The 54,274-nt window shown below is 42.5% G+C and overlaps 2 protein-coding genes and 1 long non-coding RNA gene across 6 annotated transcripts; 2 read left to right on the forward strand and 1 right to left on the reverse strand.

Annotated features, from left to right (window-relative positions):
* The first annotated feature begins 647 nt into the window (after positions 1 to 647).
* On the forward strand, positions 648 to 9,346 carry LOC106605283 (serum amyloid P-component). 2 transcript variants are annotated; one of them, XR_014392301.1, is made up of 5 exons: positions 648 to 839; positions 2,882 to 2,939; positions 6,891 to 7,477; positions 7,602 to 7,704; positions 7,956 to 9,346. It is a non-coding gene; the product is annotated as a serum amyloid P-component (long non-coding RNA). The 2 variants fall into 2 exon arrangements; XR_001328818.3 differs by having other exon boundaries at positions 6,891 to 7,704.
* Positions 9,080 to 23,995, reverse strand: mocos (molybdenum cofactor sulfurase). 3 transcript variants are annotated; one of them, XM_014199695.3, is made up of 15 exons: positions 23,720 to 23,995; positions 21,191 to 21,280; positions 17,106 to 17,172; positions 16,334 to 16,978; positions 16,073 to 16,149; positions 15,609 to 15,808; positions 15,295 to 15,411; positions 14,792 to 15,187; positions 14,384 to 14,546; positions 12,605 to 12,692; positions 12,251 to 12,375; positions 10,459 to 10,555; positions 10,054 to 10,195; positions 9,858 to 9,962; positions 9,080 to 9,506 (listed from the first exon to the last, which is right to left on the reverse strand). In XM_014199695.3, exons 1-15 carry the CDS (start codon positions 23,862 to 23,864, stop codon positions 9,414 to 9,416), a joined length of 2,550 nt encoding a protein of 849 aa, XP_014055170.3. In that variant the 5' UTR covers positions 23,865 to 23,995; the 3' UTR covers positions 9,080 to 9,413. The 3 variants fall into 3 exon arrangements, with proteins under 3 accessions (XP_014055170.3, XP_014055187.3, XP_014055179.3); XM_014199712.3 differs by lacking the exons at positions 21,191 to 21,280; positions 23,720 to 23,995 and adding an exon at positions 20,514 to 20,717; XM_014199704.3 differs by lacking the exons at positions 21,191 to 21,280; positions 23,720 to 23,995 and adding an exon at positions 20,498 to 20,717.
* A 638-nt stretch (positions 23,996 to 24,633) lies between these two features.
* Positions 24,634 to 39,121, forward strand: zgc:110045 (PCBP_like_KH domain-containing protein). Its single transcript, XM_014199753.2, has 13 exons — positions 24,634 to 24,991; positions 30,455 to 30,520; positions 31,548 to 31,664; positions 31,807 to 31,863; positions 32,019 to 32,135; positions 32,345 to 32,476; positions 33,096 to 33,224; positions 33,618 to 33,710; positions 35,494 to 35,535; positions 36,000 to 36,075; positions 36,720 to 36,772; positions 37,131 to 37,300; positions 37,838 to 39,121. The coding sequence occupies exons 3-13, from the start codon at positions 31,587 to 31,589 to the stop codon at positions 38,196 to 38,198; spliced, it is 1,308 nt and encodes a 435-aa protein (XP_014055228.1). The 5' UTR covers positions 24,634 to 24,991; positions 30,455 to 30,520; positions 31,548 to 31,586; the 3' UTR covers positions 38,199 to 39,121.
* The last annotated feature ends 15,153 nt before the right edge of the window (positions 39,122 to 54,274 follow it).

Consider the following 54,274-nt stretch of genomic DNA (forward strand, 5'->3'; position numbering starts at 1 on the left):
CCTAATGCACAGAGCACACTCTGGCTCTCCAGATTGAATTTAGGAACACACCCAAAGAGAAGCATAGTAACTTGGTGTTTTTAGGGATATGTTGAGAATTACATGAGGGAAATGTATCTATGAGATAAAATGACAATTTATACCTTTTTACAAGTCGTTTTTTAGTATGTTGGCTATTAAGAATTGTATAAGAGTAGCCAAGTCATGGTACTGTTGCAATACCATAGTATTTCCCTACCATGGTAGTGACCAGAAAAACATGATAGTACCATGGTATTTCTTTCATTTTACTACCATGGTACATTTTTGTAAGGGCGCACAGCATTTTATCAGCAACAAGCCATTGTTTAATAGATTTTAGAATATTCGCATGAAAATCTGTCGCCAATTGGATGGAAACCTAGCTAATGTGTTGTTTTGTATGTGTTTATATAGAATATAATAGAATCCACTAAGATATAAATACTTTACTCTTCTCTGTTTTATTCTTTGGTCAAAAAGCTGATCCATCAGGTTTTGAACCTAAAGTCAAGGGAAATTGACTCGATGAATTTGATAGAAAAATAGTCAGCTGATTGAAAAGAGGAACTGAAAGCCCGAAACATACCACCATACAATTGCAGACACATCAGAAAGCTGTATTAACACTTTCACAACTCCTACTGTCGCATGACTAATGGTCATGCGGTCAGAAAACAATATATTGACCATGATTTTTACTCAAATCACCCTTTTTTTTGTACATAACTAACCTATTTCACAATGACAGAAGATGAGCATTTAAACAACAGGAGAAGAAATCCCCTAAGATAAATCAGTTTTTTTACAAAACCGGCAAGGTAGGCAACATTATCATAACATTAAGCTGATAACATTATTATAACATTAACATATTATTATTCTAACCACTAAAATGTGTAATGTACAGTACCAGTCAAAAGTTTGGACACACCTACTCACTACAGGGTTTTTCTTTATTTGTACTATTTTCTATATTGTAGAATAATAGTGAAGACATAAAAACTATGAAATAACACATATGGAATCATGTAGTAACCAAAAAAGTGTAAAACAAATCAAAATATCTGTTATATTTGAGATTCTTCAAAGTAGCCACCCTTTGCTTGAAGACAGTTTTGCACACTCTTGGCATTCTCTCAACCAGCTTCATGAGGTAGTCACCTGGAGTGCATTTCATTTAACAGGTGTGCCTTGTTAAAAGTTAATTTGTAGAATTTATTTTCTTCTTAATGCGTTTGAGCCTATCAGTTGTGTTGTGACAAGGCGGGGGGGGGGGTTATACAGAAGATAGCCCTATTTGGTAAAAGACCATGTCCATATTAGGGCAAGAACAGCTCAAATAAGCAAAGAGAAATGACAGTCCATCATTACTTTAACACATGAATGTCAGTCAATGCAGTCGTTTTTTTCAAGTGCAGACGCAAAAACAATTAAGTGCTATGATGAAATTGTCTCTCATGAGGACCGCCACAGGAAAGGAAGACCCAGAGTAACCTCTGCTGCAGAGGATAAGTTCATTAGAGTTACCAGCCTCAGAAATTGCAGCACAAATAAATGCTTCACAGAGTTCAAGTAACAGACACATCTCAACATCAACTCTTCAGAGGAGACTGCGTGAATCAGGCTTTCGTCGTGGAATTGCTGCAAAGAAACCACTACCAAAGGACATCAATAAGAAGAAGAGACTTGCTTGGGCTGAGAAACACGAGCAATGGACATTAGACCGGTGGAAAGCTGTCCTTTGGTCTGATGAGTCCAAATTTGAGAGTTTTGGTTCTAACCGCTGTGTCTTTGTGAGATGCAGAGTAGGTGAACGGATGATCTCTGCATGTCTGGTTCCCACCATGAAGCATGGAGGAGGTGTGATGGTACTTTGCTTTTGACACTGTTGGTGAATTATTTAGAATTCAAGGCACACTTAACCAGCATGGCTACCACAGCATTCTGCAGCGATTCACCATCCCATCTGTTTTGCGCTTAGTGGAACTGTCATTTGTTTTTCAACAGGGCAATGACCCAACACACCTCCAGGTTTTGTAAGGGCTATTTGACCAAGGAGAATGATGGAGTGCTGCATCAGATGACAAGACATTCCAGGTGAAGCTGGTTGAGAGAATGCCAAGTGTGTGCAAGGCAGTCATCAAAAGCAAAGGGTGTCTACTTTGAAGAATCTAAAATCTAAAATCTATTTTAATATATATATTTTTTTTTTGGTTACTACATGATTCCATATGTTATTTCATAGTGTTGATGTCTTCACTATTATTCTACAATGTAGAAAATACTAAAAATAAAGAAACTCTTGAATGAATAGGTCTGTCCAAACGTTTTGACTGGTACTGTATATGTGTGCATACACTGAGTATACAAAACGTTAAGAACACCTGCTCTTTCCATGACAAAGACTGACCAGGTGAATCCAGGTGAAAGCTATGATCCCTTATTGATGTCACTTGTTAAATCCATTTCAATCAGTGTAGATGAGGGGAGGCAGACAGGTTAAAGAAGGATTTTTCAGCTTTGAGACAATTGGGACATGGATTGTGCATGTGTACCATTCAGAGGGTGAATGAAATATTTAAGTGCCTTTGAACAGGGTATGGAAGTAGGTGGCGGAAACTGGTTTGTGTCAAGAACTGCTCAACAGTTTTCCGTGTTTATCAAGAATGGTCCACCACACAAAAGACATCCAGCCAACTTGACACAACTGTGGGAAGCATTGGAGTCAACATGGGCCAGCATCTCAATATTCGAAAGGTGTTCCTAATGTTTAGTGTACTCAGTGTATTTGTAATGTAATGCAATTTTCTATAAAAAAATAAATAATGTGTTTCGATTGGATTACATTTTCTTTCTATAGATGGAGAGACTCTTTCTTCTGCCTTTTCTGTTTACAATGTGCTGGGCTGTGCCTCAAGGTGAGAAATCTGACCATTTATTCCTAAATCCAGAGCCCAAAGTTTGTCACGCTACAATAGATATGTCTCTGTATTTTATTTATTCATGTATCCTTTTTCCAAGACAGAAAGTAGGTGCCAAGGTAGCCTAAAGATCTTGAGAAAAGAGCAATCAGCCTATTTTTAGGTTAGAACAGAATAAACAGTCATTCATGCAATTATTCATGATTAAATTAACTCTCAAAAAGTCTTGGTGCCTGACAATACTGTCTCCACATGTCGAATATGATCATTATTCAGATCTAAATGGCCTACAAGAGAAATTTACATCAGAGCACGTATTGTACTGTGGGGCTCCCGAGTGGCGCAGCGGTCTAAGGCACCGCATCTCAGTGCAAGAGGCGTCACTACAGTCCCTGGTTTGAATTAAAAATGGCGGTGTTCGCTTTAGCAATCTCACTAGTATAAAGACCTCCTCCATTCCTGCCATTATTGAAAGAGATTGTGATACCTCACATCTCAAAATTGGGTTACTTAATGTTAGATCCCTCACTTCCAAGGCAGTTATAGTCAATGAACTAATCACTGATAATAATCTTGATGTGATTGGCCTGACTGAAACATGGCTTAAGCCTGATGAATTTACTGTGTTAAATGAGGCCTCACCCCCAGGTTACATTAGTGACCATACCCCCCGTGCATCCGGCAAAGGCGGAGGTGTTGCTAACATTTACGATAGCAAATTTCAATTTACAAAAAAAAAAACAACAATGACGTTTTCGTCTTTTGAGCTTCTAGTCATGAAATCTATGCAGCCTACTCACTCACTTTTTATAGCTACTGTTTATAGGCCTCCTGGGCCATATGCAGTGTTCCTCACTGAGTTCCCTGAATTCCTATCGGATCTTGTAGTCATAGCAGATAATATTCTAATTTTTGGTGACTTTAACATTCACATGGAAAAGTCCACAGACCCACTCCAAAAGGCTTTCGGAGCCATCATCGACTCAGTGGGTTTTGTCCAACATGTCTCTGGACCTACTCACTGCCACAGTCATACTCTGGACCTAGTTTTGTCCCATGGAATAAATGTTGTGGATCTAAATGTTTTTCCTCATAATCCTGGACTATCGGACCACCATTTTATTACGTTTGCAATTGCAACAAATAATCTGCTCAGACCCCAACCAAGGAGCATTAAAAGTCGTGCTATAAATTCTCAGACAACCCAAAGATTCCTTGATGCCCTTCCAGACTGCCTCTGCCTACCCAAGGACGTCAGAGGACAAAAATCAGTTAACCACCTAACCGAGGAACTCAATTTAACCTTGCGAAATACCCTAGATGCAGTTGCACCCCTAAAAACTAAAAACATCTGTCATAAGAAACTAGCTCCCTGGTATACAGAAAATACACGAGCTCTGAAGCAAGCTTCCAGAAAATTGGAACGGAAATGGCGCCACACCAAACTGGAAGTCTTCCGACTAGCTTGGAAAGACAGTACCGTGCAGTATCGAAGAGCCCTTACTGCTGCTCGATCATCCTATTTTTCCAACTTAATTGAGGAAAATAAGAACAATCCGAAATTTCTTTTTGATACTGTCGCAAAGCTAACTAAAAAGCAGCCTTCGCAAATGGAGGATGGCTTTCACTTCAGCAGTAATAAATTTATGAACTTCTTTGAGGAAAAGATCATGATCATTAGAAAGCAAATTACAGACTCCTCTTTAAATCTGGGTATTCCTCCAAAGCTCCATTGTCCTGAGTCTGCACAACTCTGCCAGGACCTAGGATCAAGGGAGATACTAAAGTGTTTTAGTACTATATCTCTTGACGCAATGATGAAAATAATCATGGCCTCCAAACCCTCAAGCTGCATACTGGACCCTATTCCAACTAAACTACTGAAAGAGCTGCTTCCTGTGCTTGGCCCTCCTATGTTGAACATAATAAACGGCTCTCTATCCACCGGATGTGTACCAAGCTCACTAAAAGTGGCAGTAATAAAGCCTCTCTTGAAAAAGCCGAATCTTGATCCAGAAATTATAAAAAACTATCGGCCTATATCGAATCTTCCATTCCTCTCCAAAATTTTAGAAAAAGCTGTTGCACAGCAACTGACTGCCTTCCTGAAGACAAACAATGTATACGAAACGCTTCAGTCTGGTTTTAGACCCCATCATAGCACTGAGACTGCACTTGTGAAGGTGGTAAATGACCTTTTAATGACGTCAGACCGAGGCTCTGCATCTGTCCTCGTGCTCCTAGATCTTAGTGCCGCTTTTGATACCATCGATCACCACATTCTTTTGGAGAGATTGGAAACCCAAATTGGTCTACATGGACAAGTTCTGGCCTGGTTTAGATCTTATCTGTCGGAAAGATATCAGTTTGTCTCTGTGAATGGTTTGTCCTCTGACAAATCAATTGTAAATTTCGGTGTTCCTCAAGGTTCCGTTTTAGGACCGCTATTGTTTTCACTATATATTTTACCTCTTGGGGATGTCATTCGAAAACATAATGTTAAATTTCACTGCTATGCGGACGACACACAGCTGTACATTTCAATGAAACATGGTGAAGCCCCAAAATTGCCCTCGCTAGAAGCCTGTGTTTCAGACATAAAGAAGTGGATGGCTGCAAACTTTCTACTTTTAAACTCGGACAAAACAGAGATGCTTGTTCTAGGTCCCAAGAAACAAAGAGATCTTCTGTTGAATCTGACAATTAATCTGGATGGTTGTACAGTCGTCTCAAATAAAACTGTGAAGGACCTCGGCGTTACTCTGGACCCTGATCTCTCTTTTGAAGAACATATCAAGACTGTTTCAAGGACAGCTTTTTTCCATCTACGTAACATTGCAAAAATCAGACATTTTCTGTCCAAAAATGACACAGAAAAATTAATCCATGCTTTTGTTACTTCTAGGCTGGACTACTGCAATGCTCTACTTTCCGGCTACCCGGATAAAGCACTAAATAAACTTCAGTTAGTGCTAAATACGGCTGCTAGAATCCTGACTAGAACCAAAAAATTTGATCATATTACTCCAGTGTTAGCCTCCCTACACTGGCTTCCTGTTAAGGCAAGGGCTGATTTCAAGGTTTTACTGCTAACCTACAAAGCATTACATGGGCTTGCTCCTACCTATCTTTCCGATTTGGTCCTGCCGTACATACCTACACGTACGCTACGGTCACAAGACGCAGGCCTCCTAATTGTCCCTAGAATTTCTAAGCAAACGGCTGGAGGTAGGGCTTTCTCCTATAGAGCTCCATTTTTATGGAATGGTCTGCCTACCAATGTGAGAGACGCAGACTCAGTCTCAACCTTTAAGTCTTTACTGAAGACTTATCTCTTCAGTAGGTCCTATGATTAAGTATAGTCTGGCCCAGGAGTGTGAAGGTGAACGGAAAGGCTGGAGCAACGAACCGCCCTTGCTGTCTCTGCCTTGCCGGTTCCCCTCTTTCCACTGGGATTCTCTGCCTCTAACCCTTTTACAGAGGATGAGTCACTGGCCTACTGGTGTTCTTCCATGCCGTCCATGGGAGGGGTGCGTCACTTGAGTGGGTTGAGTCACTGACGTGGTCTTCCTGTCTGGGTTGGCGCCCCCCCCCCCCCCCTTGGGTTGTGCCATGGCGGAGATCGTTGTGGGCTATACTCGGCCTTGTCTTAGGACGGTAAGTTGGTGGTTGGAGACATCCCTCTAGTGGTGTGGGGGCTGTGCTTTGGCAAAGTGGGTGGGGTTATATCCTGCCTGTTTGGCCCTGTCCGGGGGTATCATCGGATGGGGCCACAGTGTCTTCTGATCCCTCCTGTCTCAGCCTCCAGTATTTATGCTGCAGTAGTTTATGTGTCGGGGGGCTAGGGTCAGTCTGTTACATCTGGAGTATTTCTCTTGTCTTATCCGGTGTCCTGTGTGTATTTAAATATGCTCTCTCTAATTCTCTCTTTCTGTCTTTCTCTCGGAGGACCTGAGCCCTAGGACCATGCCTCAGGACTACCTGGTATGATGACTCCTTGCTGTCCCCAGTCCACCTGGCCGTGCTGCTGCTCCAGTTTCAACTGTTCTGCCTGCGGCTATGGAACCCTGACCTGTTCACCGGACGTGCTTGTTGCACCCTCGACAACTACTATGATTATTATTATTTGACCATGCTGGTCATTTATGAACATTTTAACATTTTAACATTTTGACCATGTTCTGTTATAATATCCACCCTGCACAGCCAGAAGAGGACTGGCCACCCCTCATAGCCTGGTTCCTCTCTAGGTTTCTTCCTAGGTTTTTGGCCTTTCTAGGGAGTTTTTCCTAGGGAGTTTTTCCTAGTCACCGTGCTTCTTTCACATGCTTTCCTTGCTGTTTGGGGTTTTAGGCTGGGTTTCTGTACAGCACTTTGAGAATATCAGCTGATGTACGAAGGGCTATATAAAAATAAATTTGATTTGATTTGATTTGAATCCAGGCTGTATCACATCCGGCTGTGATTGGGAGTCCCATAGGGCGGCGCACAATTGGCCCAGCGTCGTCCGGGCTTGGCCGGTGTAGGCCGTCACTGTAAATAAGAATTTGTTCTTAACTGACTTGCCTAGTTAAACAAAGGTTAAATAAAAAACATATATAATTTGTTCATCATACAGAGGCTACCAGTATTTACAATGTCCTCTCTCTGTCTCATCAGACCTCTCAGGTAAAATGTTCACATTTCCAAAGGAGTCCGATTCTGATCATGTGGTGCTAATGCCAACAGGAGAAAACTATTCTTCTGTGACAGTATGTCTCAGGTAATCAATGTAGTATTCAATACTTCAATATCTGTCTGATTCTAGCATTAGAAAGCTGTGCAATGCATATGGGCAACAATACTATGGTGTGAGCAGCAGTCAAACACCTGTGAAATATTAATTTTTCTGTGGTAATTCTTAGTAAATAAGTGGGTAATACATGTTTTATTTTTTTGTTGCACTTAGTTAATTTCAGCCACAAAATGTATTTCCAAGGCTTAGCTAACGTGGGTATTATGAATTTCCTAAAGGTATTTCACAGATGTCAAGAGGGCGTTTTCCATCTTTTCCATGGCAACTCCGACAAGCACCAATGACTTCCTGTTGTTCAAAGAGTCTAATGGTGACATGGAGCTACATGTTAGATATGTGGGAAGTGCATTCACAGGGCTACCAGGTGAGCAGAACATGTGGATGTCTCTGTGTGGGAGCTGGGACTCAGTCACCGGACTCAGTCAGGTTTGGATCAATGGGAAGCCGAGTGCAAGGAAGATGGGATACACTGCTGGGAGTGTGCTGAATGGAAAACCCATCATCATCCTAGGCCAGGACCAGGATTCTTATGGTGGAAATTTCGATAAGGGACAAGCGTTTATTGGTCAACTCACTGATGTGCACATGTGGAATTATGGTCTGTCACCTTGTGAGATCCAGCGCTTCACAAGCGACTTAAATTTCACCCCTGGGAATGTACTTAACTGGAGGTCCCTTGAGTACACAATTGATGGGCATGTGGTTCTCGAAAACAAGCAAACACCTTGCCAAGAATGAGCAGTGTTAGCCAATCATTCAGTGTTGTTGAGACATGTTGACTATAATCAAACATCTGAATATGCATGTGTGTCTATTCACAACTATTCTGCAAATCATCATAAAAAGTGTTTTTCTAATCAAATCAAGAAACACATTTTTTCCTAAAGCAATATCCTCCAATGAATCTAATAAAATTACACTCTTTATAGTAAATTGTGTATTTCAGTGCAGGCTCATTGCAAGCCCAGTCTGGGGACAGAGGGGAGGGCAACATGGTTGGGAACGGTGTGATACATTTTTTAGTTGGCACCCAGGTTAAAGGTCGAATTCAGACGTTTTTAAAGGGAAATTTCTCAGGGTAAGAATTTTGCTAGGACTGTCTGGGAGTGGTCTGAGTGGGGAGGGGAAAACTGAAAATTAGCTTTTATTGGCAGAGAGGTTTGGAACTTTCTTATTGGTCTATTAACTCATTTACTGCATGGTGATGTCACCATGGAACGCCAAAACTCCATCCCACCAAAACAGCCTGAAATTTCAGGCAGTCGGTTCAAACAGCTCTTACACTAAAAGGGCATTATCATTATTCCACAGTATTATTCCAACTTCATAGTGTGAAAATATATAAAACACAGAAAAATCCCGTTTTTATTTGGGTAAGCAAACATACTTAATCCACATGTTTAAGGACGAAGTTAACCAAATCAGTTATTCAAAGATAAAACCCCAAAATACCGTTTTGTTTATTTACAAAACATTCAAATCATGTAAACTAAAAAGGTACAGTAATTGATTTACACTTCAGTCTGTATGAGCTCTGTTATTACCTGGGTTGTCTAGCAATATGCAAACACTTATGCAAACACTTCAAATAAATTGAAATTGTATCCCATGCAATGTTTTCTTACATTTTTATGCAGTCCAGACAAACGAAAACACATCTGGAATTGGTAACCTTATCATGACATTTCAGACTTTACAGAAGAGCCAACAGATAGGGTAGAATTAGAGTCTCCCAGTGATTGGTGGACCAGGTACACACCAAATGTCACCTAAAAAACAATCAGAACACATTTACAGCATACTTACTGAATGGGCAAAATGGCCATTGTATCCAAAAAGGAGTAATTTGGGGATAAAGGATACTGTGTACTTTGCTGTGTGCTTTCTTTGTCCTTTTCTATGTACTCTGGCTACCTCTGATCTAAGGTCAATAACACAGACCGTTGCAAATGCAGTCCACCCAGTAGTAAGTCAGATGGTGTGTCATGGTATAGGGACTTTCTGAAAACGCTACACAACCTGGAACACACTGAAATTAAACACAAACTTCCCCGCTCTCTCTCTCTCTCTCTGTCACACACATACACACAAGCACACTGCAGCAGTTGTTTTACACTGACCTTCCCCTTGCGATAGGCAGAGAGAGACAGAAGAGGCTCCTTGGTCTTGGCTCCTGTGCTCTGATCAACCCCGATCATCTGGCATCTGCCACACCGACCTGCCACCTTCATGTCACATCACAAAGAGATGATGCAGTTATAGCTTTTCATGACCATTTCGGTAATAAGTGTCACCGTTTATGATCCGCATCCTCACCTGGAAATGGGTATTTCCAATAGTCAAGTGTGACCAATCATCTTCCTCAAATGGCTCCTTTCCAGAGATGACTAAATTGGCCCGAAATCGACTAATAAGCTTCTGGGTGTCAAGAGGCTGATGGTCATCAGAGGATTCCTGTCTGTCCCACAGTGGTTAGATGAACCACAAGGAACAAGAAAAAAAGGATGGCTCACATTAATCAAAAATAATTGATAATTCAAATGTAACTGTTAACAGAAATTACCTGGGGATTGTTGTGAATAACTCCCTGCTATCAACTAATCAGCATCCAGGATTCAAACAACCCATTTTATAATGCAGAATTTAGTATGTCACAAATTTCAATGTCCTCCACCAAGAATGAGTGAGGCCCTCAGGCAATAATAACATGTTATACTATACCTGCTTGTGATATGTCTCTGAAGCAAATCGACACTGGCACGGTTGACTATTAGGTACTGGGCTTCATTCACCAATGAGAGGGCAGTGGACGAGACCTCTGGGGCAAGTCATTATGCATTTAAGAGGGCAAAGAAAATTCAAAAATTCATGCATACAAAATATACTGAACAAAAATATAGACGCAACAGTGTTGGTCCCATGTTTCATGAGCAGAAGAAAGAAAAAAAATCCCAGAAATGTTCAATACTCACAAAAAGTGTATTTCTCTCATTCTGTGCACAAATTTATTTGCATCCCCATTAGTGAGCATTTTCCAAGTTAATCCATCCACCTGACAGGTGTAGCATATCAATAAACGTATTAAACAGCATGATCATTCCACAGGCGCACCTTGTGCTGGGGACAATAAAAGGCCACTCTAAAATGTGCAGTTTTGTCACATAACACAATGCCACAAATGTCTCAAGTTGAGGGAGCATGCAATTGGCATGCTGACAGGACAGCAGGAATTTCCACCAGAGCTGTTGCCAGAGAATTGAATGTTCATTTCTCTACTATAAGCTGCCTCCAACTTTGTTTTAGAGAATTTGGCAGGACTCCCCACCATTCCTCACAACCAAGTGTAACGCCAGCCTGGACCTCCACATCTGGTTTCTTCAGCTGTAGGATTGTCTGGGGGGGGGGGGGTTCTGTATGTAATAAAGCCCTTTTGTGGGGGAAAAAACGAATTCTGATTGGCTGGGCCTGGGTCCCCAGTAGGTGGGCCTGGCTCCCAGGTGCGTGGGCCTCCCCAGATGGCCATGCGCCGTCACAATCTTCAGTCTCTATCCCACTACTCTCTCCTCTATTATCCTATCATCTCTCCATTCTGCTAAATCCTTCTCCCTCTCTCAACATCGACAAGACGGAGCTGCTCTTCCTCCCGGGGAAGGCCTGCCTTCTCAAAGACCTCTCCGTCACGTTTGAGAACCCCACAGTGTTGCCCTTCCAGAGTGCAAATAACCTTGGCGTGACCCTGGTCAACACCCTGTCGTTCTCTGCAAACATCAAAGCAGTGACTCGCTCTTGCAGGTTCATCCTCTACAACATCCGTAGAGTACAACCATACCTCACACAGGAAGCGGCGCAGGTCCTAATCCAGGCACTTGCTGTCGGGACTACTGGAACTCACTGTTGTCTGGGCTCCATGCTTGTGCCATCAAACCTCTGCAACTTATCCAGAACACTGCAGCCAGCCTGGTTATCAACCTTCAAGTTCTCCCAAGTCACCCCACTGCTGCGCACACTCCACAGGCTTCCAGTTGAAGCTTGCATACACTACAAGACCATGGTGCTTGCCTACAGAGCATCAAGAGCAACTGCCCCGCCGTACCTTCAGGCTATGCTCAAATCCTACACCCCAACCCAAGCACTCCGTTCTGCCACCTCTGGTCTCTTGGCACCCCTACGGGAGGGCAGCTCCCGCTCAGCCCAGTCCAAGCTCTTCTCTGTCCTGGCACTCCAATGGTGGAACCAGCTTCCCCCTGAAGCTAGGACAGCAGAGTCCCTGCCCATCTTCCGAAAGCACCTGAAACCCTACCTCTTCAAAGAGTATCTTAAATAATCCCCTCCTCACCTCGAACTGACTTTGCTGATAACTACTGTGATATGTGGTTGTCCCATCTAGCTATCTTAAGATGAATGCACTAACTAACTCGCTTTGGATGAGAGCGTCTGCTAAATGACTAAAATGTAAAATAATACTCTAGTATTGCATCTGAAATTAAGTTTACCAAGGACATTTCCCTTTCACCTTTTTCATGGCCCTTTTTCATGTCACGACTGAAATCAGGACTTTGCCTTATCAAACGACAAGGCTGTCCAAGGAACTCTGAGAGCCATGACGCAGCTTCATCGCCACAGTCCACTGTCTCCACCCTTTGGATGGAGAGAATACAATAACAACCATTACAACACTTCGGAATCAAGGGGATGGTCAAATATCCTTTTAAATGATCTGTTATAACATCTGAAGGTGACTAAAAGGTATTGAAGAAAAAAAAAATCTGAAAAATGCGTCAAAATGAAACATGCCATTCTGATGACATGTCTTTCAAGCCTACTCTACAAAGACATAGCTAGTAGTTTAATAAGAAAGCCAACTCACCTGTCACCACACACCATGTTTTGACACACCCTATGACTCTGGTGTGGCTCATTGTGGTTTTCCAAAGGGACACAAATAGTGTTCATTCCTGAGAGAAGAGGAACTCTTTTAGAACAGTTCTGAAAATGTGTTACTGAAATGTATTTGAGGGGTGCTGCTGAATAAAAATTCCTGACGTGTCACAATAAAACATTTTATATATATATATATATATATATATATATATATATATATATATATACACACACACACATACACACACTCAGTTTATTAGGTACACCACCCCTTTCACGAAAATGGTTCGCTCCTAGAGACAGTGAGTCACGTGGCCGTGGCTTGCTATATAAAGCAGGCGGAGAGGCATAGAGGCATTCAGTTACTGTTCGCTTGAACATTAGAATAGGCTAAATGAATGACCTAACTGACATTGAGCATGGTATGATTGTCGGTCCAGGCGTGCCGGTTCCAGTATTTCAGAAATGGCCCGGCATCCTCTACTTCTCATGCACGACAGTGTCTATCTAGGGTTTACCGAGAATGTTGCGACAAACAAAAAAACTTCCTGTCAGCTGCGGTCTTGTGGGCGAAAACAGCTCGTTGACGAAAGATCGAAGGAGAATGGCAAGAATTGTGCAAGCTAACAGGCAGGCCACAAACAGGCAAATAATGGCGCAGCACAACAGTGGTGTTCAGAACGGAATCTTGCAACGCACAACTTGTTAGTCCTTGTCATGGATGGGCTGTTGCAGCAGACGACCACACCGGGTTCCACTCCTAAAGGCTAAAAACAAGAAGAAGCAGCTCCAGTGGGCACGCGATCACCAACACTGGACAACTGAGGAGTGAAAAAGCATTGCCTGGGCTGATGAATCCAGGTTCCTGTTGAGTCAGGATTTGGTGTAAGCAGCATGAGTCCACGGCCCCATCCTGCTTGGTGTCAACGGTACAGGATGGTGGCAATGGTGTGGGGAATGTTTTTCTGGCACACGTTAGGTGCCTCAATCCCAATTGAACAATGTTTCCATGCCATGAAAAATTCAGGCTGTTCTGGAGGCAAAGGGAGATCTTTGATGTTATGGTGCTATTTTGCTTCCACCGGTCCAGGGGCCGTTGTTAAGGTCAACGGCATCATGAACTTTATCCAGTACCAGGACATTTTAGCCAAAAATCTGGTTGCCCTTGCCAGGAGGTTGAAACTTGGTCACAAGTGGATCTTTCAGCAAGACAATAACCCCAAGCACACATCAAAACAAAATAATAAATGGTTAATTGAACACAAAAATCAACATTTTGCGATGGCCATCTCAGTCTACGGACTTCAGACCCATTGAAAACCTGTGGTTTGAATTGGAGAAGGCAGTCCATAAGCGCAGACGAAGGATATCAATGATCTGGAAAGATTCTGTATGGACAAATGGTCTAAGATCACCCCAACGTGTTCTCCAATCACATTTTTTTTTTTTAAAGGCTCAGTGCTGTTATCCTTGCAACGTGAGGTATGGGAAGGTATTGAAAACAGGGGTGCCTAAAACATTATTACTTGTTTAACAAAATGTCTTTCTCTGGGCAGTTGTATTAGTATAAAATAATAATTGAAAAACATTTGCATACAACATTTACATTTTAGCAGACACTCTTACCCAGAGTGACTTACTGTAGTGAGTGCATACATTATTTATATAATATATCTCAGATTTGAATAATTTATTTTATAGTCTTTTTTGCACATCCTTATCAAGGGTGCCACAACCTTTGGAACTGACTATATAGATGTCTGACCTGAGGCCTGCAGGTGCAGTGTGTTTGAGGGCAGGTAGATCTGTGGATGAATGAGGCATAAGCGTGGTTCTCTCTTTTGGTTCAGACACACTCTATTACCATTCACCACCATCCAGCCCCGGTCATGGAGCAGACCCAGAGGGCCCACTGGCCAGTCAGTCACCTGCATAAACCCATATCACAATCAAAACACAGAAGAAGTGAGAAATCAATTGATAGTACTGCTAGGCAAACACGCATATTGTAATTGTGTTTAGTTGATGAAATAGTACTTCTTACAACTAATATCCAACGATAGGTTTTTGATACTTTTATCAAATGATAATATGGGTATTTGGTGAACTATAATCATTTGCATTGTAGATCTGATGACAGCCAAACAATATTAAAAGTGAAATGTGCTCAAACCTCAAACGCTGCACAGGATTTGATTGGATATATGTAAATGTTAGTCAGAGTCTGGGCCTTCTCATGGCTCTTTGCATCTTTGGTGATGGCCTTCCCTCCACGTTGGTTCACAATTGGATCTGTAGATGCATGCACTCTCTCATCTATGTGGTCAGGTTTACCATTGGTAAGCATGCTGAGGAGACATTGACTGGAACCTTTAGAAGAGGTGTTCGATTTCAGTCTGTCTAGTTTATCTTGGTCCACTTTTACTGGTTTCTCCACAAAGCAGTCTGCAACGAAGTTCAGGAAGTTTTGGCAGTCCTGGAAGGTTGACATGTAGCCGAAGGATACACGCACAGATCCCGTTGGACGGCCGTCTACCAGGTCTATGTTGTCTCCACAGACATGACCCGCCTTGAAGAACACAGAAGAGGACATGACAACAGTATATTAAGATGAAGAATAATCTTTATCGTCTTTTGCACAAACACGTGCAATGACACTTACAATTCATTACTCACCTGTAGGTTGCTCTTCACCACTTGATTGGTGATGCCAAGGAAGAGCTGACAGGCACCTGTGTTGCAGAAGCAACCTGTCCGCACATGGATATTAAAAAGGCTAGCCAGCTTGTCCACCTAAGGAGACGAGAAAATGGAAAATGGCTAGACATTTAAATCAATCAGCAGAAATGTAAGACAGAAAAATTAATTGCATTCATAACACACTTAGGCTTTGTTAATTCTGAATTGACTTCTGTGTGGATGTGTGAAATAAATAAATGCAAAAAAAAACTTGAGGGTGTAGTAAATAAAATAAGCTCATTTGAGTGGACCTGAGAGTATCCAATCATTTGTCCATGACAGTCCATCAAGTTGAAGTTGAGGATGGCTCCCTGTGTGTTCGGGTTCTCAAACTCACTATGGGAGTATATCTGAGCAACTGGTTGTCCGTTGCCATGGCAAAGACTAGACAGCAACATGTAGGTATAGCGTGTTAAACCAAATGTATGCAGCTGGATCTTGTCCATGCCTCCTGAAGGAGAAAAAAATTTATACTGAGCTGCAATACAATAGTAGAAGTGTTTCATTGACTCATTTCAATCTCTGTAGAATATTGGTCCCCTCCTTACTGATGTTAAAGATTTCTGTCAAATTGATTTAATGAACAGCCACTCAACCATTTGAAAATGATTTCAAATTCAGAGTTCTTACTTTGATACTTAATGTAATGACAGATGATATTGATGCATAACTTTTTGTTTCATCCATGTCTTTTCAATTATTCACATGTACATACCTGTGAGCGTGTGGAGAGAATCAAAACTATGATTTAGAGCAATGATGTCTAGGAAAGAGATGGTGCCATCTTCAAACCTTAATTTGAGAACAAAACCACAAGATGTGTCACAAAATAAATAAAAATAAATAATAAAAAAAAAAATCACAAAATATTTTCTCTCTAAGCCTTGCTCACTCAACTTCATAAATAACTTCAAAATACCACATTTGTTCATTTACACGTGTATAATTACATTTCAAAGCTCATGCAATAGTTTACCGGCTAGCCATATTTGGCGCTGGCACATAATAGTTATCCCCTGCTAGGTAGGCCGCTGCTGTCCCTCCACCAAAATACGTCTTTCTTAGGAGGGCAGCTGTATCATTCCGGACGAGAAGAGCCCCTAAACCTGTGGGGAAGCCAAACATCTTATAGAAGGAGAAGGGAACAAAGTCAGCTGGGTGCTCCTGCAGATCCAGCGGAGAGCAGCTGGCAAAAGAGGCAGCATCCAGCAGGACGAACCACCGGCCCTTGCTGTCACACGCTGGGTAGAGCTGCCGCGCCTGGATGCCCCTCACGTACCCCAGAGGGTATTTTCTGCCAGAGAAATTGCTCTGTGCTGGGTAACAGAAGAGGTGTGGTGTCTGGCAACTGCTGCCTTCACTCTGGGCCACATCTTTGGCTCTGGCCTCTATCTCCTCGGGGGAGACAGGTAGAGAAACTACTCCCAGTGCTGAAGTAACTCCTCTGATACCGACCACCGAGGTATGGTTATCAGTCAGATAGCAGAACTGACTGGCTGGCTCCATAGCAGTGGGAGGCCTCCAGGGAAAGCTCTCAGCGACTAATTTGAGAGCTGCCGTACAGCCAGAGGTGAAAATCACTGAGTAATCGTCTGGAGTGGTGTTAAAATGCTGCAATATCCTGCAAGAAAATACATTTCTGTTCAGTACATGTCCTCAATAGGAGGGCATAAATTAGTGGTCACACAGTCACATTCATTAGGATGGTATAATGGTGATTAATTATTTCTGTGAAAGGAGAGGCTTACCTGTATCTGACATGATCCACTGTATCATGTGTCAGTCTGCTGCTGGGGTTATGGCTGTGAGGGTTGCCTAAAAACAACAATATTAGAAGAATATATTGAAACTATTTCTCAAGCAAGAATTTTGCTAGGACTGTCGGAGTGGTATGAGTGAGGGGAAAACTTAAAACTAGCTGTTATTGGCAAAGAGGTTTGGAACTCTTTGTTATTGGTCTTTTAACCAATTTAAAGCCTGGTGATGTCACCAGGCAAACCAAACACCCGCCCATGCACATAGTCTGATTTAAAGGTCCTGTGTAAATTGTATTTTCAACCAGCAACTATCAGGAGATAACATTGATAAAATGTTTTCACACTTTTACAGTGTTAGTTTCATCAGCTGTTGTACAATATGATACAAAACACAGGAAAACGTAATTTTAACTAAACTGGACCTTGAAGATAGAGGACCCAGCAGCCTATTTAGTTGGTGTGGAGCAGCAACAGTCTCTGAGTCGGAAATTCAGGTGCAAATCAATCAGTCAAATGTAATTATAAAGACATCAGCAGATGTCACAAAGTGCCATACAGAAACCCAGCCTAAAACACCAAACAGCAAGCAATGCAGATGTAGAAGCATGGTGGAAGCCTAGGAAGAAGCCTAGAGAGGAACCAGGCTCTGAGGGGTGTCTAAAAGTAGGAGGTATTTATTTACAGTGCAGGGCAGGCAGTGATGAAGAAGACTGGATACAAATTTGAGTATTTATAAAGTTAAATTTTATTTATAAAGTATTAGGAAAAACAGTTGACAAAAATACTTGTAATTTGCAATTGGCTACTTTGCTACTTATAGGCAAAACGCCTATAAACAAATCTGAGTTTGGCAGAGCTATTGCCTAGTAACAGGGAACAAAACCGGAAAAGGAAATTATTTGAGGAACAGAACCCGAACCGGAAACATATGTGATCTATACTCTTCTGGAACAGAACAGTTATTTTAAAAGAATGGGAACCAGTTAATAACATCATTTTACATTCCAGGCATATTTTTTCCAGTCCCCTTACTCTGTCACTCACAAATGTATTCCAGTGCCTGTGTTCCAGTGCCATATTCCAGTGTGCATGTGTGTGTGTAGGGTACCTGCCCCTCCCCTCTGAAGCAAGGTTACTAGCATTATTCAGAAATTAGGGAGAGATGTTTAAAAGAATGGATTGAGGAAGTTAAGGAACCTATAGTTATCACATTTCACATTGTATTTATTAACTACAAAAAGCTAAGACGTGTTTTTAATTATAGTTCTGCTCTGCACACACAACAAGCTTGTTAGTTAGCTAGTTAACATTTGCTCTGGTCCAACAGTAAACCAACTCGGAAGTTCAAAAACGTTCAAAGTTCTCCATAGAAGTCGCCCATCTGTAGGCATAATTCTGTGGGCCTTATTCAGATCATGTATGTCATAACAAGATGCCCAGCACTTCAAGACAAGCTTCCTCCAGCCTCTCTTTATGTTGCATCTCACGCCCTACACTGTGACTGGCAGCATAGTGTGTGTGTTTGTATTTCATTATGATTAAACCATGCTGTTAAGACAAAATAAAATTAGCTGTTAATGACTTCCTGTACAGATTAAATCACTTACCTGCTCCATGGCAAGCTGCTCTATCAACACTGATAGGTGAAGTAATTTAATGTAGAGCTAAATGTAAAAAATATATAATTTTCAGAGGTTTAAAAAAGGAAGGCAGATGACCTTGGTGTGACATTATGGCCCAATCCAGCCTTTTTGCCTAAGGTTTTATCACCCGTTCACATCAATCAAGCCCTCGAGCTGGCGGCCTGCTGCCCCTCTCCTTTGCGGAGGAGGAGCGAGCAAATCTCCTGTGTCCAGTCCGTTCCCTCAAATGCAATATGCAAGCCATGGCACACTACAGGAAGTCAGACCAGCTGTTTCGGTGCTTTGGTGGGAAGTAAGTCCGGTGCTGTTGGGTAAATTGGACAACGGCTGACCCCCGCCATTCAGTTTATGCCTCTACACCTGTTTGTGGGGTTTGGGGGGGGGGGGGGGGGTTGGCTGCATCGCCATCTTGGGCTGGCGAGCACCTGTTTTAGGCTAGTGGTAGGGCCAAGGGCATGTGTAGGGCTGGGCCGAGTTAGAGCGGCAAGGTTGACGTGCATCTGGCCTCCCTCTGTGATGCCTGGTTTCTGGGCTGTGCGTTCCACACCTTTTTCACCTATTATATTACTTAAATCATGAACTAATATAATAGTAACAGGAGACTGTATTACAACAGCTACCACAATATACAGTAAAAGGTAGAGAGCTACAATAATCTGGCGGGAGTTGTACAGCACCCGCAAAATAATTTTAGGTTAGCCTAGCTATGACCACAGGGCTGGAGAGATATGTTTAAACGTAAGCTTGTTTATTTGAAACACGCAAGAACGGCCGTCGTTTGGTAAGCCAAGCTGACAACACACAGTGGCAGCTAGGTGGAGTTGGTAAGCCAAGCTGACAACACACAGTGGCAGCTAGGTGGAGTTGGTAAACTAGCTGACAACACACAGTGGCAGCTAGGTGGAGTTGGTAAACTAGCTGACAACACACAGTGGCAGCTAGGTGGAGTTGGTAAACTAGCTGACAACACACAGTGGCAGCTAGGTGGAGTTGGTAAACTAGCTGACAACACACAGTGGCAGCTAGGTGGAGTTGGTAAACTAGCTGACAACACACAGTGGCAGCTAGGTGGAGTTGGTAAGCCAAGCTGACAACACACAGTGGCAGCTAGGTGGAGTTGGTAAACTAGCTGACAACACACAGTGGCAGCTAGGTGGAGTTGGTAAGCCAAGCTGACAACACACAGTGGCAGCTAGGTGGAGTTGGTAAACTAGCTGACAACACACAGTGGCAGCTAGGTGGAGTTGGTAAACTAGCTGACAACACACAGTGGCAGCTAGGTGGAGTTGGTAAACTAGCTGACAACACACAGTGGCAGCTAGGTGGAGTTGGTAGACTAGCATGTCATTAATACCTGGGGAGAGGGATGCCTAGGGAAGGCAATGTGAATCTCACGTCTTATAGCTGGCTAGGCTTACAACCTTCCTAGACACGCGGTTATCTAGGTAAGTGACCCATTCAAATTTTAAATAGTTGAAGGACGACTAGTGCCCGGTGGCCTCGATAACGAGCATAGCAATGGAGGATATCTTGACAAGGTTGGCACCGGAGTACGGTGGACAACACACACATACAAACTAGCTAGTGGGCTAAGTCAGCACAACACAAGAAAGCCCGATATCCTCTGATAAAAGGGATAGGTAAGGGGAGAGCTGTCACACAACATCGGAGGGCAAATTCCACGCTCTGACACACAGGTCACAGGCCGTTGGTGACAGACTGACAATACACACAACTCACACAGAGTTTAGCTTACCCTACCGGGACCTGGGAAGATGCAATCTGAAAAACGGGAGCAGCGGAGCAGTCAACTTGTGCGATACAGCTCCGCTGACTTTGCGAGAATAAATAAGAGACAGTGCATGGTAGCGCATGGTCTGCCATTTTATATGAACACTGGGGCATGTCCTCCCATGCTGTCAGGTCACTGGTGTGACTTTGTTGTTATAACTCGACCTGCGTGGAACGTGAGGGGTATAACCCATAATGTCAACCATACTGACGGTCTGAAAGGTATGAAGTAGAACTGGTCGGAGCAGTGGAATGGAATGAAAAATAATTATGGTTCTGTTCGGGAACTAAACTAGTGGAAAATAATTTGTTACCCCAACAAGTAGTTCTCCATGAATAAGGAGAATGGGGATCCTAAAAGGACTTGCCCTGACATACACCATTCACATCTTTAAAAAGGTAAATTCGCAATAAACAGTGATAATATTATGCTTGAATGGCAATATTATAGTACAATTGACATGCAATGGCCAATACATTACTTGTTAATAAAAACAAGAGCATAATTTACATAAATAGTCCAAAAATGTATTTAGCAATCCCAGATTTCCCCTTTAATCAAATGACTTTTCACACTTGTAACAATTCAGCACATTACATCAGTTGTAGCCAATTATATTTGTTATGTGAAGAAATACTCACCATATACATTCGTGCAGATATCCTGATAGAATTCTCTCACCAATGACTCAGGGTATAGTGTTGTTCCAGCATGATCCAGGTATGTAATGCCTGTCAAAAAGTTGGTTTTGAAATTAGAGAAATCTCGGCAAAGAGTTTTTATTTGGATATACCCTGCTGAAAAAAACTGTTCTAAAAAAACAAGCTGGTCAGTGCTGGTATGATGCTGGTCAAGGTGGTCTGACCAGCATGGTCTAGCTGGTTACCCAGCATTCTCTATTGCGGTTTCATTTTTAGAATTGTTTGTTTCAATATATTTTTTTGTTTGTTGTGTTTGTGCATGTACATTGAGTGATTCATTAATATTATGCTACACAAAGATACATCACAGAACTATGGGAAAGCAGTGTTTGGCAGGTGAGGGTGAAGGACACTGTCTACAGGTGTCCTAGCTAGCTAATTACCGGTGGGTGTTGACCCCGGCTCCCGCCTGTGTACTGGGGTCCTTGCTAGCTAGTACACAGTGTCTTACGACCCCAGCCTTTCCGAGAACCTGCCCTCGGTGTAACGTTAACAGAAATGCGGGAAAGCAGTGCTCGGCAGGTGGGGGCAAAGAACACTTTCTCCCGGTGTCCTGGATAGATAACTACCGGTGTCGCCCCCGCCTCCGGCCTGAGTCGTAGCTTAAACATTAACTAAAAAAACACACACATGCAGGATCGCCCTGAATTGCAGGCCCCTAGCACACCCTTCTCGTTTTTTTCAGCAGGGAAATCACTTATGTGCATCTAATTACAACACTTGCACTACTAGTGGTAAGTACAGGTATTGTCATAAGAACACAACAACATATTATGTAGGACCAAACCTGCTGTAATTATAATTAAATAAATAAATAAATACATGCACACATAACTAGATACATTAATTAATAAATCCACACATAATTTTTAAAAAAAGCAAGGAAATACAAAAACACTGACTAAAATTAATATTCTCTACATATCTGTACGTATTCAATTATTTATCTAATTGTTCAAACTTTAATTAATTTATATATTTTTTGTATTTCTTCCTCCAATATCATAATGAGGAGGTTTCAATCAAACTTCTGTGGGTGGTATCTAACACACCATTGGTTGATCAATGTCACAGCACGTGGGTGGGTCTAATTTGTGGAACGTTCCAACAGGAATCCGTTCCAAAAACTTTGTAAAGTACAAGGTTGCCAACAAACAACGCATACAAAGTAGCATGATCAATTCACCTAGCTAACTAGCTGCCGAATAGGCAGCAATTCACCACATAGCTTATTCTTAATGTTTGTCCATAGGCTACCAGAGACGTTTTTCGGAATAAACGTGGTGAGTGAAAACTTAATGAAATAGCCCATTATTCCGCCGCTATATAACTTTGTATGCGTTGTTTGTTGGCAACCTTGTTATTTACGAAGATTCCTGTTGGAACGTTCTACAAATGATACCCATCCACAGCGCGTTGCTAGACTGATTTTGCACCACCTATGTGAAGCTAGCAACAATAACGATTAGCCACAATAGTAGAATTTGAGGATTGCCTTCAAAATAAAAGTCCAAAATTGAAACTGACGCAAACGGATACAAATAGTGGATTCATGCCATATTTGAGCTGAATAATAATTAAACGTTTGGAATGTTGTTATATAAATTCAACAAAATACAATAATTAGTTAATTTGAAATTGCACTGTGGATGTATTAGACTTCAGAATTGTATTGGGGGCATACTGTATGCATTGTACAGCCTTGTCTATGGCTCTTGGGTCCATGAAACGTTCACAACTGTGAAGAGTTAACACAAATATTAGTGTTGTAGGTCTTATTGCAGGACTTTGACACCACTGTGAAATGAGCCACACTAGCTAACCAGTCAACCTACTGTGTATTGAACGTTCATATTGCAATGTACAGCTTTACCTATGGATCTTGGCTCCATGAAATGAGGTATCAGCCTACTCGGTGACACCCACAGAATACAACTGTTTAGAGTTTACACAGCAGCATATAATAGACATTATCTCCAATGTCCCCCCCAAAAAGTGACATATCATATTGATACATAGCTATATGCGCTACACATTATTTTTCGGGGGGTGCTAATGTGAAACAACTTTGAATACGTTCTGTCATACTTAAACGCAGCCCAGGCAAATGTCATTGCTCAACACACCGTGGCATTGATCAACCAATGGTGTTATATACCACCCACAAATATGTTTGCTTGACACCTCCTCATTATCATGTTGGAGGAAGAAATACATAAATAAATAAATGAAGAAATAATATAAATGAATAAAATGAAAGAATGTGGGATTAATTATTTTAAATCATGATTTTTTAAATATGTATTTGTGTGCATTTATTTATGTATTTATATATGCATGTATTTATGGCAGATTTGGTACTGCATAACATATACAGTAGGCAGACCTATGTTACAATGTTACATCACCGGTTTGCATTGAACCAGCTTAAGTTAACATAAGCCCCACGCAAAAAGTAGCCCACTGTACCTTTAATCCTTGAGAACTCCCGTTCTATCATGTCTTGGAAGACACTCTTATAACCGTAATGATTCCAAACTTCCTCGAAGCTCTCAAACGTACACAGTTGATTAAAATTCAACGATTCCTTCTCCATGGCCTCTTGCAGTGGCATTTTCGCGTCTACCTGAATTGTAACTTGCACATGTCGAATGGCAGTATTGAGTTGACAAAGTTCTAAGTCCACACTGCATCTCTGACAGACAGTGACAGTCTGTTTTAGTAGTAGTCATTTGTATCGAAACGATTTACCTCGCATTCCCAAGACAAGATGACTGAGATAATTATAGATCTGTTACTGAGAATGCAGGAAATGGAATACAACATCATTTACATTTGAAAGTGGACCGAGTCTGTCAATCGGGACAATAAGCGAGCAAAACATAATACTGGCTAATGAAAATGAAATACTGTTGCTATTATTAAGGATGTATTTAGTGATAACCATAACAATTCAAATTCCTATTCAGTCAATTCAAGGAGTGAATTGAAATGTAATTCAAGAATGTGCATAAACACACACACATTAATGTAGTCATGTACACACACATGTAGAAATGCAATAATAATATTTTTGATATATGGAGGCCAAAGCACGTGGTCTGGAAGCAAGTGACATGAGAGATTCGCAGAGGCCGTTATTGTCTCCTTTCCATGTAGTGAGCAGTAATTAAATATGCCGCTTATGCTTCGCTGATTAATTTCCCTTCACAATTTGGTGGCTCAGCTGAATGCAGCTCTATGGGCAGAAGGGCTGTATTGTATCCATTATGGCCTCATTATGGGTTGTAAAGGGCTTGATGTGGGGGAGGGGTAGAGTAAGGATAAAGCACCCCATGAAGACATTATGGATATCTCTCTAAACATAACCCATGCAGACACTGTAACCATAGCTCTCTCTGGACAGTGTCCTGCAGAGGAGCCACTTTGCCCTGCCCTCAGGTCTCAGCAGCTAGTGGATCTCTCCACAGAGCAACACCTCTCATGTGCCACTGAAATAGAGAGATGCAGGTTATTTTGCCCTCTGTAGGGGCTTATCTAGGGCTAAGCTAGGGGATGGACAAATAGCAAAGCCAACCTCACTCCAGCCAGTCTAGGGTTGCACTGATAGCCATCTGTCGATTCTCTGTGCAATAACTGACAACAAAGGGGGTTAAACATTTGACGACGACTGTAAAACTAGAGGACTACTCATTCTGGAGAGACGAGGAAGAGGAACTAATATTTATACTAAAACAGCAGGTTAGTGTTTAATACTAATAGTTCTTGTCACATTACAGGCCCCTCAACAAATGGGGCTAACAGAGGATTAGGCTTTCAAATACGTCATGTTTCCCTTGGTAATAATATTGCAAAGAAGAAAACTACAGTAGTCTTATTCAACCGTAGACTTTAATCCCATGTTCTTTTAACGATTTACAAATAAATTGCCCTCTTATCTTGAGTTCTGTAATGTAGACTTACAATAGCCGGCTTCCCTGAGTTGACACATACTTAGCTACCCGTGTCATTGAGTTTCTATACCCTTATTGTTAAATGCAAATCAAATCAAAATCAATCTTTATTTGCCACATACGCCGAATACAACAAGTGTAGACTTTACCGTGAAATGCTTACTTAAAAGCCGTTAAACCAACAGTGCAGTTCAAAAAGAAGAAAATATTTACCAAGTAGGCTACAATAAAAAAAGTAATAATAAAAAGTAACACAATAAGAGTAACAATAACGAGGCTATATACAGGTGGCACCGGTACCGAGTCAGTGTGCAGGAGTACAGGCTAGTTGAGGTAATCTGTACATGTAGGTGGGGGCGAAGTGACTATGCATAGGTAACAAACAAACAGCGAGTAACAGCAGTGTACAAGAGGGGGCAATTTTTATGAATTGTTCAGCAGTCTAATGGCTTGGGGGTAAAAACTGTTGAGAACCCTTTTTGTCCTAGACTTGTCACTCTGGTACCGCTTTCCATGCGGTAGTAGAGAGAAGACTATGACTGGGGTGGCTGGGGTCTTTGACAATTTTTAGGGCCTTCCTCTGACACCGCCTGGTGTAGAGGTCCTGGATGGCAGGCAGCTTAGCCCCAGTGATGTACTGGGCCGTACGCACTACCCTCTGTTGTGCCTTGCATTCAGGGGCCGAGCAATTGCCGTACCAGGCAGTGATGCAACCAGTCAGGGTGATCTCAATGTTGCAGCTGTAGAACCTATTGAGGATCTCAGGACCCATGACGAAAATGTTTAGTTTCCTGAGGGGGAATAGGCTTTGTCATGCCCTCTTCATGACTGTCTTGGTGTGTTTGGACCATTCTAGTTTGTTGTTGATGTGGACACCAAGGAACTTGAAGCTCTCAACCTGCTCCACTACAGTCCCGTCGATGAGAATTGGGGCGTGCTCGGTCCTCCTTTTCCTGTAGTCCACAATCATCTCCTTAGTCTTGGTTACGTTGAGGGATAGGTTGTTATTCTGGCACCACCCGGCCAGGTCTCTGACTTCCTCCCTATAGACTGTCTCGTCGTTGTCGGTGATCAGGCCTACCACTGTTGTGTCGTCTGCAAACTTAATGATGGTGTTGGTGTCGTGCCTGGCCATACAGTCATGGGTGAACAGGGAGTACAGGAGGGGACTGAGCACGCACCCCTGGGGAGCTCCAGTGTTGAGGATCAGCGTGGCAGATGTGTTGCTACCTACCCTCACCAGCTGGGGGCGGCCCGTCAGGAAGTCCAGGATCCAGTTGCAGAGGGAGGTGTTTAGTCCCAGGATCCTTAGCTTAGTGATGAGCTTTGAGGGTACTATGGTGTTGAACGCTGAGCTGTAGTCAATGAATAGCATTCTCACATAAGTGTTCCTTTTGTCCAGGTGGGAAAGGGCAGTCTGGAGTGCAATAGAGATTGCATCATCTGTGGATCTGTTTGTGCGGTATGCAAATTGGAGTGGGTCTAGGGTTTCTGGGATAATGGTGTTGATGTGAGCCATTACCAACCTTTCAAAGCACTTCATGGCTACAGACGTGAGTGCTACGGGTCTGTAGTCATTTAGGCAGGTTGCCTTTGTGTTCTTGGGCACAGGGACTATGGTGGTCTGCTTGAAACATGTAGGTATTACAGACTCGGTCAGGGAGAGGTTGAAAATGTCAGTGAAGACACTTGACAGTTGGTCCACGCATGCTTTGAGTACATGTCCTGGTAATCCGTCTGGCCCAGCGGCTTTGTGAATGTTGACCTGTTTAAGGGTTTTGTTCAGGGGGCCTCCCGAGTGGCGCAGTGGTCTAAGGCACTGCATCACAGTGCTAGCTGTGCTGCTAGAGATTCTGGGTTCGAGTCCAGGCTCTGTAGCAGCCGGCCAAGCATCGTCCGGGTTAGGGGAGGGTTTGGCCGGCAGGGATATCCTTGTCCTATCACGTACTAGTGACTCCTGTGCGGGCCGGGCGCAGTGCACGAGTCCGTTCAGGAGTTGCAGCGATGAGATAAGATTGTAACTACCAATTGGATACCACAAAATTGGGGTGAAAATACACACACACAAAAAAGAAGGTTTTGTTCACATCGGCTACCGAGAGCGTTATCACACAGTCATCCAGAACGCCGGTGCTCTCGTGCATGCTTCAGTGTTGCTTGCCTCGAAGTGAGCATAAAAGGCATTTAGCTCGTCTGCTAGGCTCGCGTCACTGGGCAGCTTGTGTCTGGGTTTCCCTTTGTAGTCCGTAATAGTTTTCAAGCCCTGCCACATCCGATGAGCGTCAGAGCCGGTTTTGTTCCATTTTATTCCATGCAGTGTTCCATTTTATGTACAGAACTGCATTTTATTGACGAAACTAATATAAAAGTGCGGCTTTAGGTCAAAAATGGTGGTTTTGAGTATAAATATGTTCGCCAATGTTCTATGCCCTTGTACACCAGGAAAACATTTATTTTATCCCCAAGCTTAGATTGGCCTAACCTCGTTGCATGATGTGAGAGGAAGGTTTTAATATACTCCGATGTTACAGAACAGTATTTAGGCCCTATAACGCACAATTAGGGCGCGGGCACACAACACAGTCTCTGAACAAAGTCACTTTTCTTATGATAAATATCTTCCAGAAATGACTATTTCATGAGTATCAAAGATCAAATTCATTATCGATTTTGTGCTCAAGATAAGAGTTAGTCAAGAGTACATGTGAACACTGAAGTGTAACTGAATTTTGCTCACGAAGATGAAATTGTTATTAAAACCCGTTGTCACTGCACGTGTGTTTGTTGTAGTTTGGGAAAAGCATGAATGATTGAAATATGAGATCATCTGTAAATCATGTTTGTGGCTGCTGCTTTGCATCAGTGTTTTGTTCTAAAGTATTGAGTGGGTGCTGACAAGCTAGAGGTGAAAGAAATGGGTCAGAAGGGTCTTAAGCATTAACCAAACAAATCATGGCCTATAGGATTAGGCTGGGATGTTGCTGTTTGTTGGATGCATTTACAGAACCTTAAAATGACACAGAGAAGGGAATCACTCTTGTTAGGCCATATATACAGTGCATTCGGAAGGTATTCAGACCCCTTGATACGTTACAGCCTTATTCTAAAGGGATTAAATAACACAATTGCCTCGGCAATCTACACACAATACCGCATAATGACAAAGCGAAAACAGGTTTTTAGGCATTTTTTGCAAATGTATAAAAAATAAAAAACAGAAATACCTTATTTACATAAGTATTCAGACCCTTTGCTCTGAGACTCAAAATTGAACTCAGGTGCATCCTGTTTCCATTGATCATACTTGAGATGCTTCTACAACTTGATCGGAGTCCACCTGTGGTAAATTGAATTGATTGGGCATGATTTGGAAGGCATACACCTGTCTATATAAGGTTCCACAGTTGACAGTGCATGTCAGAGCAAGCCATGAGGTCGAAGGAATTGTTCGCAGAGCTCCGAGACAGGATTGTGTCAAGGCACAGATCTGAAGAAGCGTACCAAATAATGTCTGCAGCATTAAAGGTTCGCAAGAACACAATGGCCTTCATCATTCTTAAATGGAAGAAGTTTGGAACCACCAAGACGTGGCCTAGAGCTGGCTGCCCAGCCAAACTAAGCAATCGGGGGAGAAGGGCCTTGGTCAGGGAGGGGATCAAGAACCTGATGGTCACTCTGACAGAGCTCTAGAGTTCCTCTGTGGAGATGGGAACGATCTCTGCAGCACTCCACCAATTAGGCCTTTATGGTAGAGTGGCCAGATGGAAGCCACTCTTCAGTAAAAGGCACATGACAGCCCGCTTGGAGTTTGCCAAAAGGCACCTAAAGACTCTCAGACCATGAGAAACAAGATTCTCTGGTCTGATGAAACCAAGATTGAACTCTTTCGCAGAAACCTGGCACCCTCCGTACGGTGAAGGATGATGGTGGCAGCATCATGCTGTGGGGATGTTTTTTGTTTTTCAGCGGCAGGGACTGGGAGACTAGTCAGGATCGAGGCAAAGATGAACGGAGCAAAGTACAGGAAGATTCTTGATGAAAACCTGCTCCAGAGTGCTCAGGACCTCAGGCTTGGGCGAAGGTTCACCTTCCAATAGGACAACGACCCTAAGCACACAGTCAAGACAACGCAGAAGTGGCTTCGGGACAAGTCTCTGAATGTCCTTGAGTGGCCCAGCCAGAGCCCGGACTTGAACCCGATCAAACATCTCTGGAGAGACCTGAAAATAGCTGTGCAGCAACATTCCCCATCCAACCTGACAGAGCTTGAGAGGATCTGCAGAGAAGAATGGGAGAAACTCCCCAAATACAGGTGAGCCAAGCTTGTAGCGTCATACCCAAGAAGACTCAAGGCTTTAATCGCTGCCAAAGGTGCTTCAACAAAGTACTGAGTAAAGGTTCTGAATACGTATCTAAATGTGATATTTCAGTTTTTTATTTTGAATAAATTAGCAAACATTTCTATAAACCAGTTTTTGCTTTGTTATTATTGGGTATTATGTGTAGATTGATGAGGGAAAAGTACAAGTGAATACATTTTAGAATAAGGCTGTAACCTAACAAAATATGGAAAAAGTCAAGGAGTCTGAATACTTTCCGAAGGCACTGTACCCTGCTGGCTGCTCAACAACTCTTTGGATTCCTAATATTGTTATTTGCAACGATAGTATATTATTTTTGCTATGGCCCTTTGTCTGGTATTTGCAACAAGGGAATGTGTGTAGATTTTTGCATTGCTTGCTGGGAATTGACCCAGGTTTGACCTAGCTCTCCAATTTTCCTTGTTCACAAGCAGGAAGTTGAGGACCCTTAAGAAAACCCACATTTTATTGAATAATTATTATGAATATTGAAGCAATTGTAATGAAACAAATATATGCTGTGTGAATGTGATGATATCCCACTGGGCAAAAATTGGTTGAATCAACCTGGTTTCCACATAATTTCAACTCCAAAAATGAATGTGATGTCATTGAATCTATGTGGAAAACTGATTGATTTGCAAAAAGTCATCAACGTAAGGGAATTTCATATTTTTTCACCCAACTTTTAACCTAATTCCAATGACAATTACATTTTTTTGTTGATTTCACGTTGAATTCACATTAGTCGACAACTCAACCAAATGTAAATCCGAACTAGATGTTAAACTGACCTCTGTGCCCAGTGGGATGTTATTGTCAAACTCAAACATAATTTTACTCATGATCATCCTTGTGTGTAATCCTTGTTGCTTCCATGCCTTTTTTAGGTTTGGTATGGCGGCAAAGCGTTGTCTTCATCCATTGGTGTATGCATAGAGATCTTATTAAACTATGTAAGTATCTGAGTGGGGTCAAAGGTCATGCATGAGTCATGCCACACTTTGTAAGATACATAAGTGACAAATACAGTTATGTTTAGAGCATTGTTGTAGCCTATAATTTTGGTTTGTGGAAAAAATTATTCTGTCCAGTTTAGAACAAATTGTCATTTACATTGACTGCCTACACCGGCTAAACCGGCCGACGCTGGGACAATTGTGCGCCGCCCTATGGGAATCCCAATCACGGCCGATTGTAATACAGCGTGGATTCGAACCAGGGTGTCTGTCGTGACGCCTCTAGTACTGAGATGCAGTGCCTTAGACCGCTGCATTCACCCTCACCAAGTAGCATGTATGTCCATGTTGAGTGTCCTACTTCTGTCTGTGTTATATTCAGAGACATTCCTCTGTGGTTTTGGGTATAGGATGAACGTTACATGCGAACAGTGGGACATTGTTCTCCCACAGTGTGTTATTGGCAGGGCCATATTAGAGACGGTCACACAGACATCACTTGATCTCCAGCCCTGTAGGACTCAAGCAGTTCCTTTTTGTATAATCAAAGAAGAGTCACACATGTTCTGTTTAGCTGGAACTAATGAGGGAGTCCCATGTGAGCATCACACCAAGGGCAAAGCTAATTTTACCCAGTAGCAACTATCAACCGCTAAAACAGGATAATGATCAGCCTTGCATCATCGGGCTAATGATAAAGAAATATGTTACCATGCATGCTTACCGGTATGTGGGCACATTTCACTCTGGAGGCTTGGATTCCACTTTTGAGTTGATATGTGGTGAAAAACTTAACGTCAAAATCAAAGAAAACGGCATTATAGGGAAAACTCTTTCATTGTAAAATGACAAATTAATTGTCTGATTAATTCTGGGAAAGCCTTCCATTAGAGTTGTATTATATTGGATACATTTCAAGGGTCGTGCAGGGCTTTTGCATTCTTATCTCATGTTATGACCGACTGAACAAAATCTATTGATTATGCCAGTTTCATGTGAATTGGTTCCCTGTTTGTGTCTACAGAGTGTTGTATGAGTGTCTAGACCGTTGATAAGTGTGAATATGTCTGACAAGGAAGATGGGGCCTCAGGGGTGGGGCTGAATGTTACCCTCACGTTTCGGCTTCTCATGCACGGGAAGGTAAACGCACGTCTCATCATTACAACATATCCCTCTTCTTTTACATTTTTCTGATTGTCGGATCACGTTACATTATTTATGATTGTTATTGATTTTAGGCTTAGAAAAGTTTACGCTACATTTTTGGGTGTCTCATTAACAGGAAGTGGGCAGCATAATTGGAAAGAAAGGGGAAACCGTCAAAAAGATGAGAGAGGAGGTAAGTCTTATCCTTACAACTGTTATAAAAAAATCGTTTTTTTTTCAATAGAAAGGAAATAAAATGTCAATAGAATTGGAATACAGTGTATGACTTGCTTTCTGGAATAAAGTGTATTTTACATGACTCACCTGAAACTCTATGAGTGTTTCCAGAGTGGCGCTCGCATCAACATTTCAGAGGGATCTTCTCCAGAGAGGATTGTTACCATCACAGGACCAACAGAGGGCATCTTCAGAGCTTTCTCTATGATCGCTGAGAAGTTTGAGGAGGTAACAAAATACTCTGGTACCATGTACTCTGGTGTGTTAACATCTTGTAAGTACAAAAGTAACTCATTTCCTCACCTTGGGCAACATTTTACTCAAAACTTCCATTGACTTCAATGAATGATACAGTACAAAAGCTCATGATATAATTTCTGAGATTAGACCCATAGTTTTTGATAACCTTAAAACTGTTGTCTAAACCTCTATTTCAGGACATTACAGCTGCAATGACAAACAGCACTGTAACAAGCCATCCTCCAGTGACACTCCGCCTTGTGTTCCCAGGCAGTCAATGTGGCTCCTTGATAGGGAAAGGAGGCTCCAAGATCAAGGAGATCCGAGAGGTAAAAGAACCTAGGCCTCAAGCATCTCTCATTTACATTTGTCCAGCGGGAGCTCATTTGATTTAGACTGCTCCCAGATCTGTTTGAGCTGTATAGCCAACTCATGACTTTAGGAGTTGTTTATACAGCACCTATGCGGTGATCCCATCCTAACCTTTCAATCACCCAATGAAACAGCCTCAGGTAAACGAATTACCATGACGCTACAGCACCACACGACACTATTCAGGGAGACTGATAAAGTGTGGAGTACCAAACAATGTGCTCACTCAAAAAGAATGTATGCGTCAAAGGAATGGTTTGCTGAATCTTCATTGTAAACACAGTAAATGAACAATGAGAAGGATTGCACTCTCCGAATAATTGGATGTCAAATATTTATGTTGACATAATCTTGGAACACAGAACCAAATCTTGTGTGCACTGTCCAGCAGTCTGTCACAAGAGACTAATTTGTACAACATGAACGTTGTGCATGTCAAATATAAATATCAGACATTGAACAATTATACAGTATATTTGTGATGTATTCATAATATATGATCTAATGGCCTATGGAATCTTTTGACAAGTAATTCACCTATCTCTGTAATGGACTCCTATTGTATGTTATGTTAAGACCACAGGTGCTCAGGTGCAGGTGGCAGGGGACATGCTGCCGGAATCCACTGAGAGAGCTGTCACTATCTCAGGCACTCCTCAGGCCATCACGCAGTGTGTCAGACACATCTGCTCTGTCATGCTGGAGGTAATCATGCCAACACAATTAACATTATTATAACATCCAATTAGCTGTTTGGTCAGACCTGAAATGGCTATAGGCTCCATAATGATGGTATTTAACTCAGGTTCACACCATAATAATGGAGGCTACAGACATATCAGACCAATTGATATCAAAGTAATCTAAGAAACAATGCAATCTCACTACCTTCCCCATAGGGTGGCGCACAGTTGGCTCAGCGTCGTCCGGGTTAGGGGAGGGTTTGGCCGGGGTAGGCCGTCATTGTAAATAAGAATTTGTTCTTAACTGGCTTGCCTAGTTAAATAAAGGTTCATAAAAAAAATCAAACCTGTTGTTTGGTAGTGATGTGTTTGTCCAATCAGCCATTGTTGTTTGTTGTTTTATTTGTGTCTTCAGTCACCGCCCAAAGGAGCAACAATCCCATATCGCCCCAAGACCATGCCTGGAGCCGGCCATCCAGTATTTCAACAACAACAACATGCCTCACAAGTGAGTACCATTTTTGCATATACAAATGTGACACTTTAATACAAAACAGTAAGGTAAAAAAAAAAACACACACACACATCAGCCCTTTGGCACTGATGATTGGCAAGTGATGGCAAGTGTCCTTCTCTGTCCTTGCACCCCAATGGTGGAACCAGCCTCCTCCTTCCAAAAACATCTGAAACCCTACCTCTTCAAAGAGTATCTTAAATAATCCCACAGCACCCCCCATCGGACCCCTCCTCACCCCCTCCCCCCAAATAACTAAATACAGAATAAAATTAAAATAATAAAAATGAAAAAATATATATATTTTTGCCTTTCCTGAACTAACACTCGCACTTGACTTTGCTGATTGCTACTTTGTTGAGGAAAAATTTACTTACTATGACTGATATATGTGGTTGTCCCACTTAGCTATCTTAATAAGATAATTGCACTAACTTGTAAGTTGCTCTGACTAAGAGTGTCTGCTGAATGACGAAAATGTAAAATTGTAAATGTATCTGATCAAATATCTTTCTAAGGGTGATGTTATGTTCAGGACATTGTCGACCACTTTGCTAAAAAGCCACCCTGTCTGTGTCCTTGAATTCCTTGAAAATTAACCTGTTATACCTGCTTGTAATTAAATATGTTAATAACAATGCAAACTTGGCAACAATCATTCCACTCATTCTAGGAATTACACATTTTTTTGTACCCCCTATTTCATGGTATCCAATTGGTAGTTACAGTCTTGTCTCATCGCTGCAACTCCTGTACAGACTCGGGAGAGGTGAAGGTCGAGAGCTGTGCATCCTCCGAAACACAACCCAAGTACTGCTTCTTGGCACAATGCCCACTTAACCCAGAAGCCACCAATGTGTCAGAGGAAACACCGCCCGGCCAGGAGTCGCTAGTGCACAATGGGACAAGGACATCCCTGTTGGCCAAACCCTCCCCTAACGACACTGGGCCAATTGTGCGCCGCCCCCTAGGTCTCAAGGTCACGGCCTGGACTTGAACCCAGAACCTCTAGTGGAACAGCGAGCACTGCGATGCAGTGCCTTAGACCACTGCGCCACTTGGGAGGCCCTCATTCTTGGAATTTCATGGAAATTCATTGCATTTCCTGTTTTTCCAATTAAAATGCAGATTCTGCATTTTCCTGGCCTTTTTCAATTCAGAGTAATGAAATGTAATTCTGAAGTGAAACACAATGCACAAGCCAAACATCAACCAGAGCATCTTTCACCACTAGAGGGAAGAATCTGCATATAAAGATATCTCACCACTATTTGTAGATTGTGAGTGGCCAGATGAGGAGAAATTGCTGCTACAGCCAGTTGACTGAAACATTTATTGCCTCTGGTCAGAGCTGTCATAGAAGTACACAGCTGTTAGTAAGCCCATCTTCCCTTTACAAATAATGGCAACGTGCTGATGTGCATCAATGCTAGACAAATATGACGCTTAAACCTCTAACTTTGTCGTGTAACATTGTGCATTATGCGCTCTCATCTTACATGTAGCAAAATCCATTGTGACCTTTCACAGTTTAAAAAGAACGAATGGATTACCTTTAGAATAAATTAGGTGTATCGAACCATGGAGGTAGTAGATAAAAGCATGGGACATTTTTTAACGGTTTTTACAGATTTTGGGGATGTGAATAAAGCAGCATAGAAGCTACATTCAATTCTCATGTGTTGCAACTATTTTGAAAATAATCAAAAAAGGACAAGCGTCAAAATGTTCAAACAGTTATAGTAACCCAATCGATATTGTATCCCATTTTTTTCAGGCCTTCACAATTCAAGGACAGTATGCTTTTCCACATCAAGATGTAAGTGTATTTGTCTGATCCAATAACACCCACCCCAATGACCCACTCCTGCCCACCACCACCACCACCGCCGCCTTCCAAGCCAACACTATGCCCTCAGTGCACCCACTAGCAAGGATGAAACACTAGTACTTGCCTGTACTGTAGTCTTTACTAACACTAACATAGCAGCTTGCTTTGTTTCAAAAGAGTGTCAGCAAAGACGGGGACCATAAAGCAAAACTAATGATGACTTGGCCCTTCTAGCTCATAGAAATACCACATGTAATAATGACAAATCAAATCACTTCCATGACAAGCCAGCATGATTCTGATGACAAACGTCATATTCTTCACCAAATGAACACACACTTTGAGCTCTGTGTTTGAACTTCAGATTGGTTCTGTATTGTAGCCATAGCTGTCATCTCCTCTGAAATAATCCAGTTTGATTGGTTAGTTCTAACTTCCTTCCTACCCTGCAGTTGACCAAGCTTCACCAGTTGGCTATGCAGCATATCCCCCTCCCTTCCCTTGGGCAGAGCAACCCTACCTTCCCTGGTACGTACCCAAGGCTCCCTGGGGAAGTCCATCTATCCCTCTCTCTTTGTCCTCTTTCTTCCACTTTCTGTCCTCCTGTGCTCATCATACCAATCAAAAACCCTCTTCTTCTTTTGGAAGGAGCACATCTTCTTTCCATTATTTTACATGGTTAAGTTCTACTGTATGTCTGAAAAGAGAGCCATTTCTATATGAAGTGGTAGCCCACATCTTACAGACCCCTCTCCTTGACCTTGGCAATGATTCTCCTCTATTTCTTACATCCTCCATACCAATCCTGACCTATACCACCCCATGTATTCTACCCCACAACAAACAAGCAGCAAATTGAAATAACACAACATTCAAACAGGAAGAATGATTGAATTATCACAATTGCCTAACAGGGTATTGCAACAAAAAAATTATGCATTTCAAATGAAAAATTCCCAGATTGTAATGCTAAGGTCTATAAATAATGCATTAAGGAACTTTGCTCTTTTGTGGTATCATGTTATAGTTTCATGTTAGATGTGCATGCAATGTGACCTGAATTGTTTACAGTTGCCAAATAATTAGAGAGCCTATGAATGTGATGCCATTATATTCAATGCATATGGAAATGATGTAGCACTGTCGTTACCATGCTATGTCCTACTCTGCAGGAATGGATGCCTCTGTCCCCACAAGTTCTCAGGAGCTGGCAATACCCAATGATGTAAGTTTTGCTCAGTCTCATCAGCATCATACAATGTACATCATATAGATGACATTCTTTTAGGCACCGGTTTCGCTGCTCTAAAATGAGAATGACAGCTGAAATGGTTGTTTTCCCGAAATGTAAGCCAACGGAATGCTATCTCTCTACATTATGTTCTATTCTTATCTTTAGGTAGACATGTTTCCAAACTGAGAGAAATAAAATTGTCAGATGTACAAATTGGCAAGGAAAGTGTCAGATGTTCCAACTGGGGAGATAACATTATGGACGATGCAGATGTTTTAATTGGACTGATAATGCATGAGCAACATGCATGACACATCTTTTCATTTTCACTTTCCAATCTTTCCCTCAGCTTATTGGCTGCATAATTGGCAGACACGGCGGCAAGGTCAATGAGATTCGCCAGGTGTCAGGAGCTCACATTAAGATAGCCAGTGCCACGGACGGATCGCCCATGCGCCAAGTCACGATCATAGGCTCTCCGACCAGCATCAATGTGGCACACTACCTCATCAATGCCAGGTAAAACTGCCTCACTACCTCTAACAGGTCAGTTGGGAGTTGTGACCAATAATGCACTACATGACAGACAACTGACAAGACACAACTGACACTAGAGAAGAACAACAGACAAGATAGTCTAACAACAGACAAGATAGTCTAACAACAGACAAGATAGTCTAACAACAGACAAGATAGTCTAACAACAGACAAGATAGTCTAACAAACAATGTTGACATGACGGAAGGATGACATTGTTTTGTTTTAGGGAAAAGCATTACATCTAATCTTAGTGCCTTGGGGTCTACATACAATCAACTGATCCATCCTCACAGAAGCATGAAAACCCTTTTGTCTCATTACTTCTGCTTTTAACACATAACATTCTTCCTTTAATTATTTTTTTCCCTATTTCTCACTCTCCTCCCATGCTTTGCCCATTCTCTTTCCTCCTTTCTTTGGATATGCCTCTCTTTAACACCTTTGCTGAATCCTACCCATTTTCTCCGCACCCGATCCTCTCCAAAAAATGACTACCTTCCCTGTATCTGTTTACAGCTTAGAGATGGCTAAATACACCATGCATGCTGCTTCCTCTGCATCACCTGTTGACCTCAACAATATGAGCTTCTCTCAGTCTGTTCCCACTGTCTCCACACCAACCTCTATGGCTGTCATGGCTGCCACTACCCAAGTCCCTGGCACCATTAACATGCACTCCCCCTCCACCTTACAGTCTATCCCCACCCAGCACTATGCTGTCCCCGTTTCCAGTCTACTTGGCATGAAAACGCTCCCTATGCTGGCTATGCACCCAGCAGCTGGCTCAGGCCTTCCACAAGGTCTATCCCCTTACACCACTAAAGTTCCTACTGCTGGCATGAAAAAATCTGACCGCCAGAAATTTGCCCCATATTGACATAATAGGATAAGAATTGATTCCCCCATCCAAAAATGTGTTTGGGGCCAGTACTGCATTACACTTGTTCCCTGTTGCAAAGCTTGATTAAGTTATATTGACTGTATGATTAAGGATATCTCTACTGATAATGAAACCTGACATTCAGCTACTTTAGTGTATCAGTATAATTGTTTGCAACTGTAAGTGAAGCTAAATACCTCCTAGTGTATCTGAACATACATAAGAATACACAGCCATTTATCAGGCTTACAGTATGTGATGCACAGAAACAGCTGATACTTCCAATATAATCATTTTCTCAGATAGAATGTACTGTACTTTGTTTGGTATCAATGTAAGTAGTTGACCAATGATGTTCTTAGGAAAAGTCCAGTTTCAAACAGGAATTGACGCTGTAACAGCTGCATACCATTGTTAGGGTTACTTGTTTTATAAAGTAGTTATTACTTTGATGTTTACTGTAACAAGGGTTGTTCCACTCTGTTCCGCTGTCATATTTCCTCATCTCCTCCAATAGGCTCTCGTCAGTGGTAACAGGCTTGGGTGTTCTGTAGTATCGTAGTTGCACATGCAGTGCTGAAAGGATTACCATGAAGCCATATTTGATTCTTGTGGCTTTGACTATATACAATAATCCTGTAGAGTGGGACTGTCCTAACTAACTCATATAGTGCTTTTTGAGACTTGGTTTTCTCAGAACTGAAGTCCAAATGAACAGAACTCTACAGTCCAATTCATATTCTACTCTGCTCTCAGTATCTGTGATTGATGCAGCACAATATTGTAACAATGTTATGTTTATGTTTGTGTTTTTAATTAGGGTCTACCCTTAGTTTTGTTGATGAGCTCTTCCAATTTGTTATATTTATCACAACATACATAATGTATTTTAAATAAATTGAGCCTTTTGTGAGTACAAATGGGTATTTTCATTTTTTTTTTATTGTGCAGCAAAATTAAACAATTCACACACTTGAGGTTAGGTTACCCTCAATTTGAATAATTCTTGTTTTGATACAGTGGGTATCATAAGTATTCACCCCCCTTGGATTTTTTCACATTTTGTTGTGTTACAAAGTGGGATTGAAATTGATTTTATTGTGACTTTTTTTGTAATTGATCTAAACAACAAAATACTCCATAATGTCAAAGTGAAAAGACAATTATACAAATGTTTACAAATTAATAAAAATGTAATAACTCAAATATAGTAGTTGCATAAGTATTCACCCTTTTGTTTAGGCAAGCCTAAATTAGTTTAGGAGTAAAAATGTAGCTTAACAAATCACATGGTAAGTTACATATGGCCTCACTCTGTGTGCTTGACTTGAATGACTAACCCTTCCTCTGTCCCCGATACATACAACATCTGTAAGGCCCCTCAGTCAAGTATTGCATTTCAAACACAGATTCAACTACAAAGACCAGGGAGCTTTTCGAAAGCCTCTTAAAGAAGGAAAGTGATGGGTAATAATAACAAATCAGACAATGAATATCTCTTTAAGAAAGGTCAAATTAATAATGATGCTGTGGATGATGTATTAAACCACCCAGACACAACAAAGATACAGTTGTCCTTCTGAACTGAGATGCAGGACAGGAAGGAAACTGCTGAGGGATGACACAATGAGGCCAATGATGATTTTAAAACAGCTACAGAGTTCAATGGCTGTGATGGGAGAAAACTGAGGATGGATCAACAACATTGTAGTTATGCTACAATAAGGACCTGAATGAATGAAAAGAAGAGTAGAAATATACAGAATAAAAGATATTCCAAAACATGCATCCTGTACGCAACAAGGCACTAAAGTTATACTGCATACTCTAATCAAGATCTCTAATACTCTAATCAAGATCTCTAATACTCTAATCAAGATCTCTAATACTCTAATCAAGATCTCTAATACTCTAATCAAGATCTCTAATACTCTAATCAAGATCTCTAATACTCTAATCAAGATCTCTAATACTCTAATCAAGATATGTTAGTGTTTCCCTTTTCATTATTTTTGTAAAAACTGTCGATTTTTTTTTTTCTCCCTCTTTCACATTACAGAGATCATTGACAAAAAAGTATAATTAAACCTATTTTAATCCCACTTTGTAACACAATAAAATGTGAAGAAATCCAAGGGAGGGGAATACCTATGATACCCTCTGTACAGTATATCTTTCTCATTCACATGAAGAGTGAGCCAGAATTCAGATATGGTATGGTAATTGAGTCCACAAATAACTTTCCACTTTGCTAGATTCTTTTTCAATAATTTATTGTATACTAAAGTCTATGTTATTTTTGTCAAAATAACCTTTTTCTAGGAACTAACCCTATTTATATCTAGTATTCCTATGGGGGAAATTGTACAGAGTTGCATGACAGTATTCAGGATATGGAGTAACAACACTGCTATATCTTGGCTAGAGTTTGTCATAATAGTTATCGTGATCATACTATACAAAGTCTAATGCAGTTATAGTTAAGTTTGGAGCATGTTTAGATATGCAAACCTTGATAGAGTACTCTGTCGTCTCACTGGTGAAATCTCTGTTGATCGATACGTTTGTATGACTGTTGTGTGCTATTTATTGCATCAGTTGTTCAATTTGTTTTTGTGGTTGGTCACAAATCACATCACAAATCTTCTGTCTGCCAATACCCTAGTCTAAAACCCTATTTTCTTATGAAATAATATTGCTTTCTGTCAAATGATACACTGTACCTTTAAGCTACAAACAGTGGGCCAGCTGTTATAAATAATAAAACATTTAGATGAACTTGGCTTAACCCAAAACATCAACTCAATATTCAACACTGTTTCTCATGTCCAAATAGTGTATTATTTCCATTCAGGTCTAAAATGCTATTGGTGATAATCAATAGTTAATAGGGGATGGAAATATAATGACAGCGAGTGAAGCCATTTCAACCTTAGGGTGAAGTGTAAATGCAGCAGCCAACTGCCAACAGTGTGCTGTGCTGTGTGCCCTGGGCAGTTAGGAGTTCACAGATTCTTGTTTAATGCTATATTAATGATTTCCCCTATCACCCTGTCACAGGGAAATGGAAGGGACACTGAATTACTCTAAATAATCAATTATATTAATGCACTACACACAGTATCGAGAATGAAAAGCATTTTAAAGGCAAAATCACTCTGCAGTGCTGCATATTGCCATACTTAGTTGCCTAGATTTTCAGACAATGACCATGGAGTAAGACATACAGTGGGGGGAAAAAAGTATTTCATCCCCTGCCGATTTTGTACGTTTGCCCACGGATAAAGAAAGGATCAGCCTATAATTTTAATGGTAGGTTTATTTGAACAGTGAGAGACAGAATAACAACAAAAAAATCCAGAAAAACGCATGTTAAAAATGTTATAAATTGATTTGCATTTTAATGAGGGAAATAAGTATTTGACCCCCTCTCATTCAGAAAGATTTCTGGCTCCCAGGTGTCTTTTATACAGGTAACGAGCTGAGATTAGGAGCACACTCTTAAAGGGAGTGCTCCTAACCGCAGCTTGTTACCTGTAAACAAGACACCTGGCCACAGAAGCAATCAATCAATCAGATTCCAAACTCTCCACCATGGCCAAGACCAAAGAGCTCTCCAAGGATGTCAGGGACAAGATTGTAGACCTACACAAGGCTGGAATGGGCTACAAGACCATCGCCAAGCAGCTTGGTGAGAAGGTGACAACATTTGGTGCGATTATTCGCAAATGGAAGAAACACAAAAGAACTGTCAATATCCCTCAGCCTGGGGCTCCATGCAAGATCTCACCTCGTGGGGTTGCAATGATCATGAGAACAGTGAGGAATCAGCCGAGAATTACACGGGGGGATCTTGTCAATGATCTCAAGACAGCTGGGACCATAGTCACCAAGAAAACAATTGGTAACACACTACGCCGTGAAGGACTGAAATCCTGCAGTGCCCGCAAGGTCCCCCTGCTCAAGAATACATATACATGCCCGTCTGAAGTTTGCCAATGAACATCTGAATGATTCAGAGGACAACTGGGTGAAAATTCTGTGGTCAGATGAGACCAAAATGGAGCTCTTTGGCATCAACTCAACTCGCCGTGTTTGGAGGAGGAGGAATGCTGCCTATTACCCCAAGAACACCATCTCCACCGTCAAACATGGAGGTGGAAACATTATGCTTTGGGGGTGTTTTTCTGCTAAGGGGACAGGACAACTTCACCGCATCAAAGGGACGATGGACGGTGCCATGTACCGTCTAATCTTGGGTGAGAACCTCCTTCCCTCAGCCAGGGCATTGAAAATGGGTCGTGGATGGGTATTCCAGCATGACAATGACCCAAAACACACGGCCGAGGCAACAAAGGAGTGGCTCAAGAAGAAGCACATTAACGTCCTGGAGTGGCCTAGCCAGTCTCCAGACCTTAATCCCATAGAAAATCTGTAGAGGGAGCTGAAGGTTCGAGTTGCCAAACGTCAGCCTCGAAACTTTAATGACTTGGAGAAGATCTGCAAAGAGGAGTGGGACAAAATCCCTCCTGAGATGTGTGCAAACCTGGTGGCCAACTACAAGAAACGTCTGACCTCTGTGATTGCCAACAAGGGTTTTGCCAACAAGTACTAAGTCATGTTTTGGAGAGGGGTCAAATACTTATTTCCCCCATTAAAATGCAAATCATTTTATACCATTTTTGACGTGTTTTTCTGGATTTTTTTGTTGTTATTCTGTCTCTCACTGTTCAAATGAACCTACCATTAAAATTATAGACTGATCATTTCTTTGTAAGTGGGCAAACGTACAAAATCAGCAGGGGATCAAATACTTTCCCCCCCCACTGTAGACCAAACGGCTTAATTATGGTACTGGAAAGCTTTATAAATTATATTATTTTCTTGTGGAAAAGGGTAAGGAGTCATGAAATTTATGAGGGATGTTTATGTGTGTATGTGTATGTAAACACAGCAAAAAAAGAAACGTCCTCTCACTGTCAACTGCGTTTACTTTCAGCAAACTTAACATGTGTAAATATTTGTATGAACATAACAAGATTCAACAACTGAGACATAAACTGAACAAGTTCCACAGACGTGCGACTAACATAAATTGAATAATGTGTCCCTGAACAAAGGGGGGGTCTAAATCAAAAGTAACAGTCAGTATCTGGTGTGGCCACCAGCTGCATTAACTACTGCAGTGCATCTCCTCCTCATGGACTGCACCAGATTTGCCAGTTCTTGCTGTGAGATATTACTACACTCTTCCACCAAGGCACCTGCAAGTTCCCGGACATTTCTGGGGGGAATGGCCCTAGCCCTCACCCTCCGATCCAACAGGTCCCAGACATGCTCAATGGGATTGAGATCCGGGCTCTTCGCTGGCCATGGCAGAACACTGACATTCCTGTCTTGCAGGAAATCATGCACAGAAGGAGCAGTATGACTGGTGGCATTGTCATGCTGGAGGGTCATGTCAGGATGAGCCTGCAGGAAGGGTACCACATGAGGGAGGAGGATGTCTTCCCTGTAACGCACAGTATTGCGATTGCCTGCAATGACAACAAGCTCAGTCCGCTGTGACACACCGCCCCAGACCATGATGGATCCTCCACCTCCAAATCGATCCCGCTCCAGAGTACAGGCCTCAGTGTAACGATCATTCCTCCGCGAATCAGACCATCACCCCTGGTGAGACAAAACCGCGACTCGTCTGTGAAGAGCACTTTTTGCCAGTCCTGTCTGGTCCAGCGACAGTGGGTTTGTGCCCATAGGCGACGTTGTTGTCAGTGATGTCTGGTGAGGACCTGCCTTACAACAGGCCTACAAGCCCTCAGTCCAGCCTCTCTCAGCCTATTGCGGACAGTCTGAGCACTGATGGAGGGATTGTGCGTTCCTGGTGTAACTCAGGCAGTTGTTGTTGCCATCCTGTACCTGTCCCGCAAGTGTGATGTTTGGATGTACCGATCCTGTGCAGGTGTTGTTACACGTGGTCTGCCACTGCGAGGACGATCAGCTGTCCGTCCTGTCTCCCGGTAGCGCTGTCTTAGGCATCTTACAGTACGGACATTGCAATTTATTTCCCTGGCTGCGTCTAGTCCTCATGCCTCCTTGCAGCATGCCTAAGGCACGTTCACGCAGATGAGCAGGGACCACGAGCATCTTTCTTTTGGTGTTTTTCAGAGTCAGTAGAAAGGCCTCTTTAGTGTCCTAAGTTTTCATAACTGTGACCTTAATTGCCTACTGTCTGTAAACTGTTAGTGGCTTAACGACCATTCCACAGGTGCATGATCATTAATTGTTTATGGTTCATTGAACAAGCATGGGAAACAGTGTTTAAACACTTTACAGTGAAGATCTACGAATTATCTTTGAAAGACAGGGTCTTGAAAAAGGGACTTTCTTTTTTTGCTGAGTTTGTGCGTGTCTGTGTATGTGCATGCGTGCGTGCGTGCTATTAGACTATAGGATTGATCCATCTGGGCACACTCTCAGTTTACCATGTATTTCTCATATCAGCTCAATTAAATTGCAGTCGTTAAACATTACACAGAGACCATTAAAGATTAAACAGGATGCTAAAATCAATCTTAATTGGTTAATCTGAGCGTCTTCACAGAGTTCACTCATTAATTCTCCACAGAGAAGCTATACCCCTCCTAGTGGTCAAATCGACGCTCCCATTTCACTGAATCATGAATATGTGACGTAAGGACCCTAATAATTTTTTTTGTCACTCATTCCAAAAAAAAGTGCCATCGCAGACGAGGAAGAAAACATTGGCGCCCCTCGCCTTGCAGTGTTTCGAACGAACGACTGAACAGGAAGGAGGACCTCTCCATAGGAAGGAGGACCTCCCTATATGAAGGAGGACCGCAAGTTGCGCAAGACGCATCTACGGACAATCAAGCATCCTTATTGGGAACTACTAGATCCGTGTTTGCAATAGTGTTTGTAGTTTTGTTTTGTTGTAGGCTATATGCGACAGTTGTTATGTCTCTATAGTGATATGTTGTTACCGTGAGCAGCTTATAGCCTGCAATAAAAAAGCTTCGACTTCTACCTCAACCCAACGGTCACCCAACGGATAAGGACACATGCAGAAGCTTTCAGGTATGCGTTTATATTATCTGCCACTCTTTCAATTGTTTCACAACTTAACAGGTGAATACTCAACCAATTCATCCAATATGAAATAGTGTACATTCATACCAACTTACTTTGTTGCAATAGGAGATAGTATCTATATATAGATTCATAACGTTACGCCCCTGACATCCATAGTAGCCAATCTGCAAAGGATTTAAAGGTAGTAAATGCAAATGCACATGCAATTTTTTATGCATCTGAAAAGCATGGAATCCAGTGAGGTAGTACTAAGAGCACAATTCGAAGACAGTCTACCTGCAAAGACTGTGGTGCTCTATTGTGCCAACCAATTTAATGAGCTCAAATTGTGTATGCCGCTATATTCAGAATATTGAAAGGTTTTATTGTCATTCTGAAGTGGACTACTGTACAATGTGGATGGGCTGGCCAAAAAAATTGATTTATTGTTTGATCGTGCCTCCTGTTTTGCGACGTTTTGCAATGTCTGAAGTGCATGCAGTAGACTAGGCTAGGGCTGTAACAGGTGGGGATGTCAAGACCAAGCATCATCTATTTTATCATACAACGCATTATACAGCAAATGCACGCCTTGGAATGAGCAATTGCAATATGGAACATTGCATTCTCCTATCACATGCATAATTTGTCATCAAGTTAAATCATATTGAAAGGTATGTATGCACACATTGTGTTGAATGACCAGCAAACCCCATTTTTCATGGGGACCCATACATTATCCATCTGCACGATTCCAGACATGCATGGACTCCAGGGGCCAATTTTTTATAATATTAATCAATATCAAAATGATCATGCTTTGTCTAAGATTCTGTTCACCCAAGGGAGTGGCAATATTTCAACCAAAGGCAATATTTGGTTATTAATTGCATAGCATGGGATTATTAATAAAACAGGTTCCTTGCTGTTGCACAAGATGCAGTATCGTCAGACATTTGGTTCAAATTTGATTTTAAGTTCCACCCAAAAGCAAAGAGATACCAGGGTGGTGGTGGTGAGGGGATACATTTGATCTGGATTACTGGATCAAAGATTTTGCAACCTCACATCATTTCTAAATAATCCCACACATCTCAGATAACCCACATGGTTAACACATTCACCCCAGCAGACATGAACCTGGGACATTTTGCATATCAGCCTTATTAACTGGCCATTAAGCTTGAGGATCAATATTGAGTATCCAATGTTGTTATTTTCAGTTTCATCCTTCAACAGGCTTAAAGTATTTGGGCATACACAATTATATTAATAAATTACATTTTGGGGTAATTTAATTATTTTTGATTAAGGATTGTCATTGCATGTTTAGGCTTGTTTTTTTGAGACTTGGGATTTGGGTCAGTAATAAATATCACAGTCAATGCATGCAATTCAATGAAACACTGGCAGGCAGCATTAGAAAATTATTGGATTCTGTCTCAGCCACTCTCATTGCTTTAATTCTATTTTTATAATTTCACACCATTTATTCACATAAACATATGGAAGCTTTTCAAGTTAAGGAAAATGTATTCAATGCCGTCCTAACACTGTCAACTCTCAGCCCACTAGCCACCACTGTTGGAACACTTTCCATTCCATCTCACTTGATCTACATTGTCACAAAATTAAACCGATCTCAAAGGAAATGCTTGAGCTGCATATGTCTTCTTTGCAGAACACGCAATGTCATCTATGCATACAGTGCCTTCAGGAAATATTCACACCCTTTGACGTTTTCCACATTTTGTTGTGTTACAGCCTGAATTTAAAATGGATTAAATAGAGATTTTTTTTTCATCTGGCCTACACACAATAACCATTGGCCAGATGAATTTGAATTATGTTTTTAGAAATTTTACAAATTCATTGAAAATGAAAAGCTGAAGTGTCTTGTTATGGCAAGCATAACGTTCAGGAGTAAAAGTGTGCTTAACAAGTCACATTATAAGTTTCATGGACTCACTCTGTGTGCAATAATAGTGTTAAATTTTTTGGGGGGAATGACTGCTTAATCTCTGTACTCTACACATACAATTATCTGTAAGTTCCCTATATTTGAGCAGTTCATTTCAAACACAGATTCAACCACAAAGACAAATGCCTCGCTTAGAAGGGCACCTATTTGTAGATGGGTAAAAAATAAAAATAAACAGACATTGGGATTTCACCATCAGGCCAATGGTGACTTAAAAACAGTTACAGAGTTTAATGGCTGTGATAGGGGAAAACTGAGAATGGATCAACAACATTGTAGTTACTCCACAATACTAAACTAAATGACGGAGTGGAAAGAAGGAAGCCTGTACAGACTAAAATTATTCCAAAACATGCATCCTGTTTGCAATAAGGCACTAAAGTAAAACTGAACAGACCCCTTGACTTTTTTTTCACATTTTGTTACGTTACAGCCATATTTTAAAATGGCTGTAAAAAAATAGATGAGAACTCTATTGGTTGATAGTGTGGTCTACAGCTTATCATAAGGTACTCTACCTCAGGCGAGCAATACCTCGAGACTTCTATAATATTAGACATTGCACACCAGCTGTTATTGACAAATAGACACACACCCCCTCCCCTCGTCTTACCAGACGTAGCTTCTTTGTTCTGCCGGTGCATTGAAAATCTCTCCAGCTCTATATTATCCGTGTTGTCGTTCAGCCACGACTCGGTGAAACATAAGATATTACAGTTCTTAATGTCCTGTTGGTAGGATAATCATAATCGTAGGTCATCAATTTAATTTTCCAATGATTGTATGTTAGCAAGTAGGATTGATGGCAAGGGAAGTTTACTCGCTCACCTACGGATTCTCAGAAGGCAGCCCGATCTGCGTCCTCTTTTCCTCCGTCTTTTCTTCACGCAAATGACGGGGATCTGGGCCTGTTCACGGAAGAGCAGTATATCCTTCTCGTCTGACTCGTTAAAGGAAAAAGCTTCTTCCAGTTCGTGGTGAGTAATCCCCGTTCTGATGTCCAGAAGTTATTTTCGGTCTTAAGAGACGGTAGCAGCAACATTATGTACAAAATAAGTAAATAAATAAGTGACAAACAATGCAAAAAAATGAACAAAATAGCACAATTGGTTACGGGCATGTAAAATGTCAGCCATCCTCTTCGATGCCATCTTAACATGATTGGAGTTCCTCTGTGGAGATGGGAGAACCTTCCAGAAGGACAACCATCTCTGTAGCACTCCACCAATTAGGCCTTTATGGTAGAGTGGCCAGAATGAAGCCACTCCTCAGTAAAAGGCAGTGGTGGAAAAAGTACTACATTTTCAAACTAAAAGTAAAGATACCTTAATAGAAAATGACTCAAGTCAAAGTGAAAGTCACCCAGTAAAATACTACTTGAGTAAAAGTCTAAAAGTATTTGGTTTTAAATATACTTAAGTATCAAAAGTAAATGTAGTTGCTAAAATGTACTTAAGTATCAAAAATAAAAGTATGAATCATTTAAAATTCCTTAAATTACCCAAACCAGAAGGCACAATTGTTTGTTTTTCTTTAATTTATGGATCGCCAGGGTCACAGTCCAACACTCAGACATAATTTACAAACAAAGCATTTGTGTTTAGTGAGTCCGCCAGATAAGAGGATTGGACCATTTTCTGTCCTGCTAAGCATTCAAAATGTACTTTTGGGTGTCAGAGAAAATGTATGTAGTAAAAAGTACATAATAAGTAAAGGACAGATACCGAAAAAAAACAACTTAAGTAAAAATACTTTAAAGTACTACTTAAGTACTTTACACCAATGGTAAAAGACACATGACAGCCCGCTTGGGGTTTGATAAAAGGCACCTAAAGGACTCTCAGACCTCTGGATCGAGGGAATGATGAACAGAGCAAAGTACAGTGAATCCTTGATGAAAACCTGCTCCAGAGCCCTCAGGACCTCAGACTGGGGTGGTTCACCTAAGATTCACCTTCCAACAGGGAAATTAGCACACAGCCAAGACAATGCAGGAGTGGCTTCGGGACAAGTCTGAATGTCCTTGAGTGGCTTAGACAGAGCCTGAACTTGAACTCCATCGAACATCTCTGGAGAGACCTGAAAATAGCTGTGCAGCGACGCTCCCCATCCAACCTGACAGATTTTCAGAGGCTCTGCAAAGAAGAATGGGAGAAACTCCCCAAATACAGGTGTGCCAAGCTTGTAGTGTCATCATACCCAAGAAGATTTGAGGCTATAATTGCTGCCAAAGTTGCTTCAACAAAGTACTGAGTAAGGGGTCAATACTTACAGTACCAGTCAAAAGTTTGACACACCTACTCATTCAAGGGGTTTTCTTTATTTGTACTATTTTCTACATTGTAGAATAATAGTGAAGACATAAAAACTATGAGTTAACACATTTGGAATCATGTTGTAACCAAAAAAGTGTTCAACAAATCAAAATATTGTAACGCCCTGGCCATAGAGAGGGGTTTTTTGTTCTTTATTTTGGTTAGGCCAGGGTGTTACATTGGGTGGGCGTTCTATGTTCCTTTTTCTATGTTTTGGTATTTCTTTGTTTTGGGCCATGTGTGTGGCTCCCAATCAGGCACAGCTGAAGCTCATTGCTGCTGATTGGGAGTCACACATAAGGAGCATGTTTTTCCTTTGGGTTTTGTGGGTAATTGTTTCTGTTTAGTTTTGTACCTAGCAGAACTGTAGGCTGTCGTTCATTTTCGTGTTTTGTTTAAAGTGTATCTATTAATTAAATATTGAATATGAACACTCACTCCGCTGCGTATTGGTCCACCTTTTCGGACGATGACTTATCTGTTTCATCTGACGACGAAGACAGCCGTTACAGAATTACCCACCAACAACGGACCAAGCAGCAGAGGAAGGAGCAGCACAAGGAGAGGCACCAGGAGAAAGGCTATCTGGAGTCATGGACTTGGGAGGAAATCCTGGACGGGAAAGGACCATGGACTCAAGCTGGGGATTATCGCCGCCCACAGTGGGAGATCGAGGCGGCGAGAGCTGAGAGGCGCTGGTATGAGGAGAGGGAGCGCAACGGACATGGGAGGCAGCCCCACAATTTTTTGGGGGGGGGGCACACGGGGAGATTGGCGGAGTCAGGTGGTAGACCTAAGCCAACTCCCCGTGCTTACCGGAAGCAGCGTGGTACTGGTAAGACACCGTGTTATGCTGTGGAGCGCACGGTGTCCCCAGTGCGCGTTCAAAGCCGGTGCGCTACATACCAGCCCCCCGCAAGTGCCATGCGAGTGCAGGCATCGAGCCAGGGCGGATGGTGCCAGCTCAGCGCGTCTGGTCTCCAGTGCGCCTCCTCGGTCCAGGTTATCCTGCGCCGGCGTTGCGCACTGTGTCTCCAGAGCGCTGGGAGGGTCCAGTTCGCCCAATGCCTGCTCTCCGCCCATGCCGGGCCAAAGTGGGCATTCAGCCTGGAGTGTGGGTAAAGAGTGTCCGTACCAGAACTGCAGTGCTCCCCCACAGCCCGGTTTATCCTGTGCCTCCTCCTCGGACCAGGCCTCCAGTGGGTCTCCCCATCCTGGTCCATCCTGTGCCACCTCCCAGGACCAGGCCTTCAGTGGGTCTCCCCATCCTGGTCCATCCTGTGCCACCTCCCAGGACTAGGCCTCCAGTGGGTCTCCCCGTCCTGGTCCGTCCTGTGCCACCTCCCAGGACTAGGCCTCCAGTGGGTCCCACCTGTCCAGAGCAGTCAGAGCTGCCCGCCAGTCAACAGTCGTCAGAGCTGCCCGCCAGTCAACAGTCGTCAGAGCTGCCCGCCAGTCAACAGTCGTCAGAGCTGCCCGCCAGTCAACAGTCGTCAGAGCTGCCGGCCAGTCAACAGTCGTCAGAGCTGCCCGCCAGTCAACAGTCGTCAGAGCTGCCCGCCAGTCAACAGTCGTCAGAGCTGCCCGCCAGTCAACAGTCGTCAGAGCTGCCCGCCAGTCAACAGTCGCCAGAGAGGTCAGACTGCGCTGAACTGCCGGAGTGGCCAGACTGCGCTGAACTGCCGGAGTGGCCAGACTGCGCTGAACTGCCAGAGTCGCCAGACTGCGCTGAACTGCCAGAGTGGCCAGACTGCGCTGAACTGCCAGAGTGGCCAGACTGCGCTGAACTGCCAGAGTGGCCAGACTGCCCTGAACTGCCAGAGTGGCCAGGGACGCCCGCCAGCCCGGTGAGTCCTGTGCCTACGCCTAGGGCCAGGCCTCTGTCATGTTTCCCCAGCCTGGTGAGTCCTGTGCCTGTGCCCAGGGCCAGGCATCCATCATGTCTCCCCAGCCTGGTGAATCCTGGGTCAGTGCCGTCGGAGCCACCAGGGTCGCCCGCCAGCCGGGCGCAACCATCGCCGCCCACCAGCCGGGCGCAACCAGGGTCGCCCGCCAGCCGGGTGCAACCATCGCCGGTCGCCAGCCGGGCGCAACCAGGGTCGCCCGCCAGCCGGGCGCAGCCATCGCCGCCCGCCAGCGGGGCGCAGTCAGCGTTGCCCACCAGACCTTCGGCGCGGCCAGGTGCGCCACCTAAGAGGGCGACGCCAAGGGTGGAGCAGAGGCCACGTCCCGCACCTGAGCCGCCGCCGTAAGAAGGCCCACCCGGACCATCCCCTTCAGAGTCAGGTTTTGCAGCCGGAGTCCGCACCTTTGGGGGGGGGGGTACTGTAACGCCCTGGCCATAGAGAGGGGTTTTTTGTTCTTTATTTTGGTTAGGCCAGGGTGTTACATTGGGTGGGCGTTCTATGTTCCTTTTTCTATGTTTTGGTATTTCTTTGTTTTGGGCCATGTGTGTGGATCCCAATCAGGCACAGCTGAAGCTCGTTGCTGCTGATTGGGAGTCACACATAAGGAGCATGTTTTTCCTTTGGGTTTTGTGGGTAATTGTTTCTGTTTAGTTTTGTACCTAGCAGAACTGTAGGCTGTTGTTCATTTTCGTGTTTTGTTTAAAGTGTTTCTATTAATTAAATATTGAATATGAACACTCACTCCGCTGCGTATTGGTCCACCTTTTCGGACGATGACTTATCTGTTTCATCTGACGACAAAGACAGCCGTTACAAATATATTTTATATTTGACATTCTTCAAAGTAGCATTTCCACACTGTTGGAATTATCTCAACCAGCTTCATGAGGTAGTCACCTGGAATGCATTTCAATGAACAAGTTAATTTGTGGAATTTCTTTCCTTAATGCATTTGAGCCAATCAGTTGTGTTGTGACAAGGTAGGGGTGGTATACAGAAGATAGCCCTATTTGGTAAAATACAAAATCCATACTATGGGAAGAACAGCGACAGTCCATCAAGAGACGCGACAGTCCATCATTACTTTAAGACATGATGGTCAGTCAATCTGGAAAAGTGCAGTCGCAACAACCATCAAGTGCTATGATGAAACTGGCTCTCATGAGGACCGCCACAGCAAAGGAAGACCCAGAGTTACCTCTGCTGCGGAGGATAAGTTCATTAAAGTTACTAGCCTCAGAAATTGCAGCCCAATTGCAGCCCAATAAATGCTTCACGGAGTTCAGGTAACAGACACATCTGAACATCAACAGTTCAGAGGAGATTGCGTGAATCACACCAAATTTCAAATCAAATGTTATTTGTTGCATGCGCCGAATACAACAGGTGTAGACCTTACAGTGAAATGCTTACTCTACAAGCCCTTAACCAACAATTCAGTTTTAAGAAAAATGCCAAAAAAAACGAAGAAATAAAATTAACAAATAATTAAAGAGCAGCAGTAAAATAACAATAGCGACGCTATATACAGGAGGTACCGGTACAGAGTCAATATGCGGGGGCACCGGTTAGTCGAGGTAATTGATGTAATATGTGGGTAGAGTTATTAAAGTGACTTGTGCAATGCAAGTCGTTTGGGGAGCCATTTGATTAGATGTTCAGTAACCTAAGGATCCTGGGACTAAACACCTCCCTTTGCAACTGGATCCTGGACTTCCTCACGGGCCGCCCCAGGTGGTGAGGGTAGGTATCAACACATCTGCCACGCTGATCCTCAACACTGGAGCCACTCAGTCAGTCCCCTCCTGTACTCCCTGTTCACCCACGACTGCATGGCCAGGCACGACTCCAACACCATCATTAAGTTTGCAGACGACACAACAGTGGTAGGCCTGATCACTGACAACGACGAGACAGCCTATAGGGAGGAGGTCAGAGACCTGGCCGGGTGGTGCCAGAAGAACAACCTATCCTTCAACATAACCAAGACTAAGGAGATGATTGTGGACTACAGGAAAAGGAGGACCGATCACGCCCCCATTCTCATTGACGGGGCTGTAGTGGAGTAGGTTGAGAGCTTCAAGTTCCTTGGTGTCCACATCACCAACAAACCAGAATGGTCCAAACACACCAAGACAGTCGTGAAGAGGGCATGACAAAGCCTATTCCCCCTCAGGAAACTAAAAAGATTTGGCATGGGTCCTCAGATCCTCAAAAGGTTCTACAGCTGCAACATCGAGAGCATCCTGACTGGTTGCATCACTGCCTGGTACGGCAATTGCTTGGCCTCCGACCGCAAGGCACTACAGAGGGTAGTGCGTACAGCCCAGTACATCACTGGGGCTAAGCTGCCTGCCATCCAGGACCTCTATACCAGGCGGTGTCAGAGGAAAGCCCTAAAAATTGATTTGACTTATGACTTGGGGATAGAAGCTGTTTCGAAGCCTTTTGGACCTAGACTTGGTGCTCCGGTACCGCTTGCCGTGCATTAGCAGAGAGAACAGTCAATGACTAGGTTGTCTGGAGTTTTTAACAATTTTTAGGGCCTTCCTCTGACACCGGCTTTCATGGTCGAATTTCTGCAAAGAAACCACTACTAAAGGACACCAATTATAAGAAGAGACTTGCTTGGGCCAAGAAACACGAGCAATGGACATTAGACTGGTGGAAATCTGTCCTTTGGTCTGATAAGTCCAAATTAGAGATGTTTGGTTCTAGCCGCCGTGTCTTTATGAGACGTAGAGTAGGTGAACGGATGATCTCTGCATGTGTGGTTCC

Source organism: Salmo salar, chromosome 01, assembly GCF_965601325.2.
Source record: "Salmo salar chromosome 01, fSalSal1, whole genome shotgun sequence".
In the NCBI taxonomy this organism is placed as follows: Eukaryota; Metazoa; Chordata; class Actinopteri; order Salmoniformes; family Salmonidae; genus Salmo; species Salmo salar.

Coding starts and splice junctions, on each gene's coding strand:
- mocos (XM_014199695.3), bottom strand. CDS start 23,864: ATGCCACTGCAAGAGGCCATGGAGAAGGAATCGTTGAATTTTAATCAA. Junction 17,173..21,190: donor TATCTGCACGAATGTATATG/GTGAGTATTTCT, acceptor TGTTGTTTTTAG/GCAACCCTCACAGCCATAAC. Junction 15,412..15,608: donor AAATGATTGGATACTCTCAG/GTCCACTCAAAT, acceptor TCGTCTCCTTAG/GTGGACAAGCTGGCTAGCCT.
- zgc:110045 (XM_014199753.2), top strand. CDS start 31,587: ATGTCTGACAAGGAAGATGGGGCCTCAGGGGTGGGGCTGAATGTTACC. Junction 32,477..33,095: donor AGATCAAGGAGATCCGAGAG/GTAAAAGAACCT, acceptor TGTTATGTTAAG/ACCACAGGTGCTCAGGTGCA. Junction 33,225..33,617: donor TCTGCTCTGTCATGCTGGAG/GTAATCATGCCA, acceptor TTGTGTCTTCAG/TCACCGCCCAAAGGAGCAAC.